The sequence below is a fragment of the Phoenix dactylifera genome, chromosome 6, assembly GCF_051530095.1.
Source record: "Phoenix dactylifera cultivar Ajwa chromosome 6, Ajwa_hap1_PhDact_Kaust_v1.1, whole genome shotgun sequence".
Classification (NCBI taxonomy): Eukaryota; Viridiplantae; Streptophyta; class Magnoliopsida; order Arecales; family Arecaceae; genus Phoenix; species Phoenix dactylifera.
In genome coordinates, this window is record NC_143195.1 from 22,725,599 (window position 1) to 22,797,444 (window position 71,846).

The window sequence follows — 71,846 nt, forward strand, 5'->3', positions numbered from 1 at the left end:
AAAGCTATGAATGTGTTTTACTGTGCCTTAGACAGAAATGAATTCAATAGGGTCTCTACTTGCAACTCTGCAAAAGAGATCTGGGATAGACTTGAAGTGACCCATGAGGGCACAAATCAAGTTAAAGAATCCAAAATTAATATATTGGTTCATAAGTATGAACTATTTAAAATGGATTCTAATGAGACAATCACTAGCATGTTCACTAGGTTTACTGACATTGTCAATGGCCTAAAAAGCCTTGGCAAGAACTATACTAACAGTGAGCTTGTCAGAAAAATCCTTCGGTGTCTACCAAGGTCGTGGGAAGCTAAAGTGACGGCAATCCAAGAAGCCAAGGACTTGAACAAATTACCACTCGAGGAGCTTCTTGGATCCTTAATGACGCACGAGCTAACCATGAAGCAACACAACGAGGAAGAGTCCTCCCACAAGAAAAAGGTAATAGCTCTAAAATCTACTTCATCTAACAAGGAATTATCTTGCAGTAGCAGCAGTGAAGGAGAAGAACATGAGGAAGATGATGGTGAGGCACTTCTTGTGCGCAAGTTCAAAAAATTCATCAACCACAAGAAGGCTTATCATCAAAGGAGAGGCCCCTCAAATTCCTACCGCAAGGACAAAGGTAAGGAAAGGAAAAATGAGGGGATTGGGTGCTATGAGTGCAAAAAGCCGGGACACATCAGAGCTGAGTGTCCCTTACTAAAGAAGGGCAGCAAGTACAAGAAGAAGAAAGCCCTTGTCACCACCCTATCGGACTCCGACACATCATCTTCATCATCGGATGAAGAACAAGAAGAGAAGGCCAATTTCTGCTTCATGGCCAATGAAAATGAGGTAACTTCCGAAACACAGCTTGATTTTACATTTGATGAACTTTATGATGCTTTTAATGAATTAATGATAGAATATAAGGCAATAAATCTTAAGAATAAAGAACTAAAAATAACTAATCAATCATACCTACATAAATACGATAAATTAGTTAAGGATAAGGATTTAATCACCAAAGAAAATATAGAACTTAAGACAAGCAACCAACTTTTAACTCAAAAGACATTAACCTTAACTAAAGATAATGAAAAACTAACTAAGGAATTTTCAGAATTTAAAAACCATAAACAAATCTTAAACAAGGATCTAACAAACAAACTAAATGATCTAAAAACAGAAAATCAAACACTAACTAAAGAACTTAACAAATACAAACCCTTAGTTGAAAAATTTACATATAGTTCTGAAAAGTTAAATATGATACTCAATAGTCAACGAGCAGTATTTAATAAAGCGGGTTTAGGATATAAACCAAGAAATAAACAAAAACTTCTTAGTAACTTCTTTGTTAAAGCTGGAGAAACTAAAACTAAGAAAATAACCTGCTTTTGTTGTGGAACTATAGGTCATAAAGCAAATGTGTGTAATTTTAGGAAAGGTAAATCAAGAAGGAAAATTAAAAGGGTATGGGTTCCAAAAGGAACCAACTTGACTAACCATGAAGGACCCAAGAAAACTTGGGTACTTAAGTTGACATGATTTGCTTGTGTAGGAGTGTCTTGCAGCCAAGGTCAACAAAAACTGCTGGTATTTGGATAGTGGCTGCTCAAGGCACATGACGGGTGATAAGGATCAATTTTTCACCCTTGAAGCTAAGAAGGGAGGTGCTGTGACTTTTGGAGACAACAACCAAGGTCACATCATTGGTATTGGTAAAGTTCAAATCACCCCTTCAACTTTTATAGATAATGTTAGATATGTTGATGGTCTTAAGCATAACTTGTTAAGCATTAGTCAATTATGTGATAAAGGATATGATGTTATGTTTAAACCATCACTATGCATTATAACAAACCCTAATGACAATAGTTTAGTTTTTAAAGGGATTAGACGTGGAAATGTATATGTTGTTGACCTAGAAGATCTTGCAAAACATAACCAATGTTTAGTTGTTAATGAAACTAAAGATAATGATGCTAGTTGGTTATGGCACCGTAAGTTAGGTCATGCAAGCATGGACACAATAACTAAACTAGTTAAAAGAGATTCCGTGATAGGTTTGCCAAAATTAAAATTTGAAAAGAACAAAATATGTGAAGCATGTCAATTTGGCAAACAATCTAGGAACTCATTTAAATCCATAAAATGTGTCTCTACCTCTAGGCCTCTAGAATTATTACACATGGACCTATTCGGACCAACTAGAACAACAAGCCTAGGTGGAAATAAATATGGTCTAGTTATTGTAGATGATTACTCTAGGTACACATGGGTCATGTTCCTAGCACATAAGGATCAAGCATTTTCTGTTTTTAAGAAGTTCCATAAGGAAGTAACAAATGCTAGAGAGTCTTCAGTCATAGCCATTAGAAGTGACCATGGAACTGAATTCGAAAATCAGTCATTTGAGGAATTTTGTAGTAAAAAGGGGATAACCCATAATTTTTCTGCACCTAGGACACCACAACAAAATGGAGTTGTGGAAAGGAAAAATAGGACTCTAGAGGAAATGGCTAGAACTATGTTATGTGAAAGTAACCTCCCTAAGTACTTTTGGGGAGAAGCCATTAATACTTCTTGCCATATATTAAATAGAGTTTTATTAAGACCCATCATAAAGAAAACACCTTATGAACTGTGGAAAAACAGAAAACCAAAAGTTAATTACTTTCATGTTTTTGGATGTAGGTGTTTTGTTCATAATAATGGGAAAGATAATCTAGGTAAATTTGACTCTAAATCGGATGAAGGAATATTCTTAGGTTACTCTACAACTAGTAAAGCCTATAGAGTCTTTAATAAAAGAACCTTAGTTATAGAAGAATCTATACATGTTGTATTTGATGACTTTAGTGACATCTCCTCTAGTAAGAAAGTTAATTTTGATGATGATGTTGAAATTCTTGAAGAAAAGATAGATGAGATGGCATTACAAGATGATAATCAAAAGTTGAGTGAAGGAGCACCATCAAGCCAAGAGGCTATTGTGGATCATGGGCTAACTAAAGCTTGGAGGTATGCTCACGGGCATCCTAAGGAACTAATTCTAGATGATCCATCTCAACCGGTTAGGACTAGAGCATTCCTTAGAAATTTAAATAACCATCTAGCTTTTGTCTCACACTTTGAGCCCAAACACATAGAAGAGACCGAAAATGATGTAAATTGGATAAATGCAATGCAAGAAGAATTAAACCAATTTACTAGAAACAAGGTATGGAATCTAATAGAGAGACCTTCTGAATATCCTATTATAGGCACGAAATGGATATATAAAAATAAACTCGATGAAAATGGAATTGTTATAAGGAATAAGGCTAGACTAGTAGCAAAGGGTTATAACCAAGAAAAAGGTATAGATTTTGATGAAACCTTTGCTCCTGTAGCTAGACTTGAGGCTATTAGACTATTATTAGCATATGCATGCTCTAAGGACTTCAAACTTTTTCAAATGGATGTAAAAAGTGCATTTTTAAATGGGTATATTAATGAGGAGGTATATGTAGAACAACCTCCTGGTTTTGAAAATCATCAATACCCTAATCATGTATATAAACTGAACAAAGCACTTTATGGTTTAAAACAAGCACCTAGAGCATGGTATGAGAGACTTAGCAAATTTCTATTAGAACATGAATTCTCTAGGAGAAATGTAGATACAACCCTATTTCTGAAAAAGCAAAACAAAGATATGTTATTAGTACAGATTTATGTTGATGATATCATTTTCGGTGCTACTAACAATCGCCTCTGCGAAGAATTTGCTGATTTGATGCAGAGTGAGTTTGAGATGAGCATGATGGGAGAGCTGAACTACTTCCTCGGGCTTCAAATCAAACAGTCTGAAGGAGGCATCTTCTTCAATCAAGCCAAGTATATCAAGGAGATGCTCAAGAAGTTTGATATGGAGGGAAACAAGTCAATCAGCACCCCCATGAGCTCATCATGCAAATTAGATCAAGATGAATCAGGTAAATCTGTAGATCAAAAACTTTATAGAGGTATGATAGGATCCTTATTGTATCTTACTGCAAGTAGACCTGATATTATGTTTAGTGTTTGCATGTGTGCTAGATATCAGGCTAATCCTAAAGAATCACATCTAGCTGCAGTTAAGAGAATTTTTAAATACTTAATAGGAACTAAGAACATAGGGCTATGGTACTCTAAAGAATCTAGCCTAAACTTAATAGGATACACAGATTCAGACTTCGCTGGATGTAAGCTTGATAGAAAAAGTACCAGTGGGTCGTGTCAATTTCTAGGAGAAAATCTTATCTCATGGTTTAGCAAGAAACAAAACTCGGTTGCATTATCTACTGCTGAAGCTGAATATGTTGCAGCCGGGAGTTGTTGTGCTCAAATCTTGTGGATTAAACAACAATTAGAAGATTATGGCATTAAACAAGATAAAATTCCCATTAATTGTGATAATACAAGTGCCATTAATCTAACTAAAAATCCAATTCAACATTCAAGAACTAAACACATTGAGATAAGACATCACTTCATAAGAGATCTTGTATTGAATGGTGATGTGACACTCCAATTTGTTTGTACTGATAATCAATTAGCAGACATTTTTACAAAACCCCTAAGTGAAGAGAGGTTTAGTGTGCTTAGGAGGGGATTAGGAGTGATTGATCCATCCTAGTGGTGGTTTCCACTAGATTCATTGATTTTGATGACTAGATTGTGGTTAAAATAGAGTTTCTTTTCAATAATCATCAAATCAGATCATACTTTAGTGTTTTTCCCTCATTTGGCACGATTATAGCATGATTTTTAGGTGCGTGCCAAGGTTAGAGACAACTCGAGTAAGTTTCAGAGTCGGCTCCTAAGGGGGAGTCGACTCGCGCATTTGCGGGAGTCGACTCGCAAAGATGGCAGCAGAGGGGGAGTCGACTCGCATATAGTCGGGAGTCGACTCGAAGTCTACAGGCGCATAAGGAGAGTCGACTCGCGCATATTCTGGAGTCGACTCGAGGTCGAGTCGACTCGCGACTCAGTGGAGTCGACTCGCAGTCGGGATCCGACTTTTTAACCCTAGATTTGTCGTTTCGAAAACACTTTTCTCTCAAGCCGCCACTGTTCAAAAGCCCTAGAGCCGACTCCTAGGTCGTCCCCGATCGTCTCCAACCCCTTTTTCCGTCGATCTTTCACCGGTTCTTCGGTTTTTCATCCCTTCCTAGGTCGCCCCCGGTCGGTCCCAAGCCTCCTCCGTCGACCTTTCTCCGTCCTTTAGGTTTTTCATTCCGTCTAGGTCATAATGCCGCGTAAGACCGTTGTCCGGAAGAGGTCCCGACCCGAGGCCGGTCCTGAGCGGTGCTCCAAGGCGCGGCACGATCCCGCGAGGCAACCACCTCCGGCTCGTTCCCCGCCTAGGGCGGTTCCCGCGAGGCCATTGGCCGGGAAGGCCGTCACCACCGGGAGATATGTCGACTTCGACTATCTCTCCCGGGAAGGGTTCACCATAGGTGATAGGCTTAGGACACAGGGATTAGAGTACTTCCTCACTTTAGATCTCCCCACTTACCCTAGCCTTGTTAGAGAGTTCTATGGTACCGTCCATCGGGGAGATGGGAGTATCGAGGGCACAGTAGCCGGTGTCCCTCTGTTTGTTACGGAGGATCTTATTGCCCACATCCTCCACCTTCCATTAGTAGGGGTGGCTCCCACACACCCTGAGGACAGGGTTGAGGCCCTTACGGCCGTTCTAGGGCATCCACCCCAGTCACCTCTAGACGAGGTTTCTGCTAGCTCACTTCCGATTGAGGTGAGAATCCTTTTGAGTATACTGTCTAGGTCCATCTTTCCTAAGACAGGGAGATTTGATTTTGTAAATGAGAGAGACCTAGCTCTTATGTTTTATATTCTTCAGGATACCCCGATCAACTTCCCCAAACTCATCTATAGGTATATGTGTGAGCCCCTAGATAGACCTAGGCTCACCCTCCCATACGGCATGATATTCACCCTTCTGTTTAGGGAGTACGAGATTCCCATTCCTGAGGGGGAGCCCTTTCGCGCATTGCGATGGACTGATCGCACGCGTGCAGGGACCCTACATAGGATGGGGTTTCGGAAGAGAGAGGGGATCTGGGTTAGGAAGTCGTCCCTCACCTCCCAGACCACCAGACCTTCCCCCAGTCCTGAGCCCGATTCAGACTACCCAGACCTTCCAGACCATCCAGACCTTCCATCCACTCCTCCTGCTCCTACCACCTCCGCCGGACCCTCCTCCTCAGCTCCACCCACTCAGCCTATGGAGGTCCGGATCTCGTCTGAGCAGCTCCGGGAGCTGCGGCAGGAGATAGTCCGAGATCTGCTCCAGGAGCTCCGAGGTTCAGTGCCTGCTCCCACTCCTGCACCTTCGTCAGCGTTGGTCCCTTCCTTGACAGCCGTAACTGATATGACGGTCCATGTGCAGGAAGAGATCGACAATGTACGGTTCCTGGTCCAAGCCCAGTTCCATAGCATGAGCGAAGTCTCGAGCACCACTCGGAAGATGCGCGATAACGTCCGACAGGACATGAGCACCACCACCCAGGGGGCCGAGCGCTTGTCGAATGTGCTCATCGACAAGCTGGATACACTTCAGACGTCGGTGACTGAGCTCTCCACTACACACAGCAGGGCCACCTCATCCATCATCACTCAGCTCGGGCATCTTACAGATGCGGTCACCCTCCTCATGGAGGAGAACAGATTGAGAGGAGGAGCCACATCCTCGAGAGGCGGAGCCACATCCTCGAGAGGAGGAGCCACATCCTCGAGAGGAGGAGATACATCCTCGAGAGGAGGAGCTACATCCTCGAGGAGACCGTAGCTACTTTTTGTATTTTGCTTTGACATGTATTGCTTTACGTTACTTATTGTATTCTGAAATGTACTTACATACAAATTAATACAATGAGTAGCCGCATTTTTTTTTCAATAATGTGTCTTTTGATCTATGTTTGATTGTGTGTTCTGTTTACCTCCTTTTTGATATGATGACAAAAAGGGGGAGAAATATGTATAAAATATGTAAAAGGGGGAGAAATATGCATAAAATATGTAAAAGGAATCAATGAAAATCAATAAAAAGATAAACTCTTAAAACACACAAATTTGTTCTTAGTGGATTCGGTACCTCGAGGCTCATTATCTCTCTTTTGGGGCTCCTAATGGAGTAATCTCCAGAATCTATTCAAGGGATATTCGGAGATTAGCTGAATCCTACTCAAGAACAAATTGACAGATTTTTCCTCTAAAAACTAAAAATTTCAGTTCATAAACTTCAAAGCATTAAAAGGAAATTCAGAGAATCAAAACATAGTAGAATGTATATGTTGAGGGGGAGAATCTGAATTTTAAGCAAGCTAAATTATTAAATATATATAAGCCAAACAATTGATTGCATGATATGAAGGCTTATATAATTCCAAATGAAAGGGGGAGCTTTAACTCCGAAATTTATTGTTTCACTCCTTTCAAGCTTGGATAAATTGAATTACCAGATATTTGAATTCATTTATGAATTTTATTTCATTGTTTATTGTGCAATTCACTTTACATATACTCAATATTTTGTCATCATCAAAAAGGGGGAGATTGTGGAGTGATTGATTAAAACCCCATTTGATTTTGATGAGCTCAAAGCATTTGAGTATAATTCTTGTTTACTAATGAATTCAATTAAGTGTTTCAGTGAAAATCCTGTCTACGTGTCTCTAGACTTGGTTCATAGTATTTTGGATAAGTTAAGAAGTCAGCCTGAACCAAAGTCTGAGACTCGAGTCGACTCCTGAGTATCACGAGTCGACTCCAAGCGTATCAAGTTCACTGGCACGGGCTCGAGTCGACTCCAGATCAGTACGAGTCGACTCCGACTGAGAACAGACAGAAGAACAGAAAGCTTCAACTCAGACTCCTGAAGTCGACTCCGATGTTCACCGAGTCGACTTCAGGATAGTAAGAGTCGATACTCAGAGGAACACAAGAAAAAGTCAGAGAGCAATTTTCGGACTCTGAGATTCGAGTCGACTCCCGCAATATGCAAGTCGACTCCAAGACTCCGCGACCATCAACAGATAGAAGACCAAGTTACTGCCTCTGAGATTCGAGTCAACTCCCAGACAGCTCGAGTCGACTCCAAGACAGCTTCACATCAAAAAGGCAGAAGACCAAGTTTCGGAAACTGAGAACCGAGTCGATTCCGAGGAAGTTCGAGTCGACTCCAAGACTGGACGAGCCAAAAGACAGAGAATTGGGAGTTCGGGCTCTGAGATTCGAGTCGACTCCCAGGACAGTCGAGTCGACTCGAGTGGATCAAATTCAAAATTGGATCCACGGACTTCAGTGGATGAGCCGACTCCGAAATTGCCAAGTCAGCTCCAGAAGTTGGCGAGTCGACTCCAGGTCAAGACGAGTCGACTCCCAGTCGTGAAGGCAACTTTAATTCAAATTTGGAACAGTTGCCGAGTCGACTCCGAAAAAGCTTGAGTCGACTCCCGCTACAGCCGAGTCGACTCCTGATCGCGCGAGTCGACTCTAACCCACGGACGGACACATTGTCAGGCTGCGCAGAGTGTGCAGAACGGGCAGAAAAAACTCTCTAACGGCTAGTTTCCGTGGGGGTTGGTTTAAATAGCCACAGAAGACTGTAGCAAGGCAGAGAAGAACCATTCCACTCCAACTAATCAAGCATTCAAGCTCCGCAACGTGTTCTTCAACGAAAAAGAGGAAGATCTGCATTTACTGCATCCACCTACATCTTTCCAGCAATTAAAGCCTTCTCCTCCTGCATTCAAGTCGACTACTCACTCAAGAGGAGACCAGAAGTTTAAGAAGCCATTCCTCTTCTCCAACCTAAAAGCGTTTGAGGCTTCTTAACTTCATTTATTGTTCATATTGTCTTTTATCTGCTTTTGAGAAGCTGTATTTTTCTATTTCTTCTTTTTATTTACACATTGTATTTGCTTGGTTCAATCGGAGGATTGAATCAAGGGGATTGAGGTTGGTTGGTGAGCCGAGTATAAAACCAACGTGTGTAAGGGTTCGATTGTGATCCCGAGAAAACAATCGGGGTGGTTCTAGTCGGTGAGCCTGGGAAAACCGACCGAGTTCGTTGTGAGCTCGTAAAACAACAAGTTTGGTGGTGAGCTTGGAAAACAACCGGCTGTAATCCAAGGGGGTTATAGTGAATTCCCAAGTGAGACTTGGGGAGTGGACGTAGGAGCAAGGGTTAGCTCCGAACCACTATAAAACTTGGTGTTTGTGATTGCGTGTCTCTATTCTTCTTCCTTTCATATCACTCACAGCACATAGTAATTAATTAAATAACTTACACTAGTTTTAATTACTTATCCACATCGTTTTAAATACCCAAATTATTTTAAAACCCAATTCACCCCCCCTCTTGGGTTGTCTATCTGGGCAACATGTAGCGACTAAACCAATTTAGTCGCGAAAAGTATGAATGCAGGAAACCAAATAAAAAAAAACCTAATTCCCTATTCTTCTCCTTTTCACCCGCACGTCGCCTTCACCTTGCCTTCACCCGCACGTCGGCTTCACCTGCACGTCGGCATCGCCCGTTCGCCGGTTCGCCCGTTCGGTCATCCCTTCGGCGTCGGCGTCCCAAGGTACGTTCTCCTCTCTGGATTTTAATTTAGCAGAGGCCGGGAGGGAGAGGGAGAGGGAGAGGGAGAGGGAGAGGTGGCCGGAGGTCGTCGGGAAATTAGGAGGCCAGCCGGGAGAGGATTTGATAAGCTGGGAGAGAAACAGAGGCCGGGAGGGAGAGGGAGAGGGAGAGGTGGCCGGGGGTTGTCGGGAACCAGTGGAGGCGAGCCGGGAGAAGAAGAAACCCATTTATTTAGCAGAGGCCGGGAGGGAGAGGGAGAGGGAGAGGAGCGGTGGCCGGGGGTCCTCGGGGGTTGTCGGGAAATTTGGAGGTGAGGCGAGAGAAGAAGAAACCGACGAGGGCTTCTCCTCCTTCGCCGCCGCCGCCGCCGCCGGGGAGGAGATTTGGGGCGAGGTCCTTTTCTTGGGCCGGCAGGGAGAGAGAGCGAGGAGGGATTTGGGGACGGTGGTTTTGTTTTGGGTGGAGAGAAACAGAGGGGAGAAATCAGGGGATTGGAGTGTTTTGGTCTTGGTTTTCCTTCCCTCACGTTACTCCGATCCAGCTGGGCCATCGGGAAGAAAGATAGGGGGATTGGAGATGGACTTCTTAGAAGGTGGAGATTTTTTTAATTTTTTCTTCCCATTTCTATTTGGGTTGAATGGTTGCTGTGCTGTGGTATCGAAGGGGAGATGGGAGATGGGAGATGAGAGATGGGATTTTTTTTAAACTAAATATATTTTCATGCTCCTATTCAAGAATTATATTAAACTGAAGAGGCTTCTTTATCTTTGTTAGATTCATGCATCTTTGTTGAAATAGTATACTTGACAGCTATCTATTTTCATATCATTTTTTTAACTATTTTGTACTTATTAAAATTTATTATTATTATAATAATAAAAAAAGAAAATGTCTCATTCACTGAATTTGTCTTAGGCCTCCAAATGTATTGGGCCGTCTCTGGTTTTCTGCTGCAACTTTTTTTTGCAGAATACAAAAATAAATCTATAAACTAATCAATCTAACTTGATGAAGTACTTTGTAGGTCAGTCAAAATGGACAAGAGTTGGATGACAATAAAAAATAGAATGAAGAGTAAAGAGTATAGAGAAGGGGTGAAGTCCTTTATTGAATTTGCGGTGGCAAATTTAGGCTCAGCAAATGATATTTGGTGTCCTTGTGTCGAGTGCATGAATGACAAAAAACAAAGCATTTAAGTTGTCAAGATTCATTTAATGTTAAAAGGAATCTCGCCTTCTTACAAGACTTGGGTGCAACATGGAGAATCGGTTCACGTGCATCAATCGGTTGTTTCAAATAATGCTAACTGTGACAATGGTGGAGGTGTTGAGGATAGAATGGCTGGGGATGGCACCGATGATAGGGAAGAATTGTCTAATATGCTGGAAGATGTTTGCATGGGCGCTTTCATGAATGACGATATTGACGAATTGCCTAATAACTTGGGGAGGGAGGATGCACAGAATTTTGATAAGTTGTTTGATGATGCTCAACAACCCATTTATCCTGGTTGCAAAACTTTTACAGTATTATCATTCGTTATTAAGATGCTTCATATTAAGGTGTACAACCAGTGGAGCAATTCCTCTTTTGACATGAACATGAAGGTATACAAGGAAATTCTACCGGAGTGTGATAAGTCTGTTACATGGACCCTTTATGAAGTCAAGAAATTTTTACGAGATTTGGGTTTGGGATATGTGCTAATTCATGCATGCAAATATGATTGTGTTCTTTTTTGGAAGGAGAATGCGAACCTGGAGAAATGCCCTATATGTGATGAGCCTAGATATAAGCTGAATGATGGTAACGGTAAGAAGATTCCTCATAAAATTTTGCGGTACTTTCCCCTGACACCGAGATTGAAGCGCTTATTTTTGTCTCCGAAAATAGCTGTAGATATGAGATGGCACAAGGAGAAGCGAGTGGATGACGAAACATTAAGACATCCGGCTGATGGGGAGGAATGGAAGAACTTTGATCGGCAACATCCTGAGTTTTCCAAGGATCCGCGGAATGTGAGGTTAGGGCTAGCCACCGATGGTTTCAATCCTTTTGGAAATATGAGCACATCGTACAGTATGTGGCCCGTTATCGTGATGCCTTATAATCTTCCACCTTGGAAGTGTATGAAAGAGCAATTTTGTATGCTGTCATTGCTTATTCCCGGAAAAACGGCTCCCGGTAAAGAAATAGATGTTTACTTGAGGCCATTAATTGATGAGTTGAAAGAGCTTTGGAAGGATGGCGTGCAAACTTATGATGCCTCTAGTGGAAGTACATTTAGAATGCGTGCTGCTCTCATGTGGACCATTAATGACTTTCCTGCATATGGTAACATGTCTGGATGGCCAACAAAAGGTTATTTGGCTTGTCCCATTTGTAACGAAGATGCTTCATCAGAACGTTTGAGGAGTAAGATTGGCTATATGGGTGCGAGGCGTTTCTTGCCTGAGAACCACATATGGCGAAAGAGCATCATCAAAGCGCGTGCGGGGTAAGATAGTTGGGAAAGGAATTGATAAGCTCATTGCCCAGAATGACGGAGAAAAGCTTTCTGTTCCAGTACTTGATGAGTGGAATGCTTTATGTGGTATTAATGCCCCAAAGGTAGCCAGTCTATTGGGGGTGTATATTAGGAGAATGTGTCCAATTAAGGGCATACAGACGTGGCGGCATGTAGACGAGGCTACTCAATCTGCTATCATACAATCTGTCCTTGTAATTATTTATTGCATAATATTTTTTTACATACTTGTAATAGTTGCATTGATCATACTACATAATGATTTTACTTATGTTTTTAGGACAAGTTCAAAATCTCGGATGATTATCATGGCAATCTAGTAGCTCAGCAAGCTGTCCACAGAAAATGCTACAATATTCACAGAAATTGGAGGCACAATATGAAATTGCATTACAAGCATGTTAAGAACGTCTTACATGTGGATCCTTATAGTCATCCATACGAACATGTGACTCAAGAGGATTGGCGCCACTTAATTGACGATGTGTGGAAAAGCAAAGAACACAAGGTAACTTACATATTTAGTGCTTCAGAGTTTATAAGTAAAATATTTGATCATAATATTTTCTTTAGATTTTTAATTTGTATTTTTTTTGAAGGTGAGATCAAAAGCTAGCAAAAAGAATAGGAAAAAGCTTGAGTACAATCATTGTTCAGGATCTCGGTCATTTGTTGCAACAATGACTATACAGGTAATATATTTTTGAGTATGTACTGGCTATATTTTTAGTGAATTGCCTGTGAAACAGTCTATGGGATAGTTTTGGCTATTGTAAAATAGATAATTTGCTGCAAGTAGATTTTTTATTCTAGTTTGCTGCATGTATATTTTTGGAATCCTTTTATGCAAGTAGATCTGACAGTTATTCTATTTTTTTTATTATATAGTGGCTATATGCTAATCTAAATTACACTTTGCAGCCGGAGTTTAATGGTTCTGAAAACCTTGAATTTCCAGAATTCTATAAGAAAACTCATACCAAGAAGAACAAAGAGTAGATTGATCCTATTTGCGCCGTGAAACATGTAGGTATCTAAAATCTCAATAATAATTTAAATCACTTTATGCTTTTGCAAGATTATATATACATTTAATTCTGTTGTTACCTTTGCATTGACAGTCAAAGATGTTGAGCTTGCGAGAAGAATCTTCCCAATCCGGTGTGCAATTAACATCAGAGGAGATGTCTAGGCAGGCACTTGGAAAAAGGAAGAGATACATTCTTGGATTTGGGGATGGGCCGAAGCCCTCTTCATCTTCTTCCACACCTAGTCGTGTGTCACAAGACCATGTTGGGGAGTTACAAAAACTTAAAGCTGAGATGGAGGAGATGAAGATGGAGCGTGAGGAGCTGTGGAGGCAATTGGAACAGGAGAGGAGAGAGCGTGAGGAGGAAAAGAAAGAGGGAGAGGAAGAACAGAAGCAAATTGCACATCTTACAAGTTTGGTGACAGAGTTCTTAAAGGAAAAGACTCAAACGCATAAGTCGTCTATCCATCATGATGGGGCCATGTATTCAACTGGTGGCACAAATACTCGTTGGTATGTATTCTCATTTATATTACGTAGATTATTTAGAGATTTGGACCAAATTAAGCGAAATATCATTGTGAACTTATACTTGAATTTTAGTTTATTATTTTTCACATGTGGTTATTGATTGTGTATTCTTTTTTGCTTTCTCAGATACATGGTGGAGTTATGAGCATGTGAATCTAGTTTTTGGTATATGGATAGCTTTTGTTCAGATGATCATGGTAGAGTTGTCTACAAGCAGAAATCAGTTTTTTGTTTATTCATATTTTTATCTACATGATGGTTGTTTGGATGAATTGCAAGATCAGATATTTTGGGATTTTTAATTTACATTTTGATGTGTTTGGTGATGATTATCACCTTAACATATGGTATGGATGAAACATTTTGATGAATGGTTAATAGGTTTGCTTGACTTTAGACTTATAGATGATGATATTTATAATGAATGATTATGGATTCTCCAACATTGTGTATACTTCTATTTGGATGAGCAAATGTATTGTGCAATATGGATAATGGATAGGCTGTGTTGGTTGTACAGGATTTGGAACGAGCCCAAAAATAAATATTAAGCTTATAATTTGAATTATTAATTAAATACAGGTTAATACTTTCTGCCACCAAAAAATGTTTGTTGCCAATGCATTCCAATACATTCTACGACCAAACTATTGGTGGGGGAAGATAGACATTCAGTGACCATATTTTTGGTAGCGGAAGACAAACATTCCACGACCAACTATTTGGTCGGCATGGGAATTAGTGACAACAAATTTGGTCGCTGAAAAGTTGCTTCGGCAACCAAACGTTGGTCGTTGTTGGTGTACCTTAGGTGACCACACAATATTGGTCGCCAAAACCTTTCAGTGACTAGGGTTCGGCGACGAAGAGTATTCTAGTCGCGAAAAGGTTTCGGCGACCAAATATGGTTATTCGGCGACTAGAATCTTAGTTGCTGAATATGTATTTTCTTGTAGTGATAAATTTTTACGTTCGATTAATCTTTATCCATATTAGTCAAATATTGATCTACTTGGAAAAAAGGTAAAAATTCTTTCAACCCGCTCAACTTGAATCTCTTAAAAAAAATAAAAAATAGAAAATTCAATGGAATTAAGATCTAGGTCCCACTTTCTTTCATTATTGCATAATAAAACTAAGTTACGAAGTCTCCAGTTTTGCAAGCAAGATCTGTCCATGCATAATTTTGGTCGAATTTGTTTTATACTTAAAAGAGCATATAACTCTTCCGAAAGAGACACGACTAGTGAAATTCATCAAGAAAAAACTAAAATCTTATGAAAGGTAGATCTCGACTTTTACATCGACTTTGCCAATAACCACATCATCCAATTTTTCTTAGATTAGGAGATATGCGTAGATAAAATATTTTTGAAAGAAAATTTGTGCTTCAACTGACCTATTTTGAAATCCAAAAGATGAAATATACTCTATATCACTTGGTGCGCCACACCCTTGAGGGGCGGTGCCACATCATAGGGCTAAACAAATTACCTAATTTCAAAATAAAGATAGTATCTTAACCAGACATTGTATTGGCAAGTTAGGGCTTGCAAATGTTTGCCGTATGATTCAATTTTGTAATGCAGCAAATCTTGTTCCTGGATCTTATACAATTCTCCGCATGGTCAATTGAGTGGTCTAGATTAAGTCTTATGAACCACAATATAATGGATATAAATATCGATATTCTTATATCTGAACCTCTATTCCATTGGTTTTCAGCCCTATGCTAGATCATGGCATTAAGCATGCATGCCTGCCTATGTGAACATGGACTTTGCCAATACTTGTGTATACATGGAACATGCCTTTTTCTCTCAATTTGCAAGCCCATTGTTGCATATTCATGGTCTTGACTGTAAGAACCAAATATTATTGCATGCCCTAGACTGTGTACCAGTCATCACACGGACAAAGGTGACTGCAAGGCCCTCTGGCCGTAGGGACCCATGCCTTACTTCACGTATGTGCTCATGTGAACGGCATGTGAACTGTACGACAAACTCTACTGGATACAAAAATTGCAGCGGAAACCGAGCCCTGCTGTCCTCATTTTGGTGACCTTTGTGTTTTCTACTTTGATTACCAGTCCTCGTAACGTTGCTTTTCGTTTTCTTTTTATTTAGGTGGCTATTTTATACAGTCTCTAGATACAACTTGCGAAGTCTATTTACAAGAGATCACGCAGTTGTGCAGGAACAGATGGACAAGAATCCCACGGAATAGGCCCCAAATAATTAGCAGCGTTAGAGGCTGCCAGTTTGCAGCATTATAAGTGGCCTCCCTTTAAATGTGGAAGATGTTCACTATAAATCCAATAACATGAGGAGGGCACAACCAGCTTCAGATATTAGATTCAATGCCCACCTGATCCCTATCCCTGAATCCCCCTCCAGAATAACACTGGAAGCTTTTAGGACCATGGTGGCATGTACAAAATCCTCCCATGTTTCTCTCAGCTTTACCAATGGCACTGCAATATCATATAAATGAGAGCCATCTCCTATGATGAAAAATAGACTAGGATTTTCTATCATAAAACCTTCACTACTATTGGTACCTCTATGATCAACACCACTGCCATCAAAGTTAATTTTATTAAAAAAGATGGAAGCTCTCAAGTAAAATGGTTCATCTGGGGTTAAAACCAATCTCTAATCTAAACAAAAAGAAAAAAGGAAAATCTTTAGGACAAAATCTCACGGCCCCAAAGTTTTTGAATGCTCCGTATTTTTTAGTGCGGCCTCTCCAATGTAGCGACAGTTTTCAATGTTAAGTAACCGTCCCCTCTAGCATAAACTAGATCAAAATAATTTATACCAATCTCAATGCGATCAAAGTTTACTTTAATGAGCACAAGTTCCAATCATGGTTCCAGTTCCTGCCCACCGGTTCTGAGATCCTGACCGTTGGATCGAAAGACTTTCCAAAAGATTAGCCGTCCGTGGGAACAGCTTGAAAGCTGGAAGGAGAACTTGGGGTGCCTCCAGTTCCTGCCACCGGTTCTGAGATTCTGACCGTTGGATCGATAGACTTTCGAAAAGATTAGCCGTCCGTGGGAAGCTGGAAGGAGAACTTGGGGTGGGTGGGCCCAGTACGCGTCAAGATGGTGTCAATCTAGCAGCAGCTATTTCCCCGTTCGGTGGCCGACAGCGGTGATAAGAATTAGACCCCTCTCTCTCTCCCCCAGCTGTAGTCAGTGCTTCAGCGCCTGAAATTCAAACTCCGAAATCTCTTTCCCTGCGGTTCAAAAAATTCACCGTAGGGAATCCGGAGCCTGTGAAAAAAAAAAAATTACAAGGGCTCTTTTCTCCGAGATCTCTCTTTAGCTCGGGGGGTCATCACGAGACCCTATTCTCCTCTTTTAAGGACCCATCCCACCTTTCATTAATTTCTCCCATCTTTCATTAATTTCCGAGTCCCTCCAACCCCAACCTGGTATCTGGAGTTTCCCCAACCTTCAAACGGGAGTCTCAACTTTCTTTTAGCTCCTTCTTGTCCCATCCGATGTTTCCCTAGAGGGAACGAGGGAAAAATTAACGCCTTGTTTGTATTAGTTCGATTCTGCTGAGAATTAATAGCATGCAGAGGGATCAGAGCAAGCTGGGATTGGGAATAAATCCAGTGGTATCGGCGGGGGCGACGATTTTCCGGCAGTTGAAGAAGAGCCGGAAGAGCTCGTTGGCGGGGAGCTCGACGGGCGGCGCGGTGCTTCTCTTCTTCCTCATCGTCCTCCTCCTTGGCGCCTTTATTTCAGCTCGCTGGATTAACGACTCGGTGAGTTCCCTCTTCTTTCCTCACTTCTCCTCACTACTAGATTTCGGATAAATTTCCTAAACAAATTTACATAAAAAATCCTTCTTTTTTCTTCGTTGTCGAATCTTTCCCGGTCAGGGGAGTCAGAGGTGGATCAATTAATTATGGAAATAGAAACGTTATAAACGGATCTGGCGAGACTTTTCCATGCAATGGTTGTCAGAAATGGAGTTGTCTCGTTATGGCCTCCATCGTGACGGGAATCTGGTTCTCCTTTCATCATCTCTTTGCTCCTTTACCGTTTTTCCATCATTTCTCGTTTATTTTTTTTAAAGCAAGGTCGAGTTTTTTCTTTTTCTTTTTTCGGTACAACGTATAAAAGTGAGTTACGCAAATACTTATTTATAAACGTATAAACTATAAATTGTTCTGGTTTCAAATACATGGCCGTCTCATCTTGCTTTCAATTTTGCTATATAGTCTCAGATCGCTTGGGATGCTTGTCTGCTGACTGTGTTAGTAAAGCTTTAAACTGTTGGTACATTGAGGATCCAATGATTGGGTTGAAAATTTTTGTCCAGTATATAATTCTACTGATATGTTTTGGTTCAATTTATAAATTCAGTTCAATTATTCAAATAAATTCTAAATATATGCTAAATTTTTTTATAGAATTTTGGCCGATCTACTCTATTTTTTTTAAAAATATAAATTTAATTTAGTTTATAATTTTATAATTTACTAGTTATATTGGTTCTAGGATTGTGTTTGCGATTGGCGTTATAGAGCATGGAAAACTGGGTGCTGTCTGAAGTGTTGTCCCTCGGTCTCATTCAAATCACAACCTAGTCGTATGGGTTGGACTCCGAGATTTGTCTGGTTGTGGATTTTTTCTTTTTTTTTAAATTTTTGATTGATGGCTGGAATTCCGATTGTTTTCGTCGTGGTGTCTTGCCGTCAATCGTGTTGTGGGGGTCGGATCTCCGACCACGTTCCAAAAGGAAAGTGCTAACCAGCTAGACCTCAAGGATCTAGCGGCTATCCATTTGCCTCTCCGTTTTAGTGGGTAATGAATTCTATATAAATATCAAGCTCCAAAAATTTCAAAGCAAATGCATAAGACATACCTACCACCAAGGCCATAAAAGTGTCACAAGGATAACTTTCGTATCAAGTATGCATGCTAAGACAAATGCTATTGAGCATGACAGCACTTTAAGCATGTGAGTTAGCTTAGCTTACAAATTGAAGTGAAAATTAGCACATCCACCTCTTAGGAACCTCTTCTCTGTATATAAAGTGAACCCATAAATTTCTGTGGCGGATCCATTTGTCAAAGACAAGCTGAATTTATTGTAGAAGGAGATAATCACCTGTGCCTAGCACCTTTGCTCCAAAAAAGAAAAAGAAAGAAAAAAAGAAGCCAAGTAGGTGAGTATTTGTTTCATCTGAACAAGTGATGGGTAGCATTACTTTTATCTCAAGCTAGTCATCTCACTCGTGCACAAGAGAACAAGTGTAAGTTCTTCCCTTTTTAACTTTGGAGCCTCTTCCAATATAGGTGGTGATGATTGACACAAGAAAAAGCAAGGACTAACCAATCTCCTCCAAAATAAAGCATGTTTTGGATATAATAGTTATTCTTAAAGAAGGTGTATGTTCTCCCTTTTCCTCTTGCTGATCAATCTCCTTTTTTCTTTTTCTAATACATACTTGCAGGACATTAGAAGCATAACAGCCACTGCTACCGAGACTCAGATTCTGATCGTAACTCCCACCACCACCCTCCAGCAAGCCCCACCACCCCAACCTCTCCCCCCAAAACCAAAACCCAAACCACTCATAATACCATTCAGCTGCCCAACTGGCAACCAGAACTTAACCGACATCTGCCCTTCAACACCACTGCCACCTCCGCTTTCCGACGACGCCTCCCTCCCCCCTTCCCCCTCATGCCCGGACTACTTCCGGTGGATCCACGAGGACCTCCGCCCGTGGAAGTCGACAGGCATCACCCAAGAAATGGTCGAAAGAGCCCGAAGGACTGCCAACTTCCGGCTTGTCATCCTTGACGGTCGGGCCTACGTGGAGTACTACCACCCCTCCTTCCAGACCAGGGATGTCTTCACTCTCTGGGGTATCCTCCAGCTCCTCCGCCGCTACCCAGGCCGCATCCCGGACCTTGAACTCATGTTCGACACCGTCGACTGGCCTGTCATCCTAGCCCGGGACTACCGCCGCAGGAACGCATCGGCGCCGCCACCTTTGTTTCGATACTGCGCCAATGATTTGACACTCGATATCGTCTTCCCTGACTGGTCCTTCTGGGGTTGGTAATTCATTCTACTGACACTTTAGCTTGTTTGCTTTCATCCTGCATTGTAATAAATTGAAAGTTTTGGTTGATGAGGACTAAGTGGTTGTGGAATTTCATTAAGGCCGGAGATCAACATAAAGCCATGGGAGGCGCTGCAGAGGGAGCTGAAGGAAGGGAATGAGAGAGTGAGGTGGATGGATAGAGAGCCTTATGCCTACTGGAAGGGAAATCCAGCGGTGGCCCCCACCCGGCAGGATCTTCTTAAATGCAATGTATCTGAAGCTTATGATTGGAATGCTCGGCTCTATGCCCAGGTATCTTTAAAAAGCAATGCTGCAGCAACTTAGAACAATCACCCAAAAAAGTCACTCAGGTGCCTTTTACCAATCACTTTGCTTCATTCAATGGAACACTTCACATGATGCTGATACAAAGGGAGCAATGACAATGCACCACACCAGCTGAGTGACTTTTTTGAGTTGCTAAAGCATTTTTCATCTTTGAATGCATTATTTTAAAGTGTATTTTGTGTAGGCATTTAGAATTGGACTGCTTACTTATCATGATGAACTTGTAGGATTGGTTCAAAGAGACTACGGGAGGGTTCAAGGAATCAGATTTGGCCAGCCAATGCATTCATAGGTAATTAATCACTTTGATTTTGTGTATTGTAGAGGAATTGAAGACATGAATCAAAAAACTAATGGATGCTATAGGTACAAGATTTATATTGAGGGGACAACATGGTCAGTGAGCGAGAAGTATATTCTGGCATGCGACTCACTGACACTGCTGGTGAATCCAAGGTTCTATGACTTCTTCACAAGAGGGCTGATGCCGGTGCAGCATTATTGGCCGGTGCAGAGCGACAACAAGTGCAGGTCCATCAAATTTGCCGTTGATTGGGGCAACTCTCACAAGCAAAAGGTACTTGACACAGTTGCATTCTAGGATTGTGAGGCACACACTCCCATATTGAATGTGTAACAACCTAGGACCTCTTCCAAAAAGACTAGCGGAAAAGTATTTTTTGAGTTTCTTAGCCTTGCATAAATACTTAAGATCTTTTCAACAAATAATTGACGTGGGACTAGACGCACACCCGTACGGATTCTCACATACTTCTTTGGTTTAAGCCTTGATGTCCTTGCCAAGATAAAGTTCCAAATATATTCAAATGTATGCACAAACACCATGATCGGCCTGTGGTCAGCCTTAATGAGCTATGTTGTAGTGTCCCTTTATCCACATGGGCTATGAGCCGGGTCTTCTCTGATACTATTTGAAACAACTCAGGACCTCACCCAAAAAGGCTAGCCGAAAGTTTTTTTTTTTGGATTACTTAGTTTTGTATAAGTACCCAAGATTTTTTTGGTAAATAACAGATGTGGGACTAAACACACCCGCACAAGTCCTCACATAATGACAATAAGAAAAATCAGTTGGTGTAGTATTACTAGCTTTTTAGCCTCTTGTACTGCACTCTTTGGAATTCAAATTAAGGAAACATTCTATGATATAAGCAAAGTTGTGAACTACTGGCTTGCCATGTGATATAAGCAATTGTTGCTTTATGCGACAACCTTGATGTGAATCCCTCCTATTTATGATTTTCATGAATCCCCTTGTGACACATGGAATGCCCGTGGTGTAGGGGTCCATAGCATTGTGCTTCAAGTTATACTATAAATGTGGAAAAATGTTTCTACTTGACATAAATGTGATGCAACTGCATGATATGATTCAATTGCAAAAATTGATGAATACCTTACTGAATTTGTTGGGACTAAATCATTTTCCTAGCATGTATTGCAATATCTAGTTGTATTGCATTCACTATAGAAAAGGCAAAGGAAATGATGGCATTTACCATGAGAAAGACAAATTTTATTTTTCATTTAAACATAGCATCATGCCCTGTCCTACTAGCATGAGGAGGCACATGACAGATAGCCGCACACCTTGTTGGGTTTGACCCTTAGGACATGCAAGGCTTACCTGAAAAATTAATTTTTTTTCAGATATTTTTCTACGTAATATTTAGTAAGGTAAAATGTAAAGTATTAAAAGAGAATTCTTAAAATAATAAAAGTTCTCATTACAAGACCAACATTATTATAGACTAAATCAAATGTCATTTGCATAACACTTTCTTTGGATCAAAATAAAACAACTCCTAAATCCTAGCTCTCTTGCTCTCATTCCCTTAAACCCATCTAGGCTATTCGTTAGCATATGAAAAGAATAACGAAAAAGACAGTGAGCTAATAGCCTAGTAGGTACCTCTACAAATTTAACTGAATCAAGCATATAATATGCAATGAAACATTAAAATAAATAGCATGCCCAAATAAATGCATCATTTAAGGAGTTTCATGTGTAACTTATAGACAATTAAAATAATTTTACCATCCAAAAATGCTAGTGTATGAAATGAGACTTTCATGTGGTTGGTAAAGAAATTTCCCTTTATAATAAACTAGTTTATCATTTGTCCTCTCATAGTCTTGGAAACTATGGTCATGATTCATCCCACGATAAGGATCAAAAGAGACTAGCTCCTGAACAAGATAATGCCCTCGATCAGCATGTACTAGCAATCAGCCATAACTGGTGAGGCCCAAAAGAAAACTAGCTCTGAGTCATATCAACATGCCAGCGGTCAGTCTCGATTGGCTAGGTTTGAAAGAAATTAGCTCCTAAAATCATAATATGCCGGTGAATGGTCCACGCCAGTGATCAGCCTCGATTGGCTAGGGCTGAAAGAAACTAGCTTTTGAAATTATAATATGCCAGTGAATGACATATGCCGTTGAATTAGCTAGGCCAAAAGGAACTAGTTCTAAACCACATTAATATACCAGCTGTCAGAGGGTTAACATTAATTCCATAGTTTGACTAGAGCGTTAACATTAATTCAATTCCAAAACCAGTTTTCTCAGTCACATAGTGAAAACATTTCTTTCAAATAATCATCTATTTTCAAACAAGATTTGACATCTCCTTTCAAACGTTTTTCAATGTACAAATCAAATCATCATGCTCATGATTACATTACATGCTACAACAAAACAAATAGTTTGCTTGAAGCATATTTTCATCATGCAAAACCTACCTGCACATATAATGAGGTCTCCTATGCTTGATCCATATTTTGTAACTTATTTTTTCATGCATGATAAACTTTTCTTTTGTTTAAATAAACTGTATATTTTTACATAATTTGTGAAGAATTAAATTTCAAAATATAATACCAAAACTACAAGCACATTGATTAAGATATAGGAACCAATATACTCATACATGCCGATCTATGTATCAAATACAAAATAATTTTTCATAAATAAAATTTGTGTGTATCTTTAAGACCCTAGTGTAGAGATACTTATAGAACAAGTTATAAGGCACAAGAATTCCTCTAAAATTGCTATGCACGACCTATTTAAAATATATGGATAATTAGTTTCCCAGAAGGATCTAAAACAACAATAATTTCATTCTAAAGCTGGGATATATGAAAGATCCCTTTGTTTGCAGGGCTCACCCAAGGTTTCGCAACTTAGAAACCTTCTAAGTCAGGGGTTGTGACCCTTGAGCTGTCGACCAGGAGCCAAGATCTAGTTGCACATGTCGAACATAATTTGACCCTCAGGAGTACCATCTGTCCTCTGATATTAGATCAAAGGAGGTATTTGAGATTACCTTGGGTGTGGGGTTTGCCCCTTGAGTCAAAGGCACCTCCAAGCTTGGCAGTTTTGGACTCCATTTCATCTGCGAGAAAGACATGCCAAGATGAGAGAGCAAAAGAGATAGAGAGGTGGAGAGATAAGGAGGGATAGAGAAGATATAGAGGGAAAACGGATGAGAGGGAGGGAGGAAAAGGAAGAGGAGGTAGAGGGGATGGCTGATGGTTTTGGTGAACATAGGAAGAAAGATGCAAAGCAAGAAACTTGGCCAAAATAGGGGATGATGTTTCGATCTCTATGTAGCTCACTTGCTAGATGCCAAGGTTTTTTCATGCGGCCATGGAATATTTCGGAGGAGCGGTCAGAGGTCCTGCAAGGCCACAGTTTTAGGAAACAAATAGAGACGATGGTGGATTGTGGAAACAGGGGCTAGGTCAATCAGATTTTCAATGATTTCTTGAGGCAATCTGGGCTGATGGTGGTAGTCTGGTGACCGATAATGATGGTGGCCGAAGGGCCGCAGTCCATGGCATTAATAGGTGGTGATGAGCGACAATCAACGACGGGGCCTGGTGGGAGAAAAAAAGGAAATAGGGCATAAAAATAGGGGAAGGGTGGATCTCAGTTATCTCATTACAGGCGAGGTTCGGGGTTCAAATCAGTAAGGGGAGAGCAGCAGCCAACGAGGTGATTTGGAAGAGGGAGGAGGTTGTGGTGGAAATAGGGCTCTGTGGTTCAAAAACAAGGAGGACCTCCAGTTTATAAGATGGGCGTGATTCTGGCCCAAGAGAGGAGGGAAAGGAAGAGGAAGCGAGACTTGCCCCTCCTTGGTTGGCACCGATGAGCAAGGAAAGGAGCCGCGATCCTCAGCCCTCCTTTGCTAGGTTGAGGGGAAATAGGATGGAGAGGGCGGTACCCAGCTGCCGCCCCTCTCTTTCGACTGGCTGGCTTGATCAACGATACCCCGGCTAAAATTGGCAGGTAGCCCTCCTCCCCTGTTTCTGGCCATTACACAGTTTAGTTTATAAGTTCTTGGGAACCACATAATGTATAGTGTATGCTTAGGATCAGATTCAAACAATCCTAGTGAAAGATGTTTTGCACAAGTTGAGGCAGAATGTTCATGGAGTTGTTAGATCTAATCCATGGACTAGAAAACTAGAAACTAGCCGCATCCATGACTGGTTTGACAGAAAATTTGACGATTTAGAGAATGAAAAATCTACTCAATGTACCTGGAAGTGTTGAATATTTTTTTGGGATCTTCTCTTGGAAATAGAAAAGTCAGATTTTCCAAAAATGTGAAGTATAATTGTCCTTATTGAGGTCCTTCTAGCACAACAAGCAACTCGGAGGCCTTTTCAGGCGGAATGTAAGTTTTTATGTCTTTCTCCTTGCAACTAGATTAATGTCTTCTACCCTGTAGTGCATAGAACTTCAAGAGAAAAGGTGCTAACAGTTCTACCAATTGCATTTACTCATATATGGTGCACTTTGAAGCATGAGAAAAGAGGTCATCTTTATAGAACAGCATTTGGGCTTAAGCAACCAAGCTTCCATGAGCTCAGCTTGTATCCACACATACCATGAGTTCTGTGGGTTGATGGTAACAGTGAACCTAGAGTTATGCATTATTTTAGGTGTTATTAAGACATAGCTGCACTCCATAGTGGAGAGCATTATCATAGACTCATAATTGTAAACGATTTCACTTTTTTTTAGAGAATCAGTTGGAGTGCTACCAATCCTTTCTTTACAAAATGAAAGGAAGAATTATTTTTGTCCTAACTTTAGGAAACACCCTTCAAGTTTCAAACTTAGAACCCCCATCATTTGGAGGAGGAAAGCAATTTTTATGCTGTTATGCAATGCGTTATGTTATACAAGTTAATATACTTGACCCAGCCACTGCACTTGTTAGTTCTAATTAACTTAGATGAGTAAACATGTGTCTTGAGCAATAGTTTGAAAAATGGGTACCACTATGGTCGTGGAGTTCAGACACTCATGATACATCTAAATTGATGGTGTAATACATGAATATTGTTTTGGTTGGTCAACCTAACTGTTTGGATGCCGGAAGATCTTAAATCTTTCTTTAGTTATAGAATACATTGGAGTAGTGTTTGAAGCTAAAAACGGGAGAAGATATATCCTGATTTTTAGAGAATTGTAACTTGCTCAAAACATATTTTTTCTTATCCAAAAAAAATTGGGATGAGGGAATTGAAGGTACTCCAATCTCTTGGAGCCCCTCTCTTTCTCGTTTATTTCCAGAGCAAAATTTCTATTGCAGACAAGTAATCCATGAGTGCAGGTGGGTCTTCTCTCTGTATCTCTCTCTAAAAAAGAAGGAACAAAAAGATAATCTGACATCCAAATAGCTCCTTAAACTTCTCAATTCTAGTGGGAGGGTACAAAGAATGAAGGCAAAAGGAGAAAGATATTTGAGGTATGAAGGGAGTTCATGAATTTTGTTGATTCAAAGTTTCCATGAATTCACTCTTTTTAGATGGATCTGGATATCTAGAAATAGTTTGAAATGGAAATGCAACAATATCCACCAGTTTCTTGCACTTCTCACTTCTTTACTTTAGAAAACACTCAATTGTGTGGGAAATCTCACATGGATAAGGTTATTGGACATTTAAAAAGGCCCTATAATGTTAATTATAGCAGATTGAGCTTATCCAAAAATTCTGCATGAGGGAGGCATGTAAAAATTTATCAGTTGTAGTTGGGCCTTAGCCCGTAGGCCAATAGCGTGTGACTTGTCGATATAAGATTGATATATTTTGTTATATAAAACAGTCCTTGATATTTGAATTTTACTCAATAACAATAAAAAAATTAGAAATTAAAGTGATGAGTTAGCTCTACTCATCCTGGCTTGGTGTGATATTCCTGAATGTCATCATATCTCAATGGGCCCCAAACATTTATAGTCCTGTTGGTTGGGGCCAACTTGTTGATCCAACATAGAACAAAACAAATTCCTGAAATGATTGGTTTGGCATGACCTAGAACTTTGCTTCAGTTAGGACTAAACGGAAATGGATTCACCAGCCTTCATCTTGTGAACTTACAAATTACTCTAGCAACAGTCAACCTGCTATTAACTAGAGTCCCTACAGCATCTCAGAACGATTAAAACCCATGATATCCAAATAGAAAAGAGACGTATCGACTGCTAGAGCAAGCCTCTGTTGGTCCGTTATTATCATATACATGTAATCTAACATTAATTTTCTCTGGTTGCAATAATTTTTAATATCCATGTTTCTTATCTGTACAAATCCCGAGCAGGCACATGCTATAGGGAAGGAGGCAAGCAGCTTCATTCAAGAGAAACTGAAGATGGAATATGTCTATGATTACATGTTCCATCTGTTAAGTGAATATGCGAAGCTCTTGAGATATAAGCCTACAAGACCACCCAATGCCGTGGAATTGTGCTCCGAGTACATGGCTTGCCCTGCAGAAGGTCTTGAGAAAAAGTTTATGATGGACTCCATGGTGAAGTCTCCTCATGATTCAGCCCCATGCACGCTCCCTCCACCCTTCAGTCCAGTGGAGCTCAAGATTTCAGCGAGGAGGAAAACTAATGCCATAAAGCAAGTGGAGTTCTGGGAGCAGAGAGCTTGGGAGAGTCAAAAGAGTAGGCCAATGCAATAAAGCAGGTGTTAACAACCTTTTTCCTTGTCCATAGTCCTACGGTTGCATATAGGATAGGTTGTTAAGTTTCAAACTTATGGCCAAGTAGCTGATCATCTATATTCCCTCCACGTATTCAGGTACATAAATTATGGGGTCCCTTTTATTTTTGTTCTACTTTTTGGGATCTCAGGCATTTTGATAGTAATTTGGTTCTCTATAAATTATTGGAATGGTCTTGAGGTTTCACAGGATGCTGTGCTTTGTGCTATTGACATAGTCAAGAATGTGTATCTCAAAATATGATTCTTGGCTGCTGAGGCATGACATTTTGGTGAATAATCTGAAAGGATGCCTTGTGAGAGTTGAACAATCAACTGAGCCACCGAGGAAACAAAACATTGTTTGAATGGCTGAAGCAGAGTTTGTAATAATCTCTTTACATTCAAAAACTGGATGTTGTTATAATTTCTACTGGCAATGCTTGTGAGAGCCCAACATGCTGAATTTTCTTTTTTTCTAAGTTCTTATGTCTACTGTTACTAGTACTCCACCTGCATGTGGCCTTAAAACTGATTCAAAATCAACATATGGAAAGGAACGGATTAGATCGTGCAGTGCACAAAAGATTCGTCCACAAAAGTGTGTGGCCTGTAAAGCATGTGTGACGGTAACAATTTTTGACAGGGAATGGCTCATGAGAATAGTCAAAGGAATTACTGAAGTTTTCCATTGGAAGGTCCAAAAAAAGAAAACAAGTCACGCATCATGTCAAAAAGAGGCCAAGGTTAAGAAACTAACTCAAGGGCAAGTTATACTCGAAAATAATCTTAAGATGTTTCGCATATGATCCAGGACCTTGAATACCAGATCGAGGTGTATGGGAGAGAGTTTGGTGAGGTGGAGTCTTGATAATTTATATCTACCGAGATTGCAGCTTTGTCCAGAAAGAGACGAGAGAAATAGGCGTATATCTTGATAATGGATTTGTGCAATGGTTTGTAGTTTATTTTTTTTACTATTAATATATGATTTTTTTTTAAATATAGAAAGGGGCTACATCTCTTATTGCGGAACGTGTTGGCGAGTTATCATCATCTTTAGAGATCAATCATGACGAAGCTTGTTTTATTGAATTGATGAAATTAGAGCATTATGATCGAGTGAGAGGTTATGGAGTTAGAGTCACTTCTACTTAATTGTTTGCACTGAGCAAATATACCCAGGATGCTAGGCAAAGTAGAAGCACTGCAGTCATTTGCAGACTGGAGATAGAGATGGAGGAGATGAGGCAGAGCCATTAGATAGAGATGTAGTTCTTGAGGGCTCAGTTTGACCAGATTGCATCCTTAGTGTAGAGATTTATTCCATCTTAGGTAAATAACTATATATATATATATATATATATATATATATATATATATATATATATATTTATAATTTTCATGTATATTTTATATAGGCTTAATGATTTATAATATGTTATGATTTTCGTATTCTCAACTTCTGAAGTTTCTACCTTTTTCTTTGATACTTCCAATAGTCATATAGATGATGATGATGCTGTTATGGACTATTAATAGCTCTTAGACTTTTTTTTTTTTGATGTTTTATATATGATGTATATTTTTATGTTTCTTCAATTCTTTGACTTGTAATGGACACCCAATCATGTTTGATAGTGTAATTAGTTGCCATTTTTATATATGATACAAGTGTTATTATGTGACTTTTGTTATATGACAAAAGTGTTTTTTGAGTTCTTTTGTTTATGTTTGTTATATGTGACAACTGATATATGTGTTATATGCATAGGTTTTGCCTTTTTTTTTCTTGTTTTTCAAAAAAATTATACAAGTTGGCGATGCTTTAAAGCATCACAATATTCTAAATAAGACAATGCTTTAAAGCATGGTCAAAAGATCCTCTAATGATGCTTATTAGCATCGTTAATTAGCGAACACTAAGGTGCATTGTTAATTAGCAATGCTGAATAGCATCATTGGAAGCAGTTTTCATGTCCCCCGTGGCGCGCTTAACCTCCTGACATTTAACCTCCTGACATTTTTAAAAGCATCGTCCTGTAGCGATGACAGCCTAAAAAGAATGACGCTGCCCAAAAGTATCGTTTTTATTTTCTTTTCTACGCTTGCAAAAATGATGCTTCTTCGACGTTTTCTGTAGCCTCAGGGTATGATCTTGCGATGCTAATAAGTGTCAGCATGTGATTTAAAAAGCACCAGAAATGGCTATTTTTCCTGTAGTGATTAGTATAAACTATCATTTAAATTTTAATGAAAATCTGAGGAATATTTCACCAAGTCCCATACTGTTTTTTCGTTAAAGCCTCCTTTCTAGGATAAACCAAATTTAGGTGGCCATCAGTAAACTAGTCCTCCAAATATATATGTGCCTCACATGAGGCTGAACGAAAAGGATATCTTAGTTAATATGAATTTTTTGTGCATGGAAGGGTTATCAAAAGCTTTTCAGATGATATGCTTTTATAGCCTTGTCTTTTGAAAGTTGTTTAATAGCATTCTAGAATGTAAGAAACATGGCTGCACTACAGGAAAAAAAGGGTTTTATCGACGCTTTTCACAAACATCGGCAATTTCCGGTGTACCGCCAAAAATAGCCGACGCTTTTAAAATGCATCGGCAATATACGACGCTTATTAGCATCGTCGTATGCTTGGGCTAAGATGACGCTTATATGCGTCGTTGAAAACTACATTCCCATCAAAACCCATGGTCGCCCCCTTCTCCCTCCATCCTCGATCGATCAAGCCCTAATAGAGCTAGCCGACCCTTGTCCTCTCCTCCTCCCTCCTCTCCGACGCCGATCCTTGTCCTGTCCTTCTTCCTTCTCTTCGGTGCCGAGCGACCTTCTCTCCTCCTCCCTCCTCTGCAGCGCAACCTCCTCTCCTCCTCCCTCCTTTGCGGTGCCGACCGGCCGACCCCATCCCCCACCACCTGAGAAAGTGATACTGCCCCATTTCTGTCCTCTCCGGCGCCGAGCGACCTCCTCTAGTCCTCCCTCCTCTGCGGCACAACCTCCTCTCTTCCTCCCTCCTCTATGGTGCCAACTGGCCGGCTCCATCCCCCTCCGCCTGAGGAAGAGGTACTGCCCCAACCCCCTCCTCTCGTCCCTCCTCCATGATTTATGACACGATCTTTTAGAGGAAGTACTGATTTACAAGCAGTTCACAGGAGTTTGGTGAATTATCAATTTCAAAAACCTCTTCAGTATCTGAAGGGATGACAAGGTTCGTTGTTTATTTTGTTCTAATACTAGCGATTTCATAGTTAAGGGTATAGTGGATTAGTAACATCTGTTGTTAAACTGTTATTGGATTACCATTCATCAAACTGATTGCTCAATAGTTATTGACTTTCTAATCACTCTGTGATATCTGCTCAATAGTTAAACTGTATAGAATTCATATATGGGAATCTCCTAGAGATTTTCTATCTTTGTGGTAAAATAGGCAAGTCAATGACAGATTTTAGATGCTCTATCAGTGGGGATGCGCAGACAGTGAAACCCCTCTGTGGGCCTTGGATTTAGGCAGCTAGAGTTCTGGCTTAATCACCCAGTCCTTTTTCCATATTAATGCTACTCTGATATAAGATAAAGTTGAACGGGTAATAAAAGTTTTCCATGTACCCCAAGTCCCAACACTGGGAATTTCCTAGGGGACTTGCGCTTGTACAAAATCTCCAAAACTATGTTGGACTCCCCTTTCCCCTGCATCTCTAAATCAAAACTCATATCTGATTCACAACTTCAATGCCAAGTGACTTAAAGGGTCAATTTCAATGAAATTCAGTAAACACAAAGGACTACCAATATATTTGTTTAATATATGATGTGATCATACTTCTGCAAAATTGCTCTTCTATTTCAAAAATTTAGAGGATTGTAAACTGGCTCCTAGTGAGAATAGTAAATTCTTGTTGGCCACCGATGTTGCCGAAACTAACTTAACATGCTTATTGGCTACACTTAAGGATTGTACCTATCTCAAGATCACACGAACATAGCTCAAGGTAGTTTGGATGCAATTATGGCTAGGGAATCGTTATTTTTTCCATAGGGTGCTGTAACCAAGCCAGCCAAGTTCAAAACAGATGCTCAGTTTCCACTTCATAGCCAACTTAAGCTCAAATCAGCACCCAGCCTCCTCTCTTTTCTTTTCTATTTTTTGTTTTTGTGCATGTGTGCATGTGTGTGTGTGTGTGTGTGAGAGAGAGAGTGAGAGAGAGAGAGAGAGAGAGAGAGAGAGAGAGAGAGGTGAAGGCTGTTCAGCTTAAGTTGAAATGAAGCTCTATCAAGTAGGAAACCAGTCAAGCTTGATCCTTAATTCTATGCTGAACATTATTTTTAAGTTGAGTTTGATTAGACCCAGACTCTATCAAGCTAGTTTGATTACAACGGATGTCATTTACTTCATCCATAATACCTGCATCACTAGCAATTACTATTACTTCAAATTGTCAGAGAACAGCAATAAATCATCTATGTAAGCTTAAAAAAGATATTTGACTCCGGCATTCATAAGGGCATGAATACATCAGCATAATGTATTTTCTCATAGATGATCATTTATTTATTTGCTAATCTTATCTACATGTTTATTTATTTTTTATTTTGATGTAAATCATATAAATTCTAAATATCTGATTTATTTTTAAAAGCTATCTACTCTAATTGGAATTATATGTTAGAATTTTCGGATTATAATCAATTTTTAATTTTCGGAATTAAAATTGAACCGATAAAGCTCAAGAGAATTTTGTGATTCATAGCCTAATTTTGTTTATTATTATTTTTATATTAGTTGCAATTCAATCAGTATTTTAATAGAATGGACAAAAGTTGGATAAACAAGTCGAGATCTAGTGCCGAATATTTGAATGGAGTTTAGAATTTTGTTAAATTTGCTTTTGAGAAATCTGAAATGAATGGAAATATTTTTTATCCATGTCAAAAATGTGTAAATTGTTTTGCTCTCGCTTCAAAAACTGTTGAAGGACATTTGGTATGGAATAGTTTTCTAAAGGGTTATACAGAATGGATATTTCATGGAGAGTCTAAATTATCGTCTTCATCTAACCAACCCTTAATTATGAAACACACTGCTAGTATTGGATCTAGTAATACGGACAGAAATTCTGTTGTAGAAGACGATATGAGGGGCTTACTTAGAGATGCTCTTGAACATAATATTACAAAATTTAACAGATTTCAGTGAAGAGTAAGAAGGAGCTCCAATAGGTGATGAGTATACTATTACTGAATCTATACATGTTGAGGAACCTATAGACCTGAAGATAACACAACTCGGTATCATAACTTGCTGAAAGATTGTGATCAAGAACTATATTCGAATTGTAAGAATTTTACAAAGATTTCTTTTATGGTGCATTTATTTCATTTGAAATATTTGAATGGATGGTCTAGCAAGTCTTTTACTATGCTTATTCAATTATTAAAAGATGCATTTTCAGAAGGTGTTATTTTGTCATCATCTTCTTATGAAGCCAAAAAACTAGTAAAAGACTTGAATCTTGGATATGAAAAGATACACAGTTGTCCAAATGACTGTATTTTATACCATGGTAAAAATATTAATGAAGATTCGTGCCGAACATGTGGATCTTTACGATGGAGAAAACAAAATGAAAACGAGCATGATTTGTCGAATGAAGTGGATGCTGTACAATCTAAAAAAAACGGGCTAAAGTTTTGTGGTATTTTTCTCTCATACCTAGATTGAAAAGGATGTATGCATCATTAAAGACGACTTTCTTAATGAGATGGCATGATGAAGGCCGTACAAGGGATGGAATGTTAAGACATCCAGCGGATAGTTTAGCATGGAAAGCATTTGATGATAGGCATCACGAATTTGCTTCTGATATTCGCAGTGTTAGGCTGGGTTTGGCTACTAATGGATTTAATCCATTTCGAATGATGAGTTCTACATACAGCACTTGGCCAATTATTTTAGTTCCATATAATTTGCCACCATGGATGTGTATGAAACAGTCTTCACTCATTCTATCAATGATTGTTCCCAGTGGTAAGGGCCCAGGTAATGATATAGATATTTTTCTGCAGCCTTTAATAGATGAATTGAAATAGTTATATATGGCAGGGTATTGATGCATTTGATTCTTTCACTAGCTGGACAATTGTTGCCAGTAGATACAACCCAAGAGGGGGGGTGAATTGGGTCTTTTTAAACTTTTAGACTACTTCTAAAACTTTTCAATTAATTATGCTAAGTTATATAGATGCACAGTGAAATTTAAACTTAGCAACAGTTTGATGTATAGAATGTGACTAGATTGAATATGCTTGCAACTAAAGGATGCGCGGATAAAAGTTAAGCAAGCAATTTATCTAAGTAAGTAAGTGAGTAAGTTAGACAATGACAAGAATCATTACAAACACAACAAACATATAGTGGTTCGGTGCACCCCAGCACCTACATCCACTTCCCAAGACCTCTTGGAAATTTCACTATAATCCTACAGATTACAGCCGGTTGTTTTACAAGCTCACAACCCAACTTGTTGTTTTGCGAGATAACAACGAACTCGGTCGGTTTTCACAGGCTCACCGACTAGAACCAACCGATTGTTTTTCCGGGTTCACAATCAAACCCAGTTGGTTTCCACAGGCTCACCAACCACAACCTTACAACGATTGTTTTCCGGGTTCACAATCAACCCAGTTGGTTTTCCCAAAGGCTCACCAACCACAACCTAACACCGTTGGTTTTCTCTTTGGCTCACCAACTAACCTTAACCCCTTGATTCAATCCCTTGATTGAATCAAGTTACAAGATATTAAAACTAAGATTTAAAGACAAATACAAGCTTCTCACTTAAGTAGATATAGCAAATATAAATAAGTAAGGTAAAGAGAAGAAGCCCTCAAACTAATTCGTAGATGGAGGAACTCGGCTTCTTCTTCACTTGACCCTCTTCTGATTTTGCACGAAGTAGAGGATCACCGAGGCAGCACACAGTTGAAGAGAAAGCTTTGGGATTTACTCGGATGCTCTTCTTCTCTCTATTTGCTTTGAATGACCCTTTTGTGCTTTTGGGAGATTTTTCTTTGAGATCTCTTTCCTAAATGTTTTCTCCCACTTCCATCCTCTCTATCCTAGCTCTCCTCTTGATTTTATAGCTTTAGATGTCGTGGAAATAGAAATCTAGCCGTTAGAGACAAAAATAGAGCCGTTGTGCACAGTCTGCAACTCCTGACAAAGTTTCCGTTGGGATCGGAGTCGACTCGCGCGATCTAGAGTCGACTCGCCTGTTGCAGGAGTCGGCTCGTGCTTTTCTGGAGACGACTCGGCCACTGTTCCAAATTTGAATTAATGTGCATGCCTTGTCCTAGAGTCGACTCGGACCAAACTGGAGTCGACTCGCCAATAGCTGGAGACGACTCGGGCACTTGGGGGTCGGCTCATTCTCAGGAATTCAGAGGACATATTTTCTGATTTTCTTCCTCGAGTCGACTCGGATTCTCTTGGAGTCGACTCGGCTCTCAGAGCCCGAAAACTGATCCTCTGTATTTTGGGGTCGCGCTGCCTTGGAGTCGACTCGAACTGTCTTGGAGTCGACTCGCCTCTCAGAGACGAAAATACCGTCTTCTGTCTTTGGGGTTGCGCTGCTTCGGAGTCGACTCGGACTTCGCGGGAGTCGACTCGGCTCTCAGTGTCTGAAATTGGCTCTCTGACTTTTTGCTTGTTTTCCTCTGGGGGTCGACTCTAGCTTCCTTTGGAGTCGACCTGCCAACCATCGGAGTCGACTCGAGTTCCTCAGGAGTCGACTCGGCTCTCAGGGTCCAAAATAGCTTCTTTGTGTTTCTGCCTTGTTACTCCCTGGAGTCGACTCGTACTATCCAGGAGTCGACTCGAGGACTATTCTTTTGGATTTTCCTTTGAATTTGCTCTTCCAACTTGAGTCCTTTGAACTTGAAACTTGGGTCAATAAATTGTAGCTTTCTTCCAACTTTTCTTGAGAGCTTTGGAGGCCTTCTTGTGTTCTTCCAACTTGCTATATTCCTTGCAAGATAACTATCTTTCTCCTTGCAACACAAACGTTAGTATTTATACTTCAAGATTTTGTGATCATCAAAATCAATCTTTAAATCAATCTTTGGGTCATCAATCTCTCCCTTTTTGATGATGACAAAACTTGGAGTATATGCAATATAAAATATATTGTGTTCTAGAAGTAGTGCATAGCTAAGTTGCATGAAGTACAAAACATATATATTTAAAACATACTTCATGATAATGCTTTAGATTTAATCAGCTTAACATAATCAACATATCTAAATTTAAGCTGGTTTGTATTCAATTCAGAACATACAGAATATAAAGCATTATGAACATATAGTTAGGTATTTCTCCCCCTTTTTGACAACATCAAAAAGATAGTGAAACATTAAGCACAACGATAAGACTACTCAAATATTTCTTTTTCTTATTGTACTCTGATTTGCATGTCAAATTATTGCAAGGATATGAATCATATAACTCAAGGCAATAATATTAGAATAAGATTAATGAGCATAGATCAGAGCCAATTAAGATAATTTCAGAGCAGAACACATCGAATGTGATTCCAAGGATAGTTTTCAACTCAAGTGTAGATGGAATCTTTCTTAAGTTAATTCAAGAAGTACCACGAATGATATTCAAAGAAAGCACGAATGAAAATCTAACCTCTCTTCAATAATAAGTATGAAAGCTTGTTCATTTAAGATCTTTTGCCCAATATATTAAGTATTTTATCAACATGAGAGCAATTTAATTAATTTTCAGAGTATAAGTGCAGTATATTAAGTATGATTGCAAAGTTCTTTTATGGTGTAAAAATATTGTGGCATAAATGCCAAAAACATGAATTCATGCAATTTATGATATATCTTAGAGCATACATAAAATTCAAAGCTTTGAAGGTTCTTATAAAAACTTTAATCCTTAAAAAAAATTTTTGGTACATATAATAATGAATTAGCACAAAAATTGAAGTTCTAAAGAACAAGCCAATGAGACCTCATCAGTAAATTTCAAAAATAGGTTTTCTAAGAGATACTCAAGAAAATTCAACACATAATTCTTCCCCTTTTTCATTAAGTTAGAGGCTCTTAAGATCAACTGTTTGAATTGCAATTTGGTTCATGATTTATGCATAAGATATGTTAACCAAATAACAAGCCTCAAGGTGTATCATAAAGATTTGTATATTTAAATTTCAGATGATACATTTTGAAGAGCATTAGGATCACTTTTCATTTAGTATGCTTTCTCTCTCCTTTAGTTATAGATTTATGCGATTAAGTTTCAGCTTATTTTCATAAGACTCAATGTTTGAGATAAGACAACCTTTATAGAACTCATCTCAAGGTATAAACTCATTATATGATTAAAGCAAGTCTTGCAATATAAGGAGGTTCATTAAAATCAATCCATAAAAAGATACTGAATATCTAAAGCTCTCCCTCAAAAGATGCATTCTTCTTTAATCATTCTTTTCTATTGTTGAATTTCAGATTTTAATGATAAACGTGAATAAGACTGAAATTCTATGATATCGAGAATGTAGAGTAATCTAGTATTATTCAAAATTTGTGGCAATTACTCTTTCTAATCCTTCAAGAACAAGTTATGCTTTCTCTTAATCTTAGAGAAAATGTATAGAAATATTAAACAGAAAATGATTCATTTTAAGCTCAGTTTCTTTCAAAAGCATTTACATTTTCTTTCTTTTAGAATCATTTGAGTGAGCTGAAATATTTCTAGCTTTAAGATCATTCATTCTATATATATTCTGATGGAAGTCTTGAAGAATGTAGGAGAGAAAAACATATAGATGATCATTGAGGTATATATATTTATAGAATTCTATTTCTTAATCATAGTTTTTCAGCAATGTATACATGAAACACAATAAATCTTTTTAATATCAAAATAAAATCATATATTTAGAAATTTTTGTTTTCAATCAAGATCATCGAAAGACACATCATTTGGACCAATATTAGTATACTTTAAAGATAAGAAATGATATGTTTCGGATGCGTATCGGAGCAATCAACCAAGGCATCAAAATTAATTTTATTTTTCTTACATTAAGATTTTATTTAGAGATCATATTGAGTTTAAGCTTTTATACAAAATCAGATTCTGAATTTCATAAAGATTTTCAATAGAGTCTTTCAAAGTCATAATTTGAGATATGTATCTTCCACATTGTAGCTCATCTTAAATCATTATGACTGAAAACACATATTTCAATAACATTAGAGCACTTTCAGAATCTTTATATTTAATATTGAGTTTCGATACACAATGGAGGATATTTTAACAAGTATTAGGACATTATGTATCAAAGTTAGGCAAGTAGAAGGATAGATCAAGATCAATTCAAAATAGAAATATCCTTCTCTTCCTTTTTTTTTGCAAATCTATTTAACTTTCTGTTGCTGGTGGTCCAAACCGAGAACGATTGGCACAGCGGTGTGAATGGGGTTCCATTTGAGTTGCCTTGGTTGGTGTTGATTGCGCTCCACCTTCCACCGGAAAACCTGCAAGCAAGCCTCGCACCACCACTGGGGTAGTGGGGGCCCTCCGACGATCAAGTCAGAGGAGATTAGAGGAGAAGGAGAGATAATAGTAGCAAGTAAGAGAATGCACTGGAAGTTCTTGCTTACCCCCCCTCCTCCCCCCAGCCGCATATATACCAGGCTGGGGGGTCTTTCAGGGGGGTTCGTCATCGTGGGGCACGATGGAGCTGCCACTGACACGGCCGTTACAGGGCGTCGTGGGGCAGCGCTGGGTACGGCCATGACAGGGCGTAGTGGAGCTCCGCCTTGTACGGCTGTTACAGGGGATCGTGGAGCAGCGCCAGATACAACCGTTGCAGGGAGTAGTGGAGCAGGAGGCTGCGGCGTGCCTCTGGGGAATAGCCTGTCGTTATCGAGAGATGTCCGACTCGGGGTCGGGCTGCGGAGACGAAGATGTCCGACTCGGGGTCGGATTGCTGGATCAAGGGGCAGCCGACTCGGGGTCGGGCTGCGGAGACGAAGATGTCCGACTCGGGGTCGGATTGCTGGATCAAGGGGCTGCCGTAGTCTTCCTGGGCGCGCGTGCCGGTCACGTGGGGCATGGTGGCTAAGTTCCCCCGTAACAGTAGCCCCCCACTTCCGAGCCCGGAACCAGAAGGGGAACGAGTGAAGGGAGTGATGCTTCGAGATTGCCGCCATCCCTCGGAGAGGCGCGCGCGCTTCGAGCTCCCCGCCTTCTTTATGGCGTATGGCGGTTGTTGCTGACCTGGCAGTCTGAGGATTTCGGCGGACATCCTTCCTTAATGGCGTCGATTCGCCTTTGGGGCGCGAGCGACCCTTCGGCAGCCAGGCGTCCTCTGGCGTCACCCACCTTTCCGCCTATTTAACCGGGGGCCCTCCTCCGTCCGCCTTTCTCTTTACAGACATCTTCGAGTTTCTCCTTTGCGTTGCCGTCATTGCCGTCGGACTGTTCGCTTGCTCCTCCTTTGACGCTCTCGGAGCCGTTCTTCCTTCTCTTCCGGTGAGTTGCCCCATTCTTCAATTTAAGGCTCTCCATACTTTCTCCTTCTGTATTAGTGTACTCCAGTCGTTCCGGTCCTTTTTCCCTTCTTGACCCCGTCCTGACCGTAGATTCACTGGCCATTAGGGATGGGCGAAGTGAGAGCAGACCGCATTAAGTCGGAGCTGGTCGCCGAAGACCTAGATAGGTTCATGGCTCGATACCACCTTCCCGAGGCCTGCAATGTTACGCTCCCGGGGCTTGAGGAGAGGATGTCCCATCCTCCTCCAGGGAAGGTTGCCATCAATGAGGGCATTCTTCAGGCCGGGTTCCGCTTTCTCCCCTCGGACTTAGTCGTTCAGGTGCTTCGGGGTTTAAGAGTGGCGCCGACGCAACTGGTGCCGAACTCATGGCGCGCCCTGACGGCCTTTCAGGTTCTCTGCCGCATGCACGAGGTTTCCGCCACCCTGAATGTCTTTTGGGAATGCTACGGCCTGAGCGGCCACCCCCAGGACAAAGGGTGGTGGTGCTTTGCGGCGCGGCGAGGGTGCGGCCTCGTCAAGGAGGCTCCTACCTCCATTCACGGCTGGAAGGGGCGCTTCTTTTTCGTTGACGCAGATCCCTCTTGGGGAATCAGGGCAACCTGGGAGACGCCGATGAAGTCCCCGATTGGCCTATCGAGGTTGTCGAGGGAGGAATCCGATGGCGTCGCCGTCTTGAAGGGGTTGGTTGCCGAGGGCCGGCTCCCCCCGGTGGCTCGCCTTATTTCCGAGGATACCTTGGTGAACGTCGGTCTGAGCTCGGTCCCCGCTGACCGTGAGCCCGCCACTATTTCTTTTTTAGCTCTTTTCTCCTCTTTCGTCTCGTTCTCTCCTTCAGTTTCTCAACCTCCGACCATCTCGTCCTTTTTGCAGAGATCGACGACGTCATGCGGTCGGACAAGGCAACGGCTGTTGGTAGGACGTCCCTACTGGAAGCAGTCCGGAGGAAGAAACGAGCTCCTCCGAGCGGGGCCCCACCGGCGAAGAAGTCCCGCCGGCAGGTGACTCCGACGCCGACAGACGGGTCCGGACCCACCGATCAGGGGGACGCCGCGGGTGCGGACCGGCAGTTGACACTGTATCAGCCCTCCGATGCCGAGACTACCGTTTCTCCGGAGGCATCACCCGGGCGCGCCCGAGATGGACGGGTCGGACGTGATCGGTCACCAGCCCAGCCTTCGACTCGGTCGGCTTCGGATGATACGAGGAGGGACGCGCCGAGGCCCCGGCCGAGCGGGACCCTGTCAATTCCAGGGGCGGTCCCCGCCCCGAGCATGGTCAGCATGACTCTTCCCCAAGCGATGGGTAAGGGTAAGGCTGCAGAACCACCGTCCGACTCCGGGGAGAAGTCGGGGTCGGCCTTCACTTTCGCCGGCGCCCGAAACCTCATCGAGACGGTGCTGCTGGAGAAGGACCGCAGGCGGGTCCGGGAGATGAGGGTCCCTGACGTTGGGGCTGCCAGCTGCGTCTGTCTCATGTCGGTGAGTGTTCTTTTGGTCGCTTTCATCATTTATAGGCTCTGTTGATCCCCGCCTGACGCCCTCGTTTTTCTTATCTCTTAGCTCGCCCAGTACATGATCCGCCTGGAGGAGTGCTACGAGGAACAGGCGAGGCTTCTGGCGAGGGCCGAGAGCCAACTGAAGGCAGTAGAGGAGGGAGGTCAGGCTGCGGCGGGGAGGACGACCAGAGACCTCGAGACGAGGCTCCAGGTGGCCGAAGAGCGGGCACTCGGCTTCGTCACCCTCGAGAAGCAACTGTTGGAGGCTCAGGAGCAACTCAAGGTTGCCTCGGGTCTCGAGGGCGAGATCAAGAAGGCGGAGGAGCGGGCCGAGAAGCAGTTCCGGAAGGCTGCCGACTACCGGGAGAGGTGGGAGAAGGCCCAGCGGTCAGCCGACAACGCCCGCAACCGAACCCGGTCTCTTGAAGCCAAGCTGGGCGAATTGGAGTCGGCCTTGGAGAAGTTCCGCGCGAGCGACCAGGAGCTTCATTCGCGCCTGGAGGAGGCTGAGGCTGCTCGCATTGCTGCCGAGGCAAAGCACAAGGAGGCTCAGGCTGATCTGCTGAGGGTCTCCTCCGAGGCGGATGACCGGATTGTGGCGAAGGTCTTGGAGGCGAAGGCTCAGATTATGGAGCGGGCAGAGGCGGCGCTGGCCTAGAAGAGTGCGGAGATCGGGCGTCAGGCGGTACAGGCTTATCGTCAGTCCGCCGAGTTCACCCGTGATATGTCGGAGGCGGTACAGGCCTATCGTCAGTCTGACGAGTTCGTCCGTGACATGTCGGACGCGGGGTCCGACTCCTTTGTCTTAGGCTTCGAGGAAGGCCTGGCAAGGGTGTCGGCTAAGTACCCCGAAATTGACCTGAGTGGGATCTCCCTTCTCGACTCCCCTCCGGCGCCATTGCCTGCTGATTCTCCAACCGTCTCCCTACCCCCTGCGGACGTGCCCGGCGTTCCCGACCCGGGGGTTCCTCCAAGCTGACCTTCTGTATTTTTGTTCTTTTCTTTGTGTGTTGGCGTTTTGCCAAGTTGTATGGGTCTCGGCCCTGAAACAATGAAAGTTAATGCAAATGGAGTTTCTTCATTTCACTTTCGTCCTTCTTCTTTTTAACTCTTGGTAGCATCTCGCTGACTCCCGACTCTTGAAATTCTTCTGGCGCTAGGCCAGGTATCTGAGGGTTAGGCCTCAGGGAATTCTTCCGGCGCTAAGCCAGGCATCCGAGGGTTAGGCCTCAGGAACTTCTTCCGGCGCTAAGCCGGGCATCCGAGGGTTAGGCCTCAGAAAATTCTTCCGGCACTAGGCCAGGCATCCGAGGGTTAGGCCTCAGGAAATTCTTCCGGCACTAGGCCAGGCATCCGAGGGTTAGGCCTCAGGAAATTCTTCCGGCACTAAGCCAGGCATCCGAGGGTTAGGCCTCAGGAAATTCTTCCGGCGCTAGGCCAGGCATCCGAGGGTTAGGCCTCAGGAACTTCTTCCGGCACTAAGCCAGGCATCCGAGGGTTAGGCCTCAGGAAATTCTTCCGGCGCTAGGCCAGGCATCCGAGGGTTAGGCCTCAAGAACTTCTTCCGGCGCTAAACCAGGCATCCGAGGGTTAGGCCTCAGGAACTTCTTCCGGCGCTAAGCCAGGCATCCGAGGGTTAGGCCTCAGGAAATTCCGCTCGTTGGTCGGCCAAGGCTGGCGCAAGCCGAGGCGACCGGTCGGGGCTTCAGGCTAGTTTGCTCCCGGGATGATCATCGGGTTAGCCTGGCATCCGAGGGCCGAGCCTCGGGAGATTCCGCTCGTTGGTCGGCCAAGGCTGGCGCAAGCCGAGGCGATCGGTCGGGGCTTCAGGCTAGTCTGCTCCCGAGATGACCATCGGGTTAGCCTGGCATCCGAGGGCCGAGCCTCGGGAGATTCCGCTCGTTGGTCGGCCAAGGCTGGCGCAAGCCGAGGCGACCGGTCGGGGCTTCAGGCTAGTCTGCTCCCGGGATGATCATCGGGTTAGCCTGGCATCCGAGGGCCGAGCCTTGGGAAATTCCGCTCGTTGGTCGGCCAAGGCTGGCGCAAGCCGAGGCGACCGGTCGGGGCTTCAGGCTAGTCTGCTCCCGGGATGATCATCGGGTTAGCCTGGCATCCGAGGGCCGAGCCTCGGGAAATTCCGCTCGTTGGTCGGCCAAGGCTGGCGCAAGCCGAGGCGACCGGTCGGGGCTTCAGGCTAGTCTGCTCCCGGGATGATCATCGGGTTAGCCTGGCATCCGAGGGCCGAGCCTCGAGAAATTCCGCTCGTTGGTCGGCCAAGGCTGGCGCAAGCCGAGGCGACCGGTCGGGGCTTCAGGCTAGTCTGCTCCCGGGATGATCATCGGGTTAGCCTGGCATCCGAGGGTTGTCAGGCCTCAGGAAATTCCGCTCGTTGGTCGGCCAAGGCTGGCGCAAGCCGAGGCGACCGGTCGGGGCTTCAGGCTAGTCTGCTCCCGGGATGATCATCGGGTTAGCCTGGCATCCGAGGGCCGAGCCTCAGAAAATTCCGCTCGCTGGTCGTGCGCCTGTCGCTTGCCGCCCGACGGGATTTCTCCGTGGCCAGCTGCGATCGTGTTTCTCCTCCTCTCCAAGCGTCGCCTGGGGAACACCAGATGGGCATTAAATGCTAATTGAGGGGTTACCTGGGAAATCGGATCGCCAGTTGCTGCTTGTGAGGAGTGTCAGTTAAGCGGCTGCGATACGCGCGTTCTTCGAGGCGGATGCGGCCTGGGCGCGAGCGGAGATATGTGGACCTAGGGGTACAGGCCACCCGGAGTGTCCTGCACAAAGAATGCGATTAAGGAGAATAACGCTTAGGAAATCGCGGGAAGATACGCCTCGAGAGCCGGATCGGCTCCGGATTTAATGCGCCCGCATTTATTGGAGCCACCCGCATCGGAACGACCGGGGGGCCGCAGTTTGGCTATAAATATAGGTGCAGGTGCAATGGAGCCTGCCAAGCCGGAGCTGTTCAGGTTGCCATGGATCGTGGGCCTCCTCTCCGGCGCATGGTTGAGAGACCCCTACCGAAGGAACGGGAGGCGCGCCCTTCGCGACTTCCGCCAACTAGCCGTTTCATCTGGGATCAACAAGGAGGTTCTCCCCGGCGGAACTCCGCTCTAGGCGTTTCATCCGGGATCACGTCTCCCCTCCTTGAAGTTCGGCCTCCCGATTGAGCTCCGCACCAGGCGCTTGATCCGGGACCGCGCCTCCATATGCTCTTCTCCCTTGTATTCCTTCTCTCCCCTAACAGTGGGGAGGACCGGAATATCCCTTGGAGGTGGCGTTCCCCTGGAGGCAGCGGGAGCTTCGTCTGCGGCGGCTCCTCGTCTTTTTCGTGAGGCGTGGATGGCGCCTCTGGGTAGGAGCAGTGTGGACTTCTCCTTCGTCCACTTCTTCTTCATCCGCGCTGGCTCTTCGTCTTTTTCGTGAGACGTCGATGGCGCCTCCGGTTGGAGGCACCCACTTCCGGTGGGATTGCAGCCGCTTCGGATGGAGGTTTCGGGATCCCAGATCTCCAGCTCCTCGGAGTCTCCACCTCTTCTTTACTTTCTTTACACCCTAATTCCCCTCTGGGAATTCCTTGTAATCACACGAGCACGCCGTTGTAACCAGAAATTATTGAAATAAAAAGTGTTATACATTTTTGAACTGTCTTTCTGGCATTGTCGTTCTACTGGTAATACATCCGCAGGTTAGCGGAATTCCAGCTCCTTGAAATTTCTCGACCATCTAGGGCCTCCAACTGGTAGGAGCCAGGTCGGTTTACCCAGCGAACCCTATACGGGCCTTCCCAATTTGGCGCTAGCTTCCCACCTTCCGCAGGTTGAGATGCTTTAGCTCGCCTTAGCACCAGATCTCCGATTCTGAAAAGCTTCGGTCGGACCTTGGAGTTGTAATATCGGGCCACCCTCCGCTGATACATCGCCATCCGAACCTGCGCCATTTCCCTCGCTTCTTCCAAGAGATCCAGGTTCCCTCGGAGTTGCTCCGAATTGGCCTCGGGTCGGTGCGCGGCCACCCGAGGTGAGGGGAGTCCGAGCTCCACGGGGACAACGGCTTCCGTGCCATAGGTTAGGCTGAAAGGCGTCTCCCCGGTAGGGGTCCGATGCGTGGTCCGATACGCCCAAAGGACATTCTCGAGTTCTTCGACCCAAGCTTGCCCCGTCCGACCGATTCGCGCTTTGATTCCTTGGAGGATTGTCCGATTTGTGACCTCGACCTCGCCGTTGGTTTGGGGATGCGACACAGATGTGAACCGATGCTCGATCCCGAACTCCTCGCAGAAGTCACGGAAATGCTTGTTGTCGAACTGTCGGCCATTATCCGAGATGAGGACCCGAGGTACCCCAAATCGGACAATGATGTTCTTCTTCACGAACTTCCGGACTTGCGCCTCCGTGATAGTGGCCAGCGGCTCTGCCTCCACCCACTTGGTGAAGTAGTCGATTGCAACAATCAAAAATTTCCGCTGAGCTGAAGCGACGGGGAATGGTCCGAGGATATCCATTCCCCACTGGGCGAAGGGCCAGGGTGCAGTGATTGGTGCCAAGGGGACAGAAGGGACTCTCTGGACGTTGGCGTGGCGCTGGCAGGCGTCGCATTTCCGTACATGATCCTTTGAGTCCTCCAACAAGGTAGGCCAATAATAGCCTTGCCTCATGATCTTGTGCGCCAAGGACCTAGCCCCCAAGTGTGATCCGCAAACGCCTTCGTGGACTTCGCCGAAGACGTAGGCCGCTTCCGAGGGGCGGAGGCACCTTAAGAGGGGGGCGGTGAACGAGGTCCGATACAGCCTCCCTTCATAGAGTACGTAGTGGGCGGACTTCATAACAAGTCGCCGAGCTTGATCTTCGTCTTCAGGGAGGATCCCTTCGGCGAGGTAGGCGACAAGCGGGTCCATCCAAGACGGCTCCGGATCAATCGCCATCACCGCTCCAGCCTCGCCGATGCTCGGGGCATCCAGGGTCTCCAGGTAGATTGCCCTCGACAAGTTGTGCGCGTCTGCGCCCACTAAGCGGGACAACCTGTCGGCCCTGGCATTTTCACTTCTTGGGACCTGCTGGATGTCGACACTGCCGAGGTCGGGAATGAGTGCTTGCACCTTCCGGACGTAATTCTGCATGGTCGGGTTCCGGGCTTCGAACTCCCCACGGACCTGCCCGACCACCAGCTGGGAGTCGGTGAAGACCTTCAGGCGCCGGATGCCGAGCTCCTTGGTGAGTTTGAGTCCCGTGACTAGGGCCTCGTACTCCGCCTCGTTGTTGGTCACTGGAAATCCGAACCTCAAGGCATACTCGGCTATCACTCCATCAGGACTGGTAAGGACCAGCCCGGCCCCTCCACCTTCGGGGTTCGACGACCCATCGATGTGAAGCGTCCAAATCGGGAGGTCGAGGCTGGGTGTTTCCGGCGACCTAGGTTCCGCCTCCTGCACCGTGCACTCAGCGAGGAAATCCGCGAGCGCCTGGGCCTTGATGGCGGGTCGGGGCTGGTAGCGGATGTCGAACTCACCAAGTTCTACTGCCCACTTCACCAGCCGTCCCGCATTCTCAGGATTGCTGAGGATCTGCCGCAGCGGTTGATCGGTCAAGAGGGTGACAGAATGGGCCTGGAAATAGGGACGAAGCCTCCTGGTCGCGGTCAGCAGCGCGAAGGCGATCTTTTCAGCCTTCGTATACCGCGTCTCGGCATCCCGTAGGACCCGGCTGATGTAGTACACAGGCTTCTGGAGCTTTGCCTCTTCCCGAACCAGTACCGCACTGACTGCGGTTGGGGAGACTGCCAGATAGAGGTAGAGCATCTCCCCTTCTTGCGGCTTGGACAGCAGGGGAGGAGACGCCAAGTATTCCTTGAGCTGGTCGAATGCTGCTTGACATTCGGCCGTCCAGAGGAAGTCTTTCGGGCGTTTCAACACCTTGAAGAAAGGTTGGCAGCGTTCGGCCGATTTTGCCACAAATCGTCCGAGCGCTGCGACCCTCCCAGCGAGCTCCTGAACCTCCTTCACTTTGGTCGGAGGGGACATATCTTGGATGGCCTTGATTTTGTCCGGGTTGGCTTCGATCCCCCGCTGGTTGACAATGAAATCGAGGAACCTTCCGGCCGAAGCGCCAAAGGCGCACTTCGCTGGGTTCAGCTTCATGTGAAACTTCCGCAAGGTGGCGAAAGTCTCCTCCAGATCCGCGATGTGCTGGTCTGCATGGCGGCTCTTCACCAGCATATCGTCCACGTACACCTTCATGTTCCGGCCGATTTGTTCTTTGAAGATTTTGTTGACGAGGCGCTGGTAAGTGGCGCCAGCATTCTTCAGACTGAAGGGCATTACCTTGTAACAGTACAGCCCCCGGTCTGTTATAAAGGCAGTTTTCTCCTCGTCATGTGGAGCCATCATTATCTGGTTGTAGCCGGAGAAGGCGTCCATGAAAGACAGCAGCTGATATCCGGAAGTCGCGTCGACCAGTTGGTCTATCCGCAGAAGCGGAAAGCTATCCTTGGGGCATGCCTTGTTCAGGTCGGTGTAGTCGACGCACATCCTCCACTTTCTGCTCGCCTTCCGGACAAGTACGACATTTGCCAGCCATTCGGGGTAGCTGACCTCCCTTATGAATCCTGCCTCCAAGAGCTTGTCTACCTCCTGGTCGACCACTCGGATCCGATCCGGGGCACAGTGTCTCTTCTTCTGTTTTACCGGTCGGTGGGTCGGGTCGACGTTGAGGGCGTGAGAAATGACCTCCGGGTCGATCCCAGGTACATAGGCCGCCGACCAGGCAAACACATCGACATTGGCTCGGAGGAATTCCACCAACCGGGCCCGAGCTCCCAGGTCGAGATTGGCGCCGACCCGGATCGTCCTGTCCGGGCGACCTTCCTCGAGGGGAACTTCGATCACACCCTCGGCCGGCTCCCCGTGCCGCAAGGCCACCTCGTCTCTGGCGTCGAGGGACTCGACGCTTAAGGCTTCTACGGGCTTCTTCCCTTTGAGAGTTGCTAGGAAACATTGCCTTGCGGTCGGTTGGTCACCTCGGACCTCTCCAATCCCGGCCGCCGTGGGGAACCGCATGAGCAAGTGGTACGTAGAGACCACCGTGCGAAGGGCGTTCAGTCCGGGTCGTCCGAGGATAGCGTTGTAGGCCGAGGGAACACGGACGACCAAGAACCCGAGCCGCACCGTGGCTTCTGCGGGTGCAACGCCCGCAGTCACAGGCAGCTCAACGACACCTTCGGCCGAGATAGCGTCACCAGTGAATCCTATGAGGGGGGTGGATGTTTTGTGCAACAATTGTCTGGACAAGCTCATCTTTTGGAAGGCCTCGTAAAACAAAATATCAGCTGAGCTTCCACTATCCACAAGAACACGCCTTACATCATAGTTTGCCATAGTGAGGGAGATCACCATGGCGTCATCGTGGGGGGTCTGAACCCCCTTTACATCTTCATCACAAAAAGTGATTACATTACCGACCCTCTGCCTCTTTGCGACGGCTGCCCCTGACGCTTCAGTCGAGCCCCCTGCGTTCCTCTCGGGCCGGGGGCAGCCCCCAGTGATAGTGTGGATCACGCCCGCGACGGGTCGATTTTGCTCCCGAGGCTCCTGAGGGGCCGGGTCGGCCGGACGCGGGTCTGCGGGGGGACGTCGGTCGTTCACATATCGACCGAGACGCCCTCGGCGGATGAGAGCCTCGATCTCGTCCCGAAGCTGGAAGCAGTCTTCGGTGTCGTGGCCGTGGTCCCGGTGGTACTCACAGTACGCCCGAGAGGGCCTCCTCCCAGGAATCTTCTTCATCTGTCTCGGGACCGGGAGGTCCTCCCGCCCCTTGATTTCCATGAGGATCTGGGCCCGGGGAGTCAGGAGAGGAGTGTACCGGTTGAAACGTCGGGGCGGAGAACGAGGGCGTAGGGCGCCGTGGTTCCTCGCCGGCGACAGGCTTCTGCGCCGACGTTGAGGCGTCGGGCTCCTCCTCTGGCATGCCTCTTTTCGCCTTTTCTTCCCGAGCTTTGGAGGGATCTCGGCGGCCCCCTTGCTCCGGTGGGCGGCCGCCTCCTCGGCGTCCGCATACTGGTTCGCCCGGGACAACAGCTCCGGAAAGCTCCGCGGCAGGCGTTTGTCCAGGGAGAAGGTGAGTCTGCCCTTTCGGAAGCCACGCTTCAGGGCTGAAAGAGCCACCTCCTGGCTCAGGTTCCGGACTTCCAGCGTAGCCTTGTTGAAGCGGGTAAGATAATCCCGCAAGCTTTCTCCCTCATTTTGCCGGACATCAAAGAGGGAGTCGGAGACCAGTCGCCGCCGGCTACTGACGGCGAAATGGGCGATGAAGAGGCGAGTAAACTGGTCGAAGGACTGGATTGAGTTAGCCTCCAGGCCGGCGAACCACGCCCTTGCCGGGCCACGGAGGGTCGCCGGGAAGGCCTTGCAGAGGAGAGGATCTGATGTTCCGTGGAGGAGCATAAGGGTCCTGAAACTCTCGACGTGATCCTGCGGGTCCGCCGCCCCGTCATAGGGCTCGATCGCCGGCATTTTAAACCCCGGCGGATTCGGGGTCCGCAGGATCCTCGAGGCAAGCGCCGGCTGGAAGGAGATCTCCAAGTCGGCGAAGGGATCTTTGGAGTGGCCCTTCAGGACCTGGAGTTGTCGGTGGAGATCGTCCACCCGCCGGTCCAGGGAGCGCGACCGATGGGTGGGAGACAAGGTGCACCGAGAGGGGGACCGACTGGAGCGCGGGTTCCTTGAGGACTGGGGGGTCTGGGAACGCGCCCGGGCCCGCCTCTCGTACCCCGCGCAGCTCCGATGGGAAGGTCCCGGCAGAATGGACCGTGCTCGAGAATCTTCCTCGCGCCGGCGCTCCTCCCCATGGGAGAGGAAGGAGCGCGGGTTGAGGAGGAGAGGTGAGCGCTCAGGGAGCAGCGGCTCCTGGGCCCGCTGCGGCGCCCGAGACATCACACCCTGCAGGTTCTGCACTGCCTCCGCGAGGGTGCGAACCTGCTGGGCTAACTGGTCGAACTGAGCGGCTTCGACCATCTGAATGGGGGGTGGAACGGTGGAGTGTTGCTGAGAATGTGTTGGAGACGCAGCGGCCTCCCGGCCGGAGGCGCGAGAGGCCCCGCGACCGGAGGCATTGGAAGCTCCACGACCACCTCGCCGTGCCATTACGATCGCTCTGAGATTCGGTGCCCTCCTTCTAGCGCCAACTGTTGCTGGTGGTCCAAACCGAGAACGATTGGCACAGCGGTGTGAACGGGGTTCCGTTTGAGTTGCCTTGGTTGGTGTTGATTGCGCTCCACCTTCCACCGGAAAACCTGCAAGCAAGCCTCGCACCACCACTGGGGTAGTGGGGGCCCTCCGACGATCAAGTCAGAGGAGATTGGAGGAGAAGGAGAGATAATAGTAGCAAGTAAGAGAATGCACTGGAAGTTCTTGCTTACCCCCCCTCCTCCCCCCAGCCGCATATATACCAGGCTGGGGGGTCTTTCAGGGGGGTTCGTCATCGTGGGGCACGATGGAGCTGCCACTGACACGGCCGTTACAGGGCGTCGTGGGGCAGCGCTGGGTACGGCCATGACAGGGCGTAGTGGAGCTCCGCCTTGTACGGCTGTTACAGGGGATCGTGGAGCAGCGCCAGATACAACCGTTGCAGGGAGTAGTGGAGCAGGAGGCTGCGGCGTGCCTCTGGGGAATAGCCTGTCGTTATCGAGAGATGTCCGACTCGGGGTCGGGCTGCGGAGACGAAGATGTCCGACTCGGGGTCGGATTGCTGGATCAAGGGGCAGCCGACTCGGGGTCGGGCTACGGAGACGAAGATGTCCGACTCGGGGTCGGATTGCTGGATCAAGGGGCTGCCGTAGTCTTCCTGGGCGCGCGTGCCGGTCACGTGGGGCATGGTGGCTAAGTTCCCCCGTAACACTTTCAAAGATAATCGTGAATGACAAATCTGAAATTTCTTTTCAATAGTACCAGAATAAAACATTCAATCAAATTATTTAAGCATGGAGCATTACAAAATATTGAGAACCCATAATTTCAGACATCATGCCATATGCAAAATATATTATGTGTTAAGTCATGCATTAAAATAACAAGCATGTCAATGATCAATTCTTTTCAAATAAACTCCCCCTATTTAAACATACTTTTGCACTGATTTCATCCTTAAGGTGTGTTTCCAAGTGACTAAAACTTGACTTGATTCTTCTTATATACTTTCATTTACTTTGTCATTCATTTTTTTTTGAATTTCTTTTCTTAATCAATTAACGAACATTTTGTTATTGTTTTTCGTTTTTACTTTCTTATGCTTTATACTCTATTTGCTCCCTATCCGGTGGAGTTGGAAGGGGCACGAGGTACTACCACTAGCCTCCCTCTTGTGCCGTCCCTAATATACCCTACACCGAATAGTTGGGTCAAATAGTGCCGGGTACTACCACTAGCCTCCCCATTGGCACCATCCCTATGATGAGCAATATAGAAAGGTTAAAATGTTCACTTCAAACTCTCCCTGTTTAAGTGTAATTAATTATGGATTTTATCCCAACCAAATGTGCCGAATATATTATGCTTGTTTTGCTTTTCCTTAAGATTGAAGTATTTGCCTTTGCTTAGATTTTACATCTCTTGAATAATATCCATTTTCTTTTCTTTATCTCTCTCTCTTTTTATTATTCTCAAGTAATTTACATGAAAGAGTAGAATAAAGAAATAATCTTATGTATCATCTAGATGTATATCATGCAAACAACATTTTCATTGTGCTCAAGGATTCATAATTTCTCACAAGTTATTTTAAATCAAAATTTTAAGCATAAACTTGTGTATTTCATGGTTATGACATAGGCAAAGATATATTTTAGTTTGGGCAAACCATGAAACAATTTCTAAAAGTATAAGTCAATCAATATATATATATAGACATGATATCAAAAATTTTATAATTAAAGACTTTAATCATGCCATAATAAGATTTAACTTATTGACTTTGCTCAATTAATTTATGAGAGAAGTATCTAGAATTACCAATTCATTCTGCATTCTTCAGTCAAATACCTACTAGATTTCTTATGTATGAACTTTTGGCTGAAGAAGGTCCTCTCTCTTGTTTGCATGTGAATGTTTATTGTATCTTACATGGAGATATCCTTCAAGTTGAGATCTCTCATTTTCTTGCTCAAGGATCCTGCATTATTAACAAACTCCTTTTCTTTCTTGAAAGAAAGTCATTAGTTTCTTCAAGATATAAAACATTCATCCAACATATTTTTTTTAACTAGATGACTCAATATAAGATATGACAATAGTTGCATGTTGAGTCACTTTATTCAAGAGATTGCCTAAATATAAGCAAGCACATATCACTTGAACTAAAGAGATAGTTTCATTAACCAAGATGGTTCAAGGACAAGCATGTGAGGCAATAGAAAGATTTATCAAGGTCAAATCAATTTTTTTATTTTCAGAATCAATTTAGCTTAGATTCTATTTGCTTAAGATAATTATCAATAAGACATGCTAGCTAAGTTTTGATCAAATTGCCTTAAACAATTGTTTCTATCAAAATCCAGATTATGATTCATTTGTTATCAATAAATTATGATTCATTAGAGTTAGATTGAAGTCTTGCACAAGGTCACATAATGATCACACAATCTGGTCTATTAGGTATATGATAAAATAATTATTCTATCATGCTTTTGATGCTTGTTCCAAATCACAAATTGCTTTATCATATTTGTAATGAGTGTTTTCAAATAAGGTGGTTATTTTACATAGATCCCCCTTTTTTTTTAATGAAATAACCACACAGGAGTGTATTCTACACATTCATTTAACAGAATATAAAGCTCATAAAGCAAGCAAATGATAATGGTGATCTTTACTTCTAATCATGCAAGAATTTCATCAAGATTTATTTCATCTTTTCTTGATTTAGTCTTTTAGTATTTATCAATTTTTCTTCATTAAGTGCATTTCTGAAAAACTCAATTTGGTTCTAATTATTAACAAGTTTTCAGATTGTTATATGTAAAAGATTAACCATATACATATATAATTTGATTTTAGTATTTTGATAATAAATCATTAGTCTCATAAAGAATAAACTGAATTGATATTTCTTCAACTAGAATCTTTTCATTGAATATTCTATACGCATTGCTTGATGAATGATATCCAAGAATAGAAATATCTTTATCAGATTTGGCATTATTTTCAAAAGACCATATCAAGCATATCATAAGCTACTGAAAAATATGAAAGATATGCAATAGATCATTTTCTATTTTTCAGAAGATCAAATGGAGTTTTCATCAATAATAAACCTAATAGAAACCATATATATGACAAGCAATGATGATAGCTTTTAACAAAAAATCATTTAAGTGTATGACTATCATACAACATTGCCTTCTTCATTTCTTCAAGGATTCTATTAATCCTATTTTACTTATAGTGTTCTTGGTGCAGAAACAATTGAATTCAATATTATTTTCTGTGCACAACTTAATACAAAATTGGTTTTCAACACTATGCCATGATCTTTACTTTCATAGTTTGCAAACCTTTTTTATTTGATCCCTTTTTGTGAGTTTGTGCCAATGCAGAAAATATTTCAATTTAAGTGCCAAGAACAAAACCAATGTAAGCTTTTGAAAACTTAGTGTTGGAAACAACAACTTTAGATTTAGAAATTGATTTTTGTTTGTTTCCTTAGTTAACATGCATAGTAACCTTTGACCTTTCAGAAGATACTCTAAGTAAGCCAATGGCAAGGTCTTTTGAGATTAAGTACATACTAGCATGAGTTGATTTTATATCCCAAAGATGGTTTCTTTAATCTTGGTATTCATAGTGCATATATTCAAAGGCATACCAAGTGCACATTTTCATATCTATGATCGATAAACAATAATGCCATGGATAAAAACTCTCAATCAAGCATATAGAGAATTCATAGAGTTATTCTTAGCAACTTATCCAATAGTGAGTAAATCATACTATAAAATGAAGTGATTTGATACTATTTTCAAAAGTATTTTCTATATCACAAAATTGATCAATACTTGCAATTCATATTTTAATCAAATACTAAAGCAAAAGTAATGATGAGATGCAAGGATTACTGATTTCATTATTATTATTTTTTAATTACTTTTCATAAGTGTATTTTAAGTTTCACTCTTTAATGTGTGTCTAGAGCACTCATTTGTATGAAAGTTCCATTTGTTTCATGGGTATCTTGGCACACCTTCATCTACATCCTCATATTTTCATTTTGGGTACCCAAGCTTGCTTGGGTCCTTGAGAGTTAGGACATATAGTTCCTTTTGGAATCCAAATTTGTTTAATTATAATAACTTTACTACTTGATTTAATTATGTTAGAACGATAGGTAAAGTTGTTATGCCCATTCTTTTCATGTTTGAAAAAAGTTATCTTGTTTAATGGTTTGCTTGGTGAATTGATAACCTTTTTCTTTAGGGATTCATTGCTAAGTGAAGGAGTTAAGCCAAATTTTGATTTATCAAAATCAGCATGTTGGCTTTCAAACATCATTTTTAATCTTTCTGAACTTACAGTAAATTTGTTAATAAAAGACTTCAATTGGTTAATTTCTTTACTTAAGTTTTGATTTTCTTTAATTAAATTCTGATTTTTCTGAATTAATTGTTCTGAATTTAACCTTAAAATTTCATTTTCAGAATTTAGTTTATCTTGTATTTCATCATTAGAATTTCTTTCTTTTGAAATATTCAGATTTAGTTTCTTAAGATTTTTATTCTTCATCGCTAATTTTCTACATTCACCATACAAATCATGAAAAGCATTTAATAATTTATCATAAGAGAATTCTTCTTGAAAATCATTTGAGGTAAGAGTAGATTCAGATTTTACCTTGTCTTCTTGTGCCATAAAGCACGAGTTAGTTACCTCTTGTAGTTCCTTGGAGCTAATATCATCATTGTTGCTCCTAACTTTTAATTTCTTGCTTGACTCTTTCTTGGTCAAGGCTTTCTTTCTTTTTATCTCTTTCTTCCTTTCTTCTACCTTCCTCTTCTTCTTTGTCTTTAGGAAGCTTTTGAATCTTTCTTCCTGATTTAGAGTGTTTCCTGCATGCTCAATGTTAGTCTTGCAATTATCCTCAAGTAAACTAACATGGGGTTCTTCGGAAATATCATAAGTTGCTTCAAGAGTATCCCATATTTGTTTGGCAGATGAACATATACAAATTTGGTTGAAAATATTTTTATTAAATGCACAGTAGAGAAGGTTCATAGCCTTAGCATTTAGTTCAGCCAAATTTTTATCGAACATACTTTCAATTAATTTCGTGGGTGTGTGTAGGCCATTTGTTATGACATTCCATAACTCATAGTTTTGTGATTGAGTAAAAATTTTCATTCTAGCTTTCCATTGAATATAGTTAGATCCATCAAACAGTGGAGGTCTGTTTGTGGAAAGTCCCTCAGCAAGTAATACGTTATGTGGGGTTGTCATGATCTTTGGCTCTAGTCGGTTAAGACTACAAATAATATTTGAGCACCTGCTCTGATACCACTTGTTGCCCAGTAGATACAACCCAAGAGGGGGGGTGAATTGGGTCTTTTTAAACTTTTAGACTACTTCTAAAACTTTTCAATTAATTATGCTAAGTTATATAGATGCACAGTGAAATTTAAACTTAGCAACAGTTTGATGTATAGAATGTGACTAGATTGAATATGCTTGCAACTAAAGGATGCGCGGATAAAAGTTAAGCAAGCAATTTATCTAAGTAAGTAAGTGAGTAAGTTAGACAATGACAAGAATCATTACAAACACAACAAACATATAGTGGTTCGGTGCACCCCAGCACCTACATCCACTCCCCAAGACCTCTTGGGAATTTCACTATAATCCTACAGATTACAGCCGGTTGTTTTACAAGCTCACAACCCAACTTGTTGTTTTGCGAGATAACAACGAACTCGGTCGGTTTTCACAGGCTCACCGACTAGAACCAACCGATTGTTTTCCCGGGTTCACAATCAAACCCAGTTGGTTTTCTCCACAGGCTCACCAACCACAACCTTACAACGATTGTTTTCCGGGTTCACAATCAACCCAGTTGGTTTTCCCAAAGGCTCACCAACCACAACCTAACACCGTTGGTTTTCTCTTTGGCTCACCAACTAACCTTAACCCCTTGATTCAATCCCTTGATTGAATCAAGTTACAAGATATTAAAACTAAGGTTTAAAGACAAATACAAGCTTCTCACTTAAGCAGATATAGCAAATATAAATAAGTAAGGTAAAGAGAAGAAGCCCTCAAACTAATTCGTAGATGGAGGAACTCGGCTTCTTCTTCACTTGACCCTCTTCTGATTTTGCACGAAGTAGAGGATCACCGAGGCAGCACACAGTTGAAGAGAAAGCTTTGGGATTCACTCGGATGCTCTTCTTCTCTCTATTTGCTTTGAATGGCCCTTTTGTGCTTTTGGGAGATTTTTCTTTGAGATCTCTTTCCTAAATGTTTTCTCCCACTTCCATCCTCTCTATCCTAGCTCTCCTCTTGATTTTATAGCTTTAGATGTCGTGGAAATAGAAATCTAGCCGTTAGAGACAAAAATAGAGCCGTTGTGCACAGTCTGCAACTCCTGACAAAGTTTCCGTTGGGATCGGAGTCGACTCGCGCGATCTGGAGTCGACTCACCTGTTGCAGGAGTCGGCTCGTGCTTTTCTGGAGACGACTCGGCCAATGTTCCAAATTTGAATTAATGTGCATGCCTTGTCCTAGAGTCGACTCGGACCAAACTGGAGTCGACTCGCCAATAGCTGGAGACGACTCGGGCACTTGGGGGTCGGCTCATTCTCAGGAATCCAGAGGACATATTTTCTGATTTTCTTCCTCGAGTCGACTCGGATTCTCTTGGAGTCGACTCGGCTCTCAGAGCCCGAAAACTGATCCTCTGTATTTTGGGGTCGCGCTGCCTTGGAGTCGATTCGAACTGTCTTGGAGTCGACTCGCCTCTCAGAGACGAAAATACCGTCTTCTATCTTTGGGGTTGCGCTGCTTCGGAGTCGACTCGGACTTCGCGGGAGTCGACTCGGCTCTCAGTGTCTGAAATTGGCTCTCTGACTTTTTGCTTGTTTTCCTCTGGGAGTCGACTCTAGCTTCCTTTGGAGTCGACCTGCCAACCATCGGAGTCGACTCGAGTTCCTCAGGAGTCGACTCGGCTCTCAGGGTCCAAAATAGCTTTTCTGTGTTTCTGCCTTGTTACTCCCTGGAGTCGACTCGTACTATCCAGGAGTCGACTCGAGGACTATTCTTTTGGATTTTTCTTTGAATTTGCTCTTCCAACTTGAGTCCTTTGAACTTGAAACTTTGGTCAATAAATTGTAGCTTTCTTCCAACTTTTCTTGAGAGCTTTGGAGGCCTTCTTGTGTTCTTCCAACTTGCTATATTCCTTGCAAGATAACTATCTTTCTCCTTGCAACACAAACGTTAGTATTTATACTTCAAGGTTTTGTGATCATCAAAATCAATCTTTAAATCAATCTTTGGGTCATCAACAATCAATGATTTTTCTGCATATGCTAATTTATCTGGTTGGAGCACTAAGGAGCATATTGCATACCCTTCTTGTGGAGATTCAACTTATTCATATTGGTTAAAACATGAAGGAAAGTTCTATTATATGGGTCATCGTCGATGGTTAGAAGCAAACCATCCATTTCGATATCAGAATAATCAGTTTGATGGTACCATAGAGTTGCGATCTGCCCCTATTCTACCAACTGGAACTGAAGTTCTTAAACAAACTTATGGCACTAACTATATACTCGGTAAGGTCTTCAATAGTTCAAAGCAGCAGGGAAGGGGGGATGTTGGCAGCTCAATGACACACGTTTTTGAGGACGCTGATAACTTTGAGAATGATGACAATACTTATGAACAAGATAATGACGATGACACAAACTCTGTATCTACACAGAAGCAGTTATGAAAAAAAAGAAGCATTTTTTTTGATTTACCTTATTGGGAGTATAATCTTCTTCGACATAATCTTGATGTCATGCATATAGAAAAGAATGTTTGTGATAACTTGATTGGAACAATGTTAAATCTTGAAGGAAAGACCAAAGACAACTTGAAAGCGCGTCTTGATTTGAAAGACATGGGCATAAGACAAGAGCTTCATCCGAAAGAACGAACCAATGATAAATATTTTATACCTCCTGCATGTTGCACAATGTCTACTCAGGAGAAAGATATTTTTCTAACAGTTTTGAAAAATATGAAGGTTCCAGATGGGTATGTATCGAATATTTCAAGATGCGTTAATTTTAAAGGGCGAAAGCTTCAAATCTTAAAAGTCACGATGGCCACATTTTGATGCAAGATATCTTTCCATTGGCTTTAAGATCGTCAACAAAGAAACAAGTTCTTGCAATTGTGTCTCAGTTATCATCCTTTTTTAAGGCATTATGTTCCAAAGTTCTTGATCCTAAGGAGCTTGATCAATTGGAGTATAATGTTGCACTTACACTATGCCATATGGAGAAGATCTTTCCTCCTGGGTTTTTTATTATTATGGTTCATCTACTCATACACTTGGTTGGATAAGCTAAATTTGGTGGACCGGTTCACTACCGATGGATGTATTCTATCGAGAGGTGATTTTTTTAAACTCGAATATCCATATTTATTATTAATATGGATGTATTCTATTATCTTTTCGACGTTGATATTGCACATTACAATTTATTGTGGAATCTTGTGCGCTTAAAGGAATATGTACGCAATCGAGCCTATCCCGAGGGATCGATTGCTGAGGGATATAATTTGTTTTCGTTGCAGTTTGAAGATCGGATCAAATCTAATAATAATTATGACATTTGTTATTGTATCCTCTGAATCTTGACAAGTAGAAACAAGAATATCAAAGAGAAAGTAAAATGCTTGATTTGCTCTACAAGTTCAGTGAAAGGTGTTGAAGGCCCCGCGAAATGAGGAAGGTCCGATTCTACTTCAAAACTCTATGATTTCAGACCTTGGATTGTGATATGGCAACTGCAAGTAAATGTCGACGGCTTTACGCAACTTCCAGCTTGCGCATTTTCAAATCAAATGGCTGCTCTCATGCCAGTTTAGGGTAGCTTGCACGGATATATATGTTAGGTGAATATTCATTTAAGAGTTTGCAATATCGGATTACGTAACACGTGCATGCATGTAAATCATTGCAGTCTTTTCAAGTGAAATAGTACGATGTGAATCTAAGAATTTTTTTTGCCCCCTTCAAACAACACTAATACTCAGTACTTGATTTATATATGATACTACAAAGCTTAATGCTATGGGGCTCAAGCATTGTACCAAAACTAAGCTCTATGCCTTGTGTTATGTGAAGATGGATGGGTGCCATACATCATGGGGCTTGTAGTATAAAGCAATAATCCCCACCTGACATGTTGGTGCCGAAACTTTCTTGTTTTTTTTCCGGTGAGAAATGTAGTATACATTGTCATATATGCAAACTCTTCTCGGAACTGGTAAATGAACTGAAGATTACAATGTTAAATGCTCACCTGCTGTGAAGCTTCAGGTTAGCATGCCATTCTTGCCAAGGTAACTCCTCTGGAATGCAACATCACTGAGTGCAACAGTAAAGGTTTTAACTTGTAGCATATCGTCTGCTTGGAGTTTTAAATGATTGATCTAACGTATCATGGGCCAGATTGTGATTGGTTGTGGGCAAATACATGAACGGGAAGATGTTCTTGACCATGTAAGCAAGCAGTTCCTTTCCTCGCGTTGTAGCTGCTACAGTTCGGTATTTTCGTGCAGCTGCAACCAATGGATGAGAAGAAGCCTTAGAAAACTGAACATGTGATAGCAGTTGGTTATCTCTATCACGCAACTCAAGCAATCGACTCCGCTTCTAGGAGGAAAAGGAAGAGATAAGATTAGTAAAAGATTAACGTAATGGCAGAAACCTCGTGTACTCGACCGCTATAACTTTCGCTACAAAATAAAAATACAGATACAAATAAAACCAGAGGTCATTGCATTTTTTCCATTAGAACACAAATATTTATGCTTCTATGTTCGAGTAGTCCCCAGAAGAGCAATAAAACTTAATAATCATAAAAATCTTTATATTCTTTTTGTAAACAGCTACATTGGTAAGAAAATGTCTGCAACAATGATGAATTACAGTACGTCTGCTAGTCCTGGTCAAAATTATAGCAGGAAAATGCTAGCAATCTCGTAGTAGTTTTCTTTCTCTTCTATAGATTAATTTTGATAGTGACAGGCCAAAGCCTTCATCAGTGTGATCTCAGTTTTCTTTTTCAACAATATCCGGTGGTTTCTGAAATATTTCTGGCATCCAGCCTTCTAGGTTCTCATGCAGCCTTTCCAGTTTCATGTATAAATTCAAGATCTGTTTTAGGATTTGGCATAGCTGGAAAATACTGAAGTCAAAAATTCTCATGGCATCGAGGTCTCGTTCTCCTGCTCCTTGTGCAGCATGCAAGCTACTTAGAAAGCGTTGCTCAGAGGCCTGCATCTTCATTCCCTACTTCCCACCAACCGAGCCTGAAAAGTTTGCAGCTGTGCACCGGGTTTTTGGAGCTAGAAATGCAAGCAAAATGTTGAAGGTATTTCCAACAGAACCTTCTTATGCTGTAAGTCTTTTTATTGCTGGTACGTTGTATTTTTCTGAAAACTCTAATTGAACGCCAGAAACAATGAGCTCTTATCACCATACATGGATGATGCTTTATTTCTTTTCACTTTCTGCTTCTCTTATTATTTTTCTCTGGCTTTGCTTTTGTTTGACAGGATATACCAGCTAATTTCAGGGAAGATGCAGTCATCAGTATGGTTTACGAAGCAAATGCAAGGCTTCGGGACCCTGTCTATGGTTGTGTCGCTTCTATTGCTGCATTTCAGATTCAAAATTCTCAGCTACAGAGGGAGTTAACTAATGCCTTGGCCGAGAACATCGCACTAAAAAGTCAGCTATCTGAGGCACAGTTTTTGTTGGCGCACTTGAGCACTTCGCACACTTGAAAACCAAGGGTTTAAACTTTCGGTTATGTACTTTGAAAGACTGGGCTGTTATTCTTCCTTCGTTGAATGTTTTGTACGAAAAAAGTGCGTAATAGTCTTTGCATTTTTCTTTTTCATTCGCGAGAAGTTTTTAAATTTTCCTAGTGTTCACTTCTCAAAATTAAAAGGTTACAAAAAAAACCCAAAGAGAGTCTTAGTTTGCAATGCTAGTTTTACCACTTTCATTGGTTATGATCTATGCACTCGAATGAGTAAATTGGGCGTTAATAATAGCCTGAAGGCAGTTCTACTTTATTTTTCAATGATAACGGCCCAAATTCCAGCCAAGTTACGAGCTTTCAACTTCACATGTTGTAGTGCCAACGACGAGGTACATGATACACATGGATGCATGAAGGAAGCCAGTCTGCTGCGCACAACTTTGGCACAGTCTGTTGGCCATTATGAATAATTTTCAGTACGTTCTGAAAATTAAGCTAATGAGAAATTAACCACTCCAGGCTTGAATATATTAAAGGCGCCTAGAAGGCTGGTGAATCTGAGTTTGACGGATTATAATTCCATTACTACCTTGAGGAGGACCTCCAATCCTCACCCTGAAATGTTCTCTCTGGAGTGTCCCTAAATTACTTGAAAATGATAAAAAAGTAGCAGCATAATTTGCTCTGCCATGTTCTTCTTAAAAGAATTTTCTCAGCCATGCATATGCCTTTGAAGATAAAAAAAAGAAGCTTGTTGATTGAGAAAATTAAAAAGTACTAATTTTGATTTTTCAAATAGACATCTATTTTGCTGTTGTTTCTTGATAGGTGCGATAGACATGCTAGTGCTTGATATATGTCGAAACCTGACCACAACTTATGCAAGAGGCTGACCAACCAAAGCTTGCCACGGAGCCAATGCACCACCAGTCGGAGCCCGCCACATGGCATGTCCGGAAGTGCGCGGCCAAGTTTGGATTTCAAAAAATCCTCATAGTTGGCAACATCTTAGCTGAGAACCCAAGCAAATCTCTGAAGTCACACCAACCAAACAGGTAGGGCGTGATTCACGTGCAAAATGTCAACACCTGATATTCAGAATGTGTAGACGCCTGCCAATTATGGCCGACCCATGTGCCCGAATTTCAAGGTGTTAGGCTCTCACCTTCACTTATATAACCAACTCTTAGGCGGACCTTCCAAGTAAGTGTCCAGGCACCCTAACAAACCACTGAGAACCTCCCTCTGTTTTTTGAGTAATATCTTGACTTAGGCATAGAAGGGTCCCCTGCCGGACACACTCTAGCAAGAAAATTTTTTCGTCTTTGTTGTTTCAGATTGGAGCATAGTCGCGGACCAGAATTCTAGCTGTAGCCACCTGCTTCGAGCTGCAACCCAGGACAATCCAAGCAGTCAATCCCTGAGCCCTCAAACACCAACTCCTCACTCGCTTGGTGCCTAGGACAAGCCGATCTCCAGCAGCAACAGATTGGTGCTAGAGAAAGGGTAGATCCCATTACATTAGGTCTTATCTACAAATCATATAAAATCTCAGAGGGCACAACCGACAACTTCCTACTACCAACCAAACACACTAGAGGAGTCTGGTGGTTGTTTACAGAGCTCGCGGAGGGCTCCATCCCCACTAGAGCTACAAAGGGCCCCGACGATAACCTCTAAGCAGTTACAATTGCTCGTGCAGTGACCGCCGTAGTTCGATGCATGTAGTACTTAGCTACCCCTCAACAGTAGCAGGAGGAGGCCTGCGAATAGGACTAACACGAATACCCGATGCATGTGGGCCATCATTCCCCACCTCAGAGTGGAGGACAAGTACCGCTTGCTCAGCCTATACGTCATCGAAGCCTTAGCATGGCCCCGCACAGTCGCCATACTCAGCCACAGAGCCTAGCAAAAGATTATCGGCCTCTCTAGGTCGAAACAGTCCAAGCAGAGTTCCAGCCCTCATGCGGAAGGCTTGGCAAGCTGACCGATCTCTTTAGGTCAAAACAGCCCAAGAGGAATTTTGGCCCTCGTGCCTAAGGTTTGGCGAGCTAACTGACCTCTCTAGGTCGAACCAACCCAAGGGCTCTTGCACCAAAGGCTTAGTGAGCTAGCCGACCTCTCTAGGTCAAAATGGCTCAAGCAGAGTTTCGGCTATCATGCCGAAGGCTTGGGGAGCAAACTAACCTATTTAGGTTGAAATAGCTCAAGCGTAGATGCCAATCCCTATTTTCCTTTAAAAGGTTGCCATAAAACTATCAGGACCGAGCGTTAACCTTACCAGCAGCTTGCCCCAACCAAGTTAGTAGCCTCACCGATGAGGGCAACACGTGGACGCTGCTAACAGCTATTGAGGCTGAGGGGTAGGTACCCAACATATTTTGATGCCGAGAATGGAGTTTCGTCCCTATCAAAGAAGGGGAGTGAAACAATGATGGACCCAACCATTGCACATGCATACACCATACAGAGGAAAGAAATAAAAGCAATGAAGGGGGCAGACTAAGAAAGAAAGTCTTCGTTCATCCATTGCTCCAGTTGCAACAGAACTAACTTGTCAACCAAGTATATGCTTAAGCAAGAAGAGGAACAGGACAACATAAATGATAATGAGAATGACTTAGCAACAACTAGACCCCCACTAACTACAACATGCAGAAGGAGTCCGGTAGCCATCTTTTGCTATGCCCTCCCTAGAGGGCAACACAAGGATCCTCAGTCGATCTTCCTTGGTGAGGATTTAGTCTCTTCACGTTCAATAATGGCCAAATGTTCGTGTCCCACAGTGGAAGCGACCTTGTGCCCATTCTCCATAGTGCATAGAGGCTTGACTTATGATTTCACCATCGATCAGGTGATCTTGAGATTCACATCTTTCTCCTAGGTTGCTCCCATTCTCGGCCCTACCTTTGTTTCCACTAGCTTAGTGTCCATCCAACAATGGAAAGCTTGCATGAGTCATTCCACAGCCTTTCAAGAGCCCCTGTAGAGAAGGATGGAATGGACCACATAGGAGAAACATCCCTCAGACTTGCTCAGAGGAGAAAAACTACAATGAAGAGTCACAAGGGGGTCAACCCTCTACTCCGATGAATGGATTCCAGTCTTATTTATAGGAATAATACATGGCTGAGATCAAAGCACCTGACTCAAATTAGTAGACACGAGCTCAGCTTCCAGACAATCTACATTTAATTTGGGGGATTGTTGCCCAAGGTGACAAGCCAGGAGGGGGGGGATGAATTGGTTTTTCTAAATTTTTGCTATCTTACTTTAGTCAATTAGTTAGTGAGTGAAATTAAACTAATACACAATACAAACACACAAGAAGTATAGTGGTTCGGTGCTCTCCTAAGCACCTACGTCTACTCTCCAAGCGACCCCTTGGGAATTCACTATAATCCCACGGATTACAGTTGGATTGTTTTCCGCGCTCACAATCCAAAAATCTTTACACTTTGGTTTTCCGGGATCACCAATAACCTATGTTGGTTTTACGGGCTCACCAACGAACCTTCACAATTGGTTTTACGGGTTCACTAATAAACCTACACCGTTGGTTTTGCGGGCTCACCAACAAACCTTTACAAGGTGATTAACAAAAGAAAGAAGAAAGTTGAAGCTCCTAGATGAGCAAATATAACAATTATAAGCTACAAAGAAGAGTTTAGAGAATAGTTATCGCTTGATGAGACTTCTCTCTTCTTTGTCAAGAATGCTTCACTCTTCAAGGGTGGATGGAGCTCTTAGTGTCTCTTTGAATCTGCTCAACCACTTCCTTTTGAATCTTTGATGAAGCACTTGGATGAAGAAGATTAGAGCACTTGTCTTTCTTGTGTAAGCTTTGATATTTTACAAAAGGTTGTTTTCTCTGATGAATAGTATCCCTTTAAATAGTTTTTCTCACCCATTGGACCACCCCCATTGGTCAGATTTCAAAAACTAGCCGTTACTTACTGTTGGGAGGACAAAAAGTACTTCTGCAGAACTAGCCGTTATACTTCTGCTCGTGCTTGGGTCGACTCAACTTTTACTGGGGTCGACCCGACTTTCACTTGGGTCGACTCATGCAACATTGGGGTCGACCCTCTCAGGAAACACAGAACCTTGTATTTCAGCCTTCCTTCACTTGGGTCGACTCAACACTTTTTGGGTCGACTCAATGTTCAGTTGGGTCGACTCAAATTTCACTTGGGTCGACCCTCTTAGAGATTCCAGAGAACTGATTTTTGAATGACATAGCCTTTGGGTCGACTCATACTCAGTTGGGGTCGACTCAAGGTTGGGTCGACTCAAGTTCCATTTGGATCGACCCTCTCAGGGATTCCAGAGACTTGTTTTCTTGAGGCTTGAAGATGGGGTCGACTCAACTTTCACTTGGGTCGACCCAAGTACTGTTCATCCGCGCCATTTTTGCAGAAGTGTGCCAGATGTTTTCTTGATGTGCCAGGGTCGACTCCACCAAGCTTGGTGTCGACTCAATCCACACTTTGCGGCAACTTAAGGTTAGATTCATCCATATAATCAATGAAATAAACTTCAAACAGTTTTGAATATATGTCATGGTGGTGCTACATACTCTAAACAATGAAAATTACTATTGTCCACTTAAGAGTACGTTTTACTTGAAACTTTGCCGAATTGGAATTTAGAATTCACTATCCCTTTTCTATCGCAAATTTTATCTCATTGGTAATCATTGAAGTACATCTTGATCTCATTCTTCTAATGTACTGTGGGTGACGAACTTAGTAATGATGTATCATATTACCTTGTAACATTCAATTAGATATTTCCTTAATGGTTGTGATAATCATCAAAATACCACTATCATCCTCAATCTCTCCCTTTTTGATGATTACAAAATATTGAGTATGAGCAAATCGATTCTTATCTTAAAATTAGTTTTAGAAGGGCTCAAGTTGCTGAATTTCAGCTTTTCACATTTGAAAGTGAAGTCTCCCCCTATTTCATCCAAATATTGCCAATTTGAACTTTTGATTTACTCCCCTTTTCTTTTATATTTGGTTAAAGATGAAACGCCAAAAATTTGAGATAAAGCAAGAGTTTCAGATTATGTATCGAGGTGTGAGAGGTATGTGCCAAATTTTGAAATTTGATTAAAAGTTTAGACTTTAATACATATCGCTCCCCCTTAAGTGTATATTGTCCTTGTTTGTCAACTTATTACAACTTAATATTCTTTCCTTGCTTCTTTCCCTTTTTGTTATCATCAAATAGGTGCATGGCAATAGATAAGTAGACACAGTAAATAATAAACTTTCAGATTTTACTGATCAAACATGGAACATTGTGGTACATTAACAAAAATACAATGTTCTTCAATCAAAGTGCAAAGTACATGATCAACACAAAATACATATGAGAACTAGATAAAACCTAGGCACTAATACCAAAAGTGCTAACATCAGCCTAGGGGGTATCTAATGGCTGTGATCTAGCCCTCATCCTCCTAGCATAAGTGGCGAGGGGAGGTCGAGCCTGATGAGACTGAGTCTGGCGTGGACCTCGCTGAGCTGGATGACTCTGTGCCGAAACCTCTGACTCAGCTGCTCGGGGCACAGATGGACCATGAGCTTGTCTCTCTCTCCGTAATGCTCCGACCTCCTCTCTGAGATCGCTAATCTCAGCAGTCATGATATCCAACCTGCTCGTCAATCCATCAGTGATAGTCCTCGCCTGAGCTGACATAAGCTCAGTCATCCTACCCCAAAACTCATCTGTGCAACCCGTGGTAACAGATAACGATGGGCCACCCTCTGAAGGTGCCGTAGGATGCTCCTCAGGTACCTCAGCCTCAGAGATGGGGTCTCCAACCTCTGGTGCATCACCATCCGGTGCATGTATCCCTGCTCCTGTACGCACCCACTGCCCGTTCACCTTCTCATAACCCATGCGAATGAGGGATCGTGCAGTGTAAGTGTCAGTGTATAGAAGGTGCCTGGAGATCTCTCCCTCTACTGATATGTCATGCTGTCGGAAGACCAGGGTGAGTATCATACCATAAGGCAGGGAGACTCTCAAATTGCATATAACCTTTCTCATCTGCCTAAGCATCATAGCTGGGAGGTTAGGCGAATGCCCTGAATAATGTGCTCCATGATGACCAGATCTCGCTCAGAAATGAGATCAAATCTTCCGCTCTTCGGAAACAAAATCCGACCTATGAAGTTGTGCAACAACCTCATCTCAACTGAAAGAGAGCTTGCTATTACATTTTCGGAATAGTCGAAATCATCATTCTCAAGAATCAACTATAGAGCTCTCAACTTATTTTCAGGCTTTTCTGGAGTTGCACCTTCGCAGAGGAGATGAAGCAACTCACTCAAACTTTCTTCTGAAACCCTAACCCTTACTCCTCAGACTTCAGATATAAGCCCTCCCATTCCAACTTTTAGGAAGGTATAGAACTCACGAACCAATCCTGGGTAAATCACCACATCTAGGGAGCAAAGATACTCCCATCCTTGCCTTCGGATCCAATCACCCAACCGGAACCCTTCTTGATCCAAAAACTCGGAGTGGATCCTTCTTCCCGTGGTAACCGGTCTCCCCGCAAATTTTGCAAGTTGGATTGAAGGGGAGGGAGGAGGAGGAGGCTCTACACGTGTCTCACCTCGTGGAGGCACTGTAGAAGGCTCTGTAGCATTTCTATCAACACGGGTTGTCCATGAAACCCTCCTGGATTGCTTAGCTACGGCTCTCTTGGGTCCCATTTCTTTAAGATCTTGATCTAACGGCTTGGGGAAGCTTCCTTCTACTGTTTGGAGATGATTGGAAGAGATTTGAGAGTGGAGAATAGGGTTTTTGGAAGAGGACAAAGTGAAAACAGTGCCCTAGATTGCTCACGGGTCCCCCTTTTAACAGTGGGGTCCCGTCGTTGGGTCGACCCTAGATTTTTCTTGGGTCGACTCAACTTTGGGTCGACCCCATTCTGGGTTGGGTCGACTCTAGTTCAGAAATTTTTCTTTCTCTTCCTTTTTCCTTTTAAAAATTTTTCTTTCTTCCAATCCTTACAAATTCTTACTGGGGCAATGATACATGAGTAAGGAATTTATAGATGACTAGTTTGACTAATGTTTCATGGGTTTTTAGAAATGGAAGGAGAGTATCATGAGACAGCTTGCTCCTTTTTATATCTCCTCAATCAAAAGGATCACATATGCCTAATTTCCTCCTAAGCATACAAAATCTATCTTCACTCAAAGATTTTGTGAATATGTCAGCTAATTGTTTCTCAGTACAAACATGCTTAATACATATGTTCCCATTTTGCACATGATCTCTAATGAAATGATATCTTATTTCAATGTGTTTGGCCTTAGAGTGCTAAATTGGATTTTTAGTAAGGTTGATGGCACTAGTATTATCATACTTTATAGGAATACTATCTAGTTTAACTCTATAGTCCTCTAGTTGTTGCTTAAGCCATAGTACTTGAGCACAGCAACTGCCGGCAGCTATATATTCGGCTTCAGCCGTTGACAATGCAACTGAATTCTGCTTTTTGCTAAACCATGATACTAAGTTATTTCCTAAAAATTGACATGTTCCACTAGTGCTCTTCCAATCTAATTTGCATCCAGCAAAATCTGCATCAGAGTATGCAAGCAAATCTAGACAGGAGTCTCTCGAGTACCATAATCCTATGTTTGTAGTACCTCTCAAATATCTAAGAATTCTTTTAACAGCACTTAGATGTGACTCCTTAGGATCTGATTGGTATCTAGCACATATTCCCACACTAAACACTATGTCTGGCCTACTAGTAGTAAGGTAAAGCAAAGATCCAATTAAACCTCTGTAAAGCTTCATATCTATACTTTTTCCTTTTTCATCTTTGTCTAGCTTACTAGTGGGATTCATTGGGGTCCCTATTTCCTTGTAATTTTCATTCCCAAACTTCTTTAATATTTTCTTTGTGTACTTAGTTTGATGAATGAAGATACCTTCTTTAGTTTGCTTGATTTGTAATCCGAGAAAGAAATTTAGCTCTCCCATCATACTCATCTCGAATTCTCCTTGCATTAGATTAGCAAACTCTTTGCAAAGATTATCATTTGTGGCACCAAAGATTATGTCATCTACATATATTTGTACCACTAGCAGATTTTTGTCTTTCCTTTTGAGAAAAAGTGTTTTATCTATATTTACTCTACTGAAATTATTATTCAGTAGAAATTTGCTTAGTCGATCATACCAAGCCCTAGGTGCTTGTTTTAATCCATATAATGCCTTATGTAATTTAAACACATGATTCTCAAAATCAGGAGGTTGCTCTACATATACTTCTTCCTCTATAATTAGGAGGCCTCTATTTTGTTTAGCCCTAATCCAATTAGTGTTTAACCAAATCATGAATCAATTGGGTTCAATCTATACTAGTCCTAATCCAATTAGAACTTGAATGAACCATGACTCAATTGAACTCTTCAATCCTAACCCAATTAGGAGTCATGTTGATTCATTAGATTAATAATTAATTAGGACTTAAGAAATTCTAATCCAATTAGGACTTATTTAATTTTAGTCCTAATCCAATTAGGACTCTAATTTGAATCCGAAGTCCTAATCCGATTAGGACTCTAGGAATCCTACTCCAAGTAGGAATCCAATTTTAATTCAAAACTCCTAATTTCATTAGGATTGTAGGAATCCTATTCCAAGTAGGAATTCCAGTCCTACTCCAATTAGGATTCCCAGTTCTAATCCAATTAGAACTCTAGGAATCCTAATCGAAGTAGGATTTGTGTTTAAGTCTAATTAATTCCCTTTGTTCCTTCTTCAACTGAATATCAATCGAATTGATTACTTGTGATTCCTAATCACGATTCAACCATCGGATCGATCAATACTTCTAGTGTGTGTGACCCCATAGGTTCTACTCTGACTGGTAGTGAGATATATTATGATCTCTATCACAATATCATTGAAAACTCCTTTCAATGGATTGAAACAATTCCAACTCTACTCATTAGGGTTTATCGATCATCGAGATAATTCCTGTGGTCCCACCATCCACCAGTGACACCTAGCAGCATGTAGTGGCTACCCAGTAGAATAGAATGATGAACCTCTAGGTGCAGTTATCATGTGATACAGTCCTACTATCGGGGATCCCTACAGGACGGAGGTCATGGATAACTCGTCAAACCCCTTCGTCTGTCATATGTCAAGATTTATTCGACTCGAGTTCGTTAGTGAAAAACTCTTTCTCCACTTTATATTACTGCCCTGGCCAAGGTCTTAGAACTCAGTCTAACAAATCACATAGGATCACTCCTCTTCTATCAAGGTCGATAGATTCCATGTGAGTGCATACCCTACTCCTACAGTGAACTTACTGCAGCCAATCTACACTACAAGGACCCATATGATTAGAGACCATGTATACGTGTAGTCAAACTACAATAACCTCACTGTGAGTAGCTGAAGCACCGCAGGTCAAAGGACCAGTCATACTACTGCAACATCAAGCAAGTCACTGACGAATGGATAGACATCCAAGTAACTTCTTGTCTTGGTCATGCTCAGTACCCTTGTTCTCTAACAAGCACATGCACTATCACTTCAGTGTCCCTACACTGTGAACTCAAGTCTCGTCCATCCAGAAGAAAAGTGATCTGTGCACTGATCGGATCGATCACCGTCCTCGTGATGATCCATTGATCAGGAGCATTTAGAAATTAATCACCAATGATACATGGCTCAAATTCTCAACTCTTGAGAATATGCATCATCATCTTATTAATTTTTTGGACGATTCATAGACACATAAATAATATGAATGAAAAGACGCCTTTTATTTATTCAATAATAAATAGTCAAGTACAAAATTATGTCCCTAGAATTAACAATGTGTCAGCCAGATTGGCTTCTAGGGCATACATCTAACACTCACGTGGGGGTTCGATCCGAGATGGGGGCATCCCAGGCTAAAGGCCCTAAATAGGCTCAACAGTCTTTCGGTGAGGGAGCAGAGAAATTTTGATGCCCTGCGAAGCCTCGGAAAGGATATCCTCCTGACCGAGCTTCTGACCGAGGAAGCCCTGGCAGAGGTCGGCCTGAGCTCGGCGCGCCCCGAGGGTAAGGGCAGTTGTGCTGCTCCTTTATTCTTTGATTTTTACCTTGCTTGTTTCTTCCCTTTGTTCTTCCAATGTTGGGCTGACACTTAGAAGAATTTCTTTATTTCAGACATTCCCCACATGCCGACTAGCAACACGTCCCTCTTCTCTCGGCTGAAGAAGCGAGAAGCCGAAGCTGGCGGGGCTATTCCTAAGCCCCGGAAGAAGTCCAAGCTGGGCGCCATTTCCGCCTTTGCCGAGGTGGGAGGTCCGGAAGCGGGAACCTCGGCAGCCGTCCGAGGGCGAGCATCGGCCGCCGAGCGCGTGAGCTTGGGCCCTGCGGGAGCATCCGGTTCGGCGGCCCCATCCTGCCCCGCCCCCATCTCCCAGCGGGAGGGGCGGACGATCGTCTGACTGCGGCGCTCGGGGCCCGAGGCGAGCAGGGGCCCCGGGGGCCCGGGTGTCGCTCATCCTGGCGCCCCGAGTTCGGATGAGCCGAGCTCTTCGAGGGGCCTAAGGGGAGAATCGGCCGAGCCAGGGTCCCCAATCCTTGAGGGGAGCTCGGCCTTCCATGATGCCGATGTCGCGCGCGCGGTGTTCCGGCGCGCCATGCTTCCAGCGGACCGGGCCGAGTTTCGGAGCTTGTCGCTGGAAGAAATCGTCGATCAAACCTACCGTAACACGGTTCGGGTAAGCCACTCTCCTAATTTTCCTTCAGTCACTAATATATATTTTTTGTCTTCACTCATGGTTGCTCTCCTTGCAGCATGTCCACGAGGTCGATACCCTGGTGTTCATCGCCCAAGGATGCCAGGAAGAGACTCGGCGACTCAGCCAGCAATTGGAGCCGGTCAAGAAAAGGGTCGCCGAGCTGGAAGCCGCGCTAGCAGAGGCCGAAGCGCGGAGGGAGGCGACAGAGGCCGGGCGACTAGCCATTGTCGAGGAGCTCGAGGAGGAGAGGGCTGCTCACTTCCTGGCCAAGTCGACCCTGCGCGCTTCGGAGGCGTGTCTGATGGAGGCCCGATCTGAAGTTGCGGGCCTGAAATACGAAGGCGGGGTCTTGCGCTTGAAGATCGAGCAACTTGAGGCCCGGGAGAGGAGGGCGCTCGAGCGAGCCGAGCATGCCGTGGATTTCTTCAAAGACTCGGAAGAATTCCGCGACATGCTGGAGGAGGAGATCGTGGATGGGTTTCTCCGCGGCTTCGAAAATTTTCGGAGGCAGATGGCTCGGTTCTGCCCCCAGCTCGATCTCTTAACGATCCATCCGAGGATGAAGTTGGGCGCTGAATCCGATGACGACGTCCCCACTGCCCTCGCGTCCGATGAGGAGTTTGCCGAGGCCGAGGCGGATGCAGCCGAGCAGGCGGTGATGGAGGCTCCTCCTGGGGAAGTCGCCGAAGACGCTCCCGAGGCGCCCGCCGAGGTCCCTGCGGCCGATCCCGAGCCCGCGTCCACTGAAGGCTCCCAGGTCA

At 43.2% G+C, this 71,846-nt stretch overlaps 3 protein-coding genes and 1 long non-coding RNA gene across 4 annotated transcripts; all 4 read left to right on the plus strand.

Moving 5' to 3' along the window:
* The first annotated feature begins 10,918 nt into the window (after positions 1–10,918).
* LOC148703160 (uncharacterized) lies at positions 10,919–12,123 on the plus strand. Its single transcript, XM_088723303.2, has one exon. It carries the CDS (start codon positions 10,960–10,962, stop codon positions 12,121–12,123), a length of 1,164 nt encoding a protein of 387 aa, XP_088579429.1. The 5' UTR covers positions 10,919–10,959.
* Positions 12,124–12,176: 53 nt separating this feature from the next.
* On the plus strand, positions 12,177–14,426 carry LOC148703161 (uncharacterized). The gene is made up of 6 exons (XM_089923894.1): positions 12,177–12,343; positions 12,430–12,657; positions 12,749–12,841; positions 13,071–13,175; positions 13,271–13,692; positions 13,837–14,426. The coding sequence occupies exons 1-4, from the start codon at positions 12,266–12,268 to the stop codon at positions 13,146–13,148; spliced, it is 477 nt and encodes a 158-aa protein (XP_089780020.1). The 5' UTR covers positions 12,177–12,265; the 3' UTR covers positions 13,149–13,175; positions 13,271–13,692; positions 13,837–14,426.
* Positions 14,427–16,875: 2,449 nt separating this feature from the next.
* LOC103710304 (uncharacterized) lies at positions 16,876–27,649 on the plus strand. Its single transcript, XM_008795969.6, has 6 exons — positions 16,876–17,490; positions 19,189–19,802; positions 19,908–20,100; positions 20,364–20,428; positions 20,503–20,713; positions 26,779–27,649. Exons 1-6 carry the CDS (start codon positions 17,296–17,298, stop codon positions 27,145–27,147), a joined length of 1,647 nt encoding a protein of 548 aa, XP_008794191.4. The 5' UTR covers positions 16,876–17,295; the 3' UTR covers positions 27,148–27,649.
* A 31,216-nt stretch (positions 27,650–58,865) lies between these two features.
* On the plus strand, positions 58,866–60,449 carry LOC103710321 (uncharacterized). Its single transcript, XR_015988379.2, has 2 exons — positions 58,866–59,890; positions 60,075–60,449. It is a non-coding gene; the product is annotated as an uncharacterized LOC103710321 (long non-coding RNA).
* The last annotated feature ends 11,397 nt before the right edge of the window (positions 60,450–71,846 follow it).

Coding starts and splice junctions, on each gene's coding strand:
- LOC148703160 (XM_088723303.2), top strand. CDS start 10,960: ATGGCTGGGGATGGCACCGATGATAGGGAAGAATTGTCTAATATGCTG.
- LOC148703161 (XM_089923894.1), top strand. CDS start 12,266: ATGTGTCCAATTAAGGGCATACAGACGTGGCGGCATGTAGACGAGGCT. Junction 12,344..12,429: donor CTATCATACAATCTGTCCTT/GTAATTATTTAT, acceptor TTATGTTTTTAG/GACAAGTTCAAAATCTCGGA. Junction 12,842..13,070: donor TTGCAACAATGACTATACAG/GTAATATATTTT, acceptor TACACTTTGCAG/CCGGAGTTTAATGGTTCTGA.
- LOC103710304 (XM_008795969.6), top strand. CDS start 17,296: ATGCAGAGGGATCAGAGCAAGCTGGGATTGGGAATAAATCCAGTGGTA. Junction 19,803..19,907: donor GACTGGTCCTTCTGGGGTTG/GTAATTCATTCT, acceptor AATTTCATTAAG/GCCGGAGATCAACATAAAGC. Junction 20,429..20,502: donor GCCAGCCAATGCATTCATAG/GTAATTAATCAC, acceptor TGGATGCTATAG/GTACAAGATTTATATTGAGG.